Source organism: Silene latifolia, chromosome 2, assembly GCF_048544455.1.
Source record: "Silene latifolia isolate original U9 population chromosome 2, ASM4854445v1, whole genome shotgun sequence".
Classification (NCBI taxonomy): domain Eukaryota; kingdom Viridiplantae; phylum Streptophyta; class Magnoliopsida; order Caryophyllales; family Caryophyllaceae; genus Silene; species Silene latifolia.
Genome location: NC_133527.1, coordinates 6914077 through 6985580, shown reverse-complemented (window position 1 = coordinate 6985580; position 71504 = coordinate 6914077). Strand labels below are relative to the sequence as shown.

General features: G+C 36.8%; 7 protein-coding genes across 15 annotated transcripts in view; 2 read left to right on the top strand and 5 right to left on the bottom strand.

Moving 5' to 3' along the window:
* Positions 1 to 18137: 18137 nt before the first annotated feature.
* On the bottom strand, positions 18138 to 20834 carry LOC141642163 (myb-related protein 1-like). Of its 2 annotated transcripts, none has more exons than XM_074450873.1 (7): positions 20738 to 20834; positions 20416 to 20626; positions 20231 to 20307; positions 19945 to 20005; positions 19767 to 19845; positions 19494 to 19680; positions 18138 to 19082 (listed from the first exon to the last, which is right to left on the bottom strand). In XM_074450873.1, the coding sequence occupies exons 2-7, from the start codon at positions 20621 to 20623 to the stop codon at positions 18489 to 18491; spliced, it is 1206 nt and encodes a 401-aa protein (XP_074306974.1). In that variant the 5' UTR covers positions 20624 to 20626; positions 20738 to 20834; the 3' UTR covers positions 18138 to 18488. The 2 variants fall into 2 exon arrangements, with proteins under 2 accessions (XP_074306974.1, XP_074306975.1); XM_074450874.1 differs by having other exon boundaries at positions 18367 to 19082; positions 19611 to 19680.
* A 13301-nt stretch (positions 20835 to 34135) lies between these two features.
* LOC141642162 (polyneuridine-aldehyde esterase-like) lies at positions 34136 to 38846 on the bottom strand. 7 transcript variants are annotated; one of them, XM_074450869.1, is made up of 8 exons: positions 38586 to 38830; positions 37902 to 37983; positions 37738 to 37765; positions 37340 to 37589; positions 36754 to 36869; positions 36277 to 36407; positions 35682 to 35819; positions 34136 to 35267 (listed from the first exon to the last, which is right to left on the bottom strand). In XM_074450869.1, exons 6-8 carry the CDS (start codon positions 36382 to 36384, stop codon positions 35202 to 35204), a joined length of 312 nt encoding a protein of 103 aa, XP_074306970.1. In that variant the 5' UTR covers positions 36385 to 36407; positions 36754 to 36869; positions 37340 to 37589; positions 37738 to 37765; positions 37902 to 37983; positions 38586 to 38830; the 3' UTR covers positions 34136 to 35201. The 7 variants fall into 7 exon arrangements, with proteins under 7 accessions (XP_074306970.1, XP_074306971.1, XP_074306973.1 ...); XM_074450870.1 differs by lacking the exon at positions 37902 to 37983 and having other exon boundaries at positions 38586 to 38846; XM_074450872.1 differs by lacking the exon at positions 36277 to 36407 and having other exon boundaries at positions 34136 to 35345; positions 37340 to 37645; positions 38586 to 38833.
* A 467-nt stretch (positions 38847 to 39313) lies between these two features.
* On the bottom strand, positions 39314 to 42003 carry LOC141628080 (mRNA export factor GLE1-like). Its single transcript, XM_074441268.1, has 2 exons — positions 41862 to 42003; positions 39314 to 40753 (listed from the first exon to the last, which is right to left on the bottom strand). Exon 2 carries the CDS (start codon positions 40699 to 40701, stop codon positions 39394 to 39396), a length of 1308 nt encoding a protein of 435 aa, XP_074297369.1. The 5' UTR covers positions 40702 to 40753; positions 41862 to 42003; the 3' UTR covers positions 39314 to 39393.
* Positions 42004 to 42667: 664 nt separating this feature from the next.
* On the bottom strand, positions 42668 to 46264 carry LOC141642161 (ras-related protein RABA4d-like). Its single transcript, XM_074450865.1, has 2 exons — positions 45726 to 46264; positions 42668 to 43590 (listed from the first exon to the last, which is right to left on the bottom strand). The coding sequence occupies exons 1-2, from the start codon at positions 45950 to 45952 to the stop codon at positions 43143 to 43145; spliced, it is 675 nt and encodes a 224-aa protein (XP_074306966.1). The 5' UTR covers positions 45953 to 46264; the 3' UTR covers positions 42668 to 43142.
* Positions 46265 to 48573: 2309 nt separating this feature from the next.
* On the top strand, positions 48574 to 53557 carry LOC141642160 (protein cornichon homolog 1). Of its 2 annotated transcripts, none has more exons than XM_074450864.1 (5): positions 48574 to 48802; positions 48920 to 49101; positions 51459 to 51581; positions 52884 to 52985; positions 53110 to 53557. In XM_074450864.1, exons 1-4 carry the CDS (start codon positions 48728 to 48730, stop codon positions 52951 to 52953), a joined length of 450 nt encoding a protein of 149 aa, XP_074306965.1. In that variant the 5' UTR covers positions 48574 to 48727; the 3' UTR covers positions 52954 to 52985; positions 53110 to 53557. The 2 variants fall into 2 exon arrangements, with proteins under 2 accessions (XP_074306965.1, XP_074306964.1); XM_074450863.1 differs by having other exon boundaries at positions 48621 to 48802; positions 51665 to 52985.
* A 613-nt stretch (positions 53558 to 54170) lies between these two features.
* On the bottom strand, positions 54171 to 56009 carry LOC141632977 (F-box protein SKIP23-like). The gene is made up of 2 exons (XM_074445477.1): positions 54975 to 56009; positions 54171 to 54693 (listed from the first exon to the last, which is right to left on the bottom strand). Exons 1-2 carry the CDS (start codon positions 56007 to 56009, stop codon positions 54310 to 54312), a joined length of 1419 nt encoding a protein of 472 aa, XP_074301578.1. The 3' UTR covers positions 54171 to 54309.
* Positions 56010 to 66976: 10967 nt separating this feature from the next.
* LOC141642167 (transcription factor bHLH48-like) overlaps positions 66977 to 71504 on the top strand; it is a 6478-nt gene continuing 1950 nt past the window's right edge. Inside the window, exons 1-5 of the mRNA XM_074450877.1 lie at positions 66977 to 67485; positions 68011 to 68133; positions 68252 to 68317; positions 69797 to 69865; positions 70466 to 70537. Of these exons, the coding sequence (XP_074306978.1) occupies positions 67186 to 67485; positions 68011 to 68133; positions 68252 to 68317; positions 69797 to 69865; positions 70466 to 70537 (630 nt within the window). The 5' untranslated portion in view covers positions 66977 to 67185. The remainder of the gene's footprint in view (positions 67486 to 68010; positions 68134 to 68251; positions 68318 to 69796; positions 69866 to 70465; positions 70538 to 71504) is intronic.

Here is a 71504-nt window from a genome sequence, read left to right as displayed (position 1 = left end):
ACCAAAAACAAAAACAGAAGCACAAACTTAGCAATATTCGTAACAAAATAAAAATAAATCGTGGTAAAAGTTTAGTAACTTGTGGGCATATGCATAACAATAAATATATTTTGATGATATATTATGACAATATACGTATTGGTAAATAATTTTTTTTCCTTACGAGGCTTTTTTGTCCGTAGGGCCCAGTGTTATTGCAAATACGGCCTTGTATAACACAACCACCATGACAACATAGCTAGCCCCGTGAATTTCACGGGTAATAAAACTAGTTGATGTATGAGAAAAAGATGAGTTTTAACTTCGGGAGTGGGAGAGTATCATTGTATCAATGACATATTAAGCATTAATCTTTAGTCGTGATTGGTTCTTATTAATCATTAATCTTTAATCGGGAGTGGGAGAGTATCATTGTATCAATGACATATTAAGCATTAATCTTTAGTCGTGATTGGTTCTTATTAAACCACTAACATTAAAGTATGCATAACCATCTACGATAATCTACGACTATGAGCGAGTAACAAATACTCTTTCCGTCTTAGTCAAAAATTTACACTTATCTTATTTCTATCTCACAAAATAAAAAAAACTGTAAACTATTCACAGAGAGTATGTAATAACATAGGGTAGTCGGTGGTGAACTAGCTAGATCTATGGTCAACCATGAAAATTTAGTGGGATCAAATGTTGCACAAATGACTTTAGCCAATATCTCGATTGCATACGTCACACCATCCATATAATTTGAATAAACATGTAAAACGATCGTCTAAAGGGACCTTATATTGGGTATAATAGGAAAGTGCAATATATGTCCAGTGACTCAATATATAAAATGTTGATGGCATTATACCCCATTTTGAGCTTGTTACGAACCGGTCTTAAACCAGACTTACTATTGGGCTTAGTAAGGATCATAAAAAGTGGAGTAACTCCAAGTAGTAGGGACAATACCCGGAGTATAAAAGAGAAGCGACTGTGTTGCTAAGGTCTTAGAGACGTCCCTACATTTTCCCTCTATATATACAAAATAATATTCCACTCTAGTCTCTCTCTATCATAGACCCCACCCGCAACAGCCTCGCCCCACAACACTCCAAATGACCTTATTCTTGCTTCCACCGTCCCTGTTACAACTCCCCTTACCACCACCACCACCATCCCTAAAGAAATTATCCACCTTGAAATCCAACAAACCTCTCCACCACAAAACAACCCCCAAACATCATCTGAAAAATCAGATTCTTCCTCTCAACAACAAACTTCACAACAAAACAATCTCTTTGAAAAAAACAACAATAATGAAGAAGAAGAAATAAGGCAAGAAGTGATGTTTGATGATAATGATAATTCCGGTGACTCTTTTTTTGTTGGGAGGTGAATATGAAATTGTTAGTGCAACTAATCACTACAAGAAAAACAATCAAAAGCGACGGATGCAAATTCCGTCGCAAACAAGAGCTTGCGACGGAGATTTTTTACTTCGACGGAATTATTATTTTTGCGACGGAATTTCTTTAATTTTGCGACGGAAAATTCGGTTGCAAGTTTTGCGACGGAAATTCCGTTGCAAATTCCGTTGCAAGTTGTTTTGGGATTTCGCGGGCATTTTGCACATGCGCGGGAAAAATGTTGCGACGGAAAAGTTAAATTTGCGACGGAAATTCCGTCGCAAACTCCGTAGCAAGTTTTTTGCGACGCATTTTCCGTGGCAATATCGCATTTTGCGACGAAAATTTGCGACGGACCATTTGGGACGGAAAATCCGTCGCAAATCCCTTTTAGCGACGGATAAGGCCATTTTGCGACGGATCCGTCCGTCGCTATTGAACTTTTTTTTGTAGTGAATATTCCCCAGTGAAGAAGACGTTAAAAAACATTTTACCGAACTGGTTAGTCACGGCTGTAAGGTTGCGGCTATTCTGTTCTATCTAAAGGTAGTTAAGCAAGACCCTGATATTGCTTCTCTTTTCTACCTAAAGAGATTCGGTTTCAGTGAACAGCAGCTTGACGATCTTGCAAAAGTTGCAAAGGCGGATCTCAACAATACTCCCTTTGAAAGCCCTTTGAAGACAATGACATATGCTCTCCCTGAGTATGAAGAAAATGGTCGGGTTAAAGGTTTGACGGTTCAATCTGTTATACGAAAAGTGCAGTAAAAATGAAAAAGATCAGAAATACCGAACGAGAGAAGTTGTGACGTAGAAGAGAACCACTGCCTTGAAAATTATTTCCGGTACGACCGTGGTGGCGATCAGCAAATGACCGGTAGTTCCCCAAGGATTACACTACTGTCGCCTTTCAGACTTGCCCACTCAAGACTGATAGGCCTGGAACGACCTCAATCCTTACCCAGGAATTTTGACGAGAAACAGTAAGGAAAAGAGACGAGATCAGAAGAAAACGTATATGATTGTTGTGTTTTTGATGTGCTGAGGAGGCTGCTATTTATAGCAGAAAACAGGAGCCCAAACCGTCCCCTGAAGGCCAGCAGTCAAGGCTGGAAGTGGGGAGTAAAAATCTCACCCACTAACAGTCAGTTTGACTGACTGATTCAGCACATGGTAAATGAATTTGGACAGTTCCGCTACCACACAACCCAAAAACAAACCCGGTCCAAAAAGAGAGGCATAGGCCGCCGCAGGCGATTCCCAATTCCCAAATCCGAATCCGGGACGGGACGGGCTCGGCGCACGCGCGCGTGTGTGAGCTGAATTAAGCACCTCGCAAAGCCTCTACAAAAGTCTCCCTTTACCCACTAGTGATATAGTAAGGGAAGTGGGTACATATAAACCCACAAAACATCCATTTCCTCACCAATGTGGGATAATTGGAAAAACACTTTAGCTAAATAAGTCCTATTTTCCAACAATCCCCCACTAGGGGCGCCAGAGACAGAGAAAGAAGAATTCCTGGGTAAAGGAAGGATTGGATACTTAGGTATTAATATCTTTCAATTTGAATTGACACTTTAGTGAGATGAGGAAACAACTTACTTACAGGGAGTGAATATCTTGCGATTTGAATTCCTAGCTGAGCTTTGGTCGATACCCTTCCACAACACATATCATACCTTCAGAATTAAGATTGTCCCGCGATTTCAAAATGCAACGCACTCTTTAGAGCTATGCGTTTACCTTGGTACTAACAGGTGTGTTCACAAGACTTCTCATAGTCTTATGATCATCACACCTACGTAGGTGGCTCAAGTGCTTCTCAATAGCACTTCTTGCATGAGCCATTAAGGACATATGTCCAACCTTGTGTATGATTCATCAAGTGCGTCTCAAAAGCACCACCATTTAAGGCTATGAATCATATAGCGCCATAAGAATAGAAACTTTAGGCCTAGTCACTCTTGACTTAAGGACTCAAGCCCCATTCCCCTCGATGTTACAATGACTAGTCTCCTGGTCAATCCCTTAGTAAAGGGATCAGCCAGATTGTAACACCCCCATACTCCAAGTGCCTTACCAGGACCACTCAGGTATAAGGATGCTACCATCTCGGTTACCCGAGGCAATGATAATCAAATAGACAATAACGAAACAACATTTAAATAGTAATACTTTAGCGAAAGGTTACAATCCAAAACCAAAACCAAAGTACGAATACAAGTTCTCAAAACAACTGTCTAATCAGCTAACTGAAAAGTTTATTAACTACTAAAGCTACAGCGGAAGACTTCTATCATCAGACGGTGGCACATCCCAGCTTTTCCAGTAACTCGACTCATACCTGCTCAATAACTGCTCACCATCCCCGAATGGATCACCACAGTTTTTAAAACATTAAACGGGGTCAGTACTAATCACACAATTTATATAAACCAACAACACAGTAAAACAAACAGCTCAATCATCACAGATATTCTCCGAACTCCAAACCCAACTCCACAATCCTGACTACACACTAAAGTGTGTAGCTCTGCCAGAGTGCCCATCGCAACAGGTCACTCCTTGCCGCCAGTGGGGGACCGCAGCCGTTCCCACCTAAGCCCCGCTCATCTCCATCGAGCGATAAACCCAAATCCATTAATGTGCACATCCCTTCTGTGGCGGGTTCCACAGAAGGCGAATCATGGGCGTGAAGCCACTCCCGCAAGTGACTCCACTCAGCCAGGGACGCACCCCGAAGAACACAGACAGATACAATCAATCACAGCTACAACCAACAATCAAAGCCAACAACCGTCACAATACGAGTATGATAATATTCAACAATCACAAACACCAATCAACACATTATGAAACTAATACTGAGTAGGGAAACCCTACCTGGAAAGCAACACAATCAGACGGTCTCACAGCTGATATCAAAAGGCTTCTCCTACGAATCCTCCTCCTAACATACAAACATATAATCACTACCAATCACAAAATACAACAAAACCCCCAAATCCCAATATTAGGGTTTAACCAACTTTAGCGAAATACTATAAAAACGGTACGTAGATCTTACCCTCGACGCAAGGATCACAACGGTATAAAGAAAGGTAAAATCCGACCTTCCAAGCTCCGGGATTTGCCAACAATGCGATTGATGCGAAGAACGTAGTTTAATTTCTCTTTATGAAAGTAATTAGGTTTTAAAAGTGTTTAAATAAAAGTGACGGAAGTAAATATATACTTAATCGCATTATTAACAAAACCCGAGAAATCATCCCCCGTAAACCGGCTACTCGATCGAGTAGCTGAGGTACTCGATCGAGTGCCCCCTTACTCGATCGAGTATCTACGTTACTCGATCGAGTACCCAACAGGTCAGAAACTATTTTAAAAACGCAACTCACCCTTACTCGACAGAGTAAGGCCTACTCGATAGAGTACCCAGAGACTCATAAAACCGTAGTATTACAGTCTTTCCTCCTTAAAAAGAACTTCGTCCCCGAAGTTCAAACCACAACAAAACAAAGACATACACTACAACACTCCCGACTCAACAACCAAAACAAAACTCAACATAAAACATGTTACTAACCCAAACTCAACCCGACTCAACCACAACAACATACCGACACAACATAAAAAGGGTATAAAAACTCTTAAAAACTCTTCGCGATCATCTCCTACCCCCCTAAAAGAAACAAGGTTACGTCCCCGTAACCATACATACCTGATCAAAAAGGAAAGGGTAGCGCTCTCTCATGGCCTCCTCTGCCTCCCATGTAGCTTCCTCAGTCTCGTGGTTAGACCAAAGGATCTTAAGCAAAACTGTCTCACCACTCCTAGTCTTCCTAACCTTCCGGTCAAGAATCTGCTTAGGTACCTCAAGATATGATAAGGACTCATCTAGCTCTAAGCTCTCTGCCTCTAACACATGTGATGGGTCACTCACATACTTCCGCAGCTGGGATACATGAAAAACATTATGCACTCTTTCTAACGCAGCTGGTAAAGCCAGACGATATGCAACCTCTCCAACCCGCTCTAAGATCTCATAAGGCCCGATGAACTTCTGACTCAGATTGCCTTTCTTCCCAAACCTCATCACCCCACGCATAGGAGACACTTTCAGAATAACCTTATCCCCAACCTGAAACTCTATATCTCGGCGATGTAGATCTGCATAACTCTTTTGCCTATCCTCAGCTGCTCTCATCCGTTCCCTGATCATCTTAATCTGTTCAACCATCTCATGTACCATCTCTGGTCCTAGAACCACTGCCTCAGCACTGTCGTCCCAACAAATCGGACTCCTACATCTCCTCCCACATAAAGCCTCAAACGGTGTCATGCCAATACTAGTGTGATAGCTGTTGTTGTAAGAAAACTCTATGAAATCCAACCTCTGTTCCCAGCTACCACCAAAGTCCATCACACAAGCTCGTAACATATCCTCAAGAGTCTTGATCGTTCTCTCTCGACCGACTGTCTGTCGCAGGATGAAATGCTGTACTCATCTTCAAAGTTGTTCCCAAAGATTCCTGCAACTCTTTCCAAAACCTTGAGATAAATCTCGCATCTCTGTCAGACACTATGTCCTTAGGGACTCCATGTAACTTAAGCACATTCTTTCGATAAGCCATAGCTAATTGTGCTTTAGTCCATGTATCTTTCATTGGCACAAAGTGAGCTGACTTGGTCAGTCGATCCACTATTACCCATATCATGTTGTTACCCTGTTGACTCTTTGGCAAACCCACGATAAAATCCAAAGAAATGGATTCCCACTTCCACTTAGGTACCTCTAAAGACTGAATCTTACCTTGTGGTCGTCGCTATTCCCCTTTAACTCTCTGGCATGTCAAACAACGGGCCACAAACTCAGCTGTTTCTTTCTTCATCCCAGGCCACCAAAACGTGTTCTTCAAGTCCTTGTATAGCTTGTCACCACCTGGATGTACTGAATATGGTGTACAATGTGCCTCTGTCATGATAGTCTTTTTCAGCTCCTTATCATTAGGGACACACCACCTACCATCAAACCTCAAACTATCATCTGTATGAATAGAGAATCGAGACACTGTCCCTTTCTCTACTCCAGCTCTCCACTCAACCATCTTAGGATCCAACACCTGTTGACCTCGAATATCATCATAAAGATCAAGCTGTACTGTCAAATCTCCCACAGCATCCCCTCTCTGCATCATATGTATCCCAAACTTCCCCACCTCATCTCTCAACCTCATCAAAGATAGAGCTATACACAAAGAATGTACACTCTTCCTACTCAAAGCATCTGCAACAACATTGGCTTTCCCTTCATGGTAGATAATATCCATGTCATAATCGCCAATCAGCTACATCCACCTCCTCTGTCTCATGTTCAACTCCTTTTGAGTGAAGATGTACTTGAGATTCTTGTGATCCGAAAATACCTTAAAGGTCGCCCCATAAGGGTAATGTCTCCAAATCTTGAGAGCAAATACCACTGCACCCAACTCTAGATCATGTGTAGGGTAGTTCTCCTCATACGGCTTCAATTGCCTAGAAGCATAGGCAATCACCTTACCGTTCTGCATCAACACACATCCCAACCCATTCTTTGAGGCATCTGTATAAACCTCAAAGTTCTCGATCCCTTCAGGCAATGCTAAGATATGAGCTGTGGTCAAACGCTCCTTTAATGTTTGGAACGCCGTCTCACAACTCTCATCCCAACGAAACCTGTTCTCTTTCCTCATCAAAGCTGTCATAGGTCTAGCTATCTTGGAGAAATCTTTCACGAACCGTCTGTAGTATCCAGCTAAACCCAAGAAACTCCTGATCTCAAAGAACATTCTTTGGTGCTTCCCACTTTGTCACCGCCTCAATCTTTTTGGATCCTGACTATTCCTTCCTTAGAGATCACATGCCCCAGAAAAGCAACTTTCTCTAACCAAAACTCACACTTGGACAGCTTAGCATATAACTCATGCTCTCTCAAAGTCTGCAACACAATCCTCAGATGCTCCTCATGCTCCTCCTTAGTCTTGGAGTAGACTAAGATGTCATCGATAAACACCACCACAAACTTGTCCAAAAACTGTCTGAAGATTATGTTCATCAAATCCATAAACACAACCGGTGCATTAGATAACCCAAACGGCATCACCACATACTCATAATGACCATACCTCGACGTGAAAGCTGCCTTTGGTATGTCCACCTCTCTAATCTTCACCTGATGGTACCCCGACCTCAAATCAATCTTGGAAAAGACTGATGCACCACTCAACTGATCAAACAGGTCATCTATCCTTGGAAAAGGATACTTGTTCTTCATCGTCACTCGGTTCAGCTCGCTGTAGTCTATGCACAACCTCAAACTCCCATCTTTCTTCTTCACAAAAAGAACTGGTGTTCCCCACGACGATACACTAGGTCTAATGTATCCCTTCTCTATCAGATCATCTAACTGTTTCCTGAGCTCCTACATCTCTTTAGGACCCATCCGGTACGGTGCCTTAGAGATTGGCCCCGTCCCCGGTTTCAACTCAACTGTGAAATCTATCTCCTTCTTCGGTGGCAACCCCGGAATCTCCTCTGGAAAAACATCTGCAAACTCTCTCACCACTGGTATCTGATCAACTGTCGGACTCTCTATCCGGTCATCTCTCACATGGCACAAGATCAAAGGGCATCCCTTCCTTAGATAAGACTTCAAGGTGACTGCTGCAATCAACTTAACTTTGGGTTTGACCACAAACCCACGATAAGACACACTAACACCCTTAGGACCCCTCAAAGATACTTTATTTTGATGACAGTCTATCTTAGCTTTATACTTTCCCAACCAATCCATCCCGACTATCATCTCAAAACCGTCAAAAGGAAACTCTAGCAAGTCTACAGGTAGATAAACTTGCCCAACTATCATAGGTACATCCCTAAAAAACCTCCCACATGATACAGACTCACCCGAAGGTATAAAAACTTTCTCACTTACAGACTCATATACCCTCAAACCCAACCGTTTAACATGACTCGAAGATACAAACGACTGAGACGCCCTCGAATCAAACAAAACAAAGGTATGAATACCGTTAACAAGAAAAGTACCAGTGATAACATGTGCATCATCCTCAGATGCTTTCTTGTCCATCATGAACGACTTTCCATGGTCTTGTCCACCTCCCGGACAAGATCTTGCCGATGTGGTCGGCTTAGCACCCGACCCCTGATTGTTGTTGTTGTTCGTAGCTGGTTTCTGGTAAGAATTACCGCCATTGCGGTTACCTCCACCCTGATAGCTCTGACTTCCTCGGTTAGACCATGACCCAGACGGTCTATTGCTCGCATAACTCTGTGCAGGTCCCTGAGAATAACTCCCCCGAGCCGATCCCTGAAAAGCTCCCGGTACACTCGTGCACTCATGTCTCTTGTGGCCTGCACCGCCACAGCCAAAGCAAGTCATCCCCCAACTACCACTACTACCCACACGGCCACGCCCAAAGGAAGCCCCAAAGATCGAACCCGACCCAAATAGAAAACCTTCTAGCTTGATTGTGGTTGCCTTTCTTGTGACTAGATTGGCCACCACCCTCACTCTCAGCCTTTCTTTTCTCAACACCCACTCTCTCCCGAGCCATCTCCACCAACCTCTCAGCTCTCCCAGCCCTCTCATAAGCCTCCTTAACGCCAGTAAGGACTCCCACGGGTAGCTTATCCATGATCTTAGGGGTCAACCCCCTCTCAAACCTCAGCGCCAAGTTCTCCTCACTCAAACCCATATCCTCGGCATACCTAGACTTCTCATTAAACTGCTTGTAGTACTCAAAGAATCGACATATCGATGGATGTCATCTTAAACCCATCAAACTCCTCTCTCAGCTTACTCCTCACATGTTCCGGTACAAACTCCTTCCTCATAGCCCTCCGAAACTCTTCCCAAGGTATAGCAGGTAAGCTCTGGTTTGCATACATCTCCCTAGCACTCACCTTCACCTTATCCCACCACTCGCCAGCTGCTTCCCTCAGGTAGAACGCAAGTTGTTCTACTCTCATCTCATCAGGACAGTGAACCAGGTCTAGTATGTTCTCCATCTCACGATGCCAGTTGTCAAGAAGGTTTGGTTCCCCGGTTCCCTTGTACTCTTTTGGGTTAAACCTCGCTATGTAAAGGCTGATCTTAGAGTGATCAACCTCCTTGTCCTTTCCCACTTTCTTTAAAGCCTCCGTAAGAGCATCCTGATGCTCCAACATCTTAACGATATCATCTATGTTCATGGTCTCAGCTCTCGCATACAAAGCGTTTCTCTTGGGCGGCATCTTGAAACTATATAAGAAAGGGTAGACATAAACATGCGTACTAAAACCTCAAAACACGAAAACAGGCTGCCCAGAACACACTCGATCGAGTGCCTAAACCTACTCGATCGAGTAAAGGCTACTCGATCGAGTGCCCACCATACTCGATCGAGTGCCTCGACATCAGACCCAAAACAGACCTTCTGATCTCTAACATACTTGACCGAGTAGCCTGGCTACTCGACTGAGTAGCCTGGCTACTCGATCGAGTGACCCCCTACTCGATCGAGTGCCCGATGTACTCGATCGAGTACCCAAAAACACGATTCTGGTTGTAAAGACATCAAATACCCACTCGATCGAGTCAGACCCACTCGACCGAGTATCTCACCCACTCGATCGAGTACCCCCCTACTCGATCGAGTCATGCTAACTCGTATACACTACCCGCATGTTATCTCACAAATCCCAACATATTATGCAACTTTATAAACTCAACATTATGATATAGTTAAGATGCAATTCTACCAACTTTTCATATGATTAACAAGACAACTATATCATACTTTCAAACGCCACATAGTAAACATCCAACATGCTTCTTGTTCAAACAACAGTTCTATATACTTCACCAACCTTTCCTTCACAAACTCAACCTTCTACTCCAAACATTCAACAATTACAGCATACTTCATCACATTCGCATACAAACTAGCAAACATCACATACGACCTTGACATATACCCCCCATGTGACCGGTTCAAAATTGTAGGGCGAGTTCGCGACTTTAGGACGTCTCCCAAGTCTTTGCATTAGCACCTACAACCTTTACCCCGGGTTCATTTTAATTGACTCCCTATATTCATTAGATTCATTGGTTACAGGTTTCAGGATCGTCGCTCTGATACCATTTTGTAACACCCCCATACTCCAAGTGCCTTACCAGGACCACTCAGGTATAAGGATGCTACCATCTCGGTTACCCGAGGCAATGATAATCAAATAGACAATAACGAAACAACATTTAAATAGTAATACTTTAGCGAAAGGTTACAATCCAAAACCAAAACCAAAATACGAATACAAGTTCTCAAACCAACTGTCTAATCAGCTAACTGAAAAGTTTATTAACTACTAAAGCTACAACGGAAGACTTCTATCATCAGACAGTGGCACATCCCAGCTATCCCAGTAACTCGACTCATACCTGCTCAATAACTGCTCACCATCCCCGAATGGATTACCGCAGTTTTTAAAACATTAAACGGGGTCAGTACTAATCACACAATTTATATAAACCAACAACACAAGTAAAACAAACATTACTCAATCATCACAGATATTCTCCGAACTCCAAACCCAACTCCACAATCCCGACTACACACTAAAGTGTGTAGCCCTGCTAGAGTACCCATCGCAACAGGTCACTCCTCGCCGCTTGATGGGGACCGCAGCCGTTCCCACCTAAGCCCCGCTCATCTCCATCGAGCGATAAACCCAAATCCATTAATGTGCACATCCCTTCTGTGGCGGGTTTCACAGAAGGCGAATCATGGGCGTGAAGCCACTCCCGCAAGTGACTCCACTCAGCCAGGGACGCACCCCGAAGAACACAGATACAATCAATCACAGCTACAACCAACAATCAAAGCCAACAACCGTCACAATACGAGTATGATAATATTCAACAATCACAAACACCAATCAACACATCATGGGACTAATACTGAGTAGGGAAACCCTACCTGGAAAGCAACACAATCAGACGGTCTCACAGCTGATATCAAAAGGCTTCTCCTACGAATCCTCCTCCTAACATACAAACATATAATCACTACCAATCACAAAATACAACAAAACCCCCAAATTCTAATATTAGGGTTTAACCAACTTTAGCGAAATACTATAAAAACGGTACGTAGATCTTACCCTCGACGCAAGGATCACAACGGTATAAAGAAAGGTAAAATCCGACCTTCCAAGCTCCGGGATTTTCCAACAATGCGATTGATGCGAAGAACGTAGTTTAATTTCTCTTTATGAAAGTAATTAGGTTTTAAAAGTGTTTAAAGAAAAGTGATGGAAGTAAATATATACTTAATCGCATTATTAACAAAACCCGAGAAATCATCCCCCGTAAACCGGCTACTCGATCGAGTAGCTGAGGTACTCGATCGAGTATCTACGTTACTCGATCGAGTACCCAACAGGTCAGAAACTATTTTAAAAACGCAACTCACCCTTACTCGACAGAGTAAGGCCTACTCGATAGAGTACCTAGAGACTCATAAAACCGTAGTATTACACAGATTGCTTTCGGACTTCACATAGTCCAAAGCGATCACTCCATTATCAAGGAGTTTTCTAACTGCAGCGTGCTTGATTCGAATGTGTCGTTTCTTCGCATTATAGACACTATTCTTAGCAACACCAATAGCTGCTTGTGAGTCACAATGTAAGGAGATCGGTGTTTGCCGACCTCCCCACACTGGTACATCTGCAAATAGGTTTTTCAACCAATCAGCCTCTTGTCTTACCAACTCAAGAGCTATGAACTCCGACTCCATGAACTCCGACTCCATGGTAGAGCGTGCAATACAAGTCTGTTTAGTAAACTTCCACGATATAGCACCTCCACCCATGGTGAAGACATAACCACTAGTAAAACAGATCTCATCGTTACCTCAAACCCAATTGCATCACAATATCCTTCTAACATAGCAGGAAATCTACTATAATGCAAACAAAGGTCAACTGTTCCTTTTAGGTATTTTAGTAAACGACGAAGAGCATTCCAATGTTCACTACTAGGGTTATGTGTATAACGACTCAGTCTACTAACTGCATATGCAATATCAAGTCGAGTACAGTTCATAAGAAACATCACACTACCTAGGATTTTAGCATACTCTTCTTGGGATACACTCTTACCCAAGTTTTTACATAAATGTATACTAGCATCGTAGGGTGTCCTAGCAGGCATATCATCAAAGCAGTTAAACTTTTTCAACACTTTTTCCATATAATGAGATTGACTTAAATAAATTCTTTCAGAGTTTCGAATAACCTTAACTCCTAGGATTACATCAGCTTCTCCTAAGTCCTTCATCTCAAATTGTGATGACAAAAATTCTTTGGTTTTAATTATTACCTCCAAATTATTACCAAGTATTAACATGTCATAAACATAAAGGCATATAAGTATACAATCAGATTCTATTACTTTTGAATAAACACATGAATCAGAATTGTTTACCATATAGCCATTACTTACCAAAGTGTTGTTAAATTTCTCATACCACTGTTTAGGTGCTTGTTTTAGACCATATAGTGATTTATTCAGTTTACACACCTTATTCTCTTGACCCTTTACCACAAACACTTCAGGTTGCGACATATATGTAACATTCCGTTTGATGTTTATGAGTGTCTTGATAATGGATTTTCTAGAGGATAATATGTTACGGAACTAGCAGCGTTTGTGGATGGTAATTGGTAGTGTATGGAGCTAGTGTAGAGAGAGACTATAATGTTGTTGGTACGATATCATGAGCCATGTTGTGGAGGTAGGTATAGTTGGTGGAGTTGGTGTTAAGAGTTCATGTTTTATAGGTTGGGGTTTGTTTTGAGTTCTTAGTTGCGTTGTTGTGTCTTGATCGAGTCAGTACGTTTGTTTTTGAGTATGGGTTTGAACTTCGGGGACGAAGTTCTTTTTAAGGAGGGAAGACTGTAATACTATGGTTTTCTACGCCTATGGGTACTCTATCGAGTAGGACTTACTCTGTCGAATAAGTAGCTTTTTACGCAAAACAGTAGTCTGCATGTTGGGTACTCGATCGAATAAGTTGAGGACTCGGTCGAGTAAGGGTCACTCGATCAAGTAAGTTACTTACTCGATCGAGTAAGTGTGTTTTACGGGTTGTTTTAGCCGGATTTTGTTAATAACGCGAGATTTATATAAAAGGCTTCCGTCATTGTTCTTAATCATTTTTACTTCTTAAAACCTTTCAAGAGAAGAGAAAAGAGTTACGTAGTTCGCATTCGTCACGTTATTAACAAATCCCAAAGGCTAAGGTGGTCGGATCGTCGTGTTCTTTACGCCGTTGAGTTCGTCGTGTCGAGGGTAAGATCCTTATATAGTTTTTATGTTGTTTCTTTGATTTTAGTTAAAACTCTAATTGGGTAAATTGGTGGTTTTGGGAGTATTGTTGATGTTAGATTGTGGTTGTATGATTGTGTGTTTATAGGATGTGATTTCGTTGAAGAACGATTATGTTTAGCTGATTGTGACGATCTTGGTGATTGCCTTTCCAGGTAGGGTTTCCCTACTCAGTATTGGTTACATGGTTGTGTTGGTAATTGATTGATTGATTGATTGTTGTTGTTGTTGTTGTTGTTGTTGTTGTTGTTGTTGTTGTTGTTGTTGTTGTTGTTGTTGTTGTTGTTGTTGTTGTTGTTGTTGTTGTTGTTGTTGTTGTTGTTGTTGTTGTTGTTGTTGTTGTTGTTGTTGTTGTTGTTGTTGTTGTTGTTATTGTTGTTGTTGTATAACGTATTGGTATTGGATTCTGATTTGGTGATTGTTGGTAGTGTATTGTGATTATCGTATAACTGTCTGTGATCTTCGGGGTGCGTCCCTGGCTGAGTGGAGTCACTTGCGGGAGTGACTTCACGCCCTTGATTCGCCTTCTGTAGAACCCGCCACAGAAGGGATGTGCACATTAATGAACACGGGTTTATCGCTCGGATGAGATGAGCGGGGCTTAGATGGGAACGGCTGCGGTCCCTCACTGGCGGCGAGGATTATCTGTTGCGATGGGTAATATGGTAGGGCTACACACTTTAGTGTGTAGTCAGGTGTGTGGTGGTGTGATGGAGTTTGGGTTGATTGAATTGGTTGTGGTATTGTTTTATTGCAGCAGTTTGTTTTGTGTAATCAGTACTGACCCCGTTTAAATGTTTTAAAAACCGTGATGATCCATTCGGGGGTGGTGAGCAGTTGTTTGACAGGTATATCTTGGATACGCGCGGGATCTAGCTTGGATGGAGTCGTCACATATCAGAGTCTTTAGTCTTCCGCTGTGTTTGTTAAGAAAGTTTCACTTAGTTGGTTTATAGTTTGAGAACAGTTGTATTTTACTTTACAGTTGGTTTTGTTATGTAATCACTTAAACTTATTTATTAAAGTACGTTCTTTTATTGTCTATTTGATATACATTGCCTCATGTAACCGAGATGGTAGCATTCTCATGCATTAAGTGGTCCTGGTAAGGCACTTGGAGTATGGGGTGTTACAATATAAATCTCTTCCCTTAGCTCATCGTTCAAAAAGGCAGTTTTGACATCCATCTGATGTATAAAAAGGTTATGAATATCAGCTAATTTAAGGCGACAAGAGTTCTAATAGTCGAAATTTCGGTCATAGGTGATCAATAAGTATCAAAATAATCAATATCTTTCTTTTGTGTAAAACCTCTAACCACAATGCAAGTCTAGCTTTGAACCTTTCTATTGTACCGTCAGGTCTCATTGTTCAGACAGCAAAGTTGAAACAAAATCAGCTCCAAAGTTCTTTGGACATCTAGGTCTCTTAGTCCTTCCAGGTTCAGCAATATGATCAATATAAGTGCTAGTACTAGCATGTGAAGAGATATCTTTAGACGTAACAGGTAAACTAGGAGGTGAATCAACATTCTTCTGTAATGGAAAAACATGCTCAAAAAACACAGCATCTCTAGCCTCAGATATAGAACGATCACTCAAAGACATGAATCTATAAGAAGAGCTATTTTGAGCATAACCTATAAAAACACAATCTTAGGTCTTTGGTCCAACGGTAGGTCTCCTAAAGTCAGGTAAACCCACTTTAGCCAAACACCCTCATACCCTAAGGTAACTCAGGTTAGGAGGATAGCCTTTCCAAATCTCGTAGAGTGTCTTGTCAATTTTCTTATGAGGTACACGATTAAGAATGTGACAAGCAGCAAATATTGCTTCCCCCCACATATCGTCAGACAGGCCAGAACTTAAAAGTATAGTATTCATCATCTCTTTTAAGGTTCTATTTTTACGTTCAGCTACACCGTTAGACTGAGGTAAGTAAGGTGGACTAGTCTCATGTATTAAACCGTTAGCAGCACAAAAGTCGGCTAGATAACTAGACTTATACTCGCCACCTCTATCAGACCTTACCCTTTTGATTTTTCTGTCGAGTTGTTTTCGACTTCATTTTTAAAGTTTATAAACGATTGTTCTGCTTCATCAACATTTTCAAGCTATTTGACCCGTCTTTAGCTATAGACGGATATATCCGTCTATATCAAGACTAGCTGTTTATAAATATATAAACGTAATTTATTTTCGCAGTACGATTTTTACTCATTACAGTACTTTTTGTACCAAATTTTCCATTTGTCTACCCTTGACTAAAAATATCAAAACCTAACTCTCTACTTTCTCTCTATTGTGAAAACATTAACCTCCTTCAATGGCTTCAAAATTTTCAATTATAAATGATTATTCGAGTGTAGAACATCTAGTTAATTCATTATTATTAATAATCAAATTGATTATTTGTTACTATAATTTTGTTCTTTCTTTAAATTAGGGTTTATGTTAAAAATAATTAAGGCTACTTAGTGTGGCGGGGACATTGATGTAAGTTCGATGTCGCCTATGGTGGTTAATGTTGGTGGTTCGACGGTGGTCCATCGGCTATGTTTGTTGGGCTGTTTTTTATTTTGATTTAATTTTTTTCTTTCCTACGTAGTACAGTAGTAATACCCAGTAATGGTACTTTTTTTTTTCTAATTTAATGTAGTACAAAAATGCTAAATATTTGAAGATACACAGTGCAGCAAATCTTTGACTCATCGTTGTCATAACTCATACATCTACTTTTATCAATGGAGTACATATTTTGTTTATTAATCTATATGGTGGATGAAATTAGAAAAGGATGTTAGGTAAAATTAGGGAGAATAGATTAGAAAGAAGTTAGAGAGGGAAAATGAGAGAAAAAATGAGAGGGGTTGTCAATAGTGTACTGCGATGAGTAAAATATGTACTGCTAAAATCAGCATCCTATATAAATACTACACTCAAGTGTTTGGATAATCACAAGTTTTCACCAAATAAAAACCTCTCCTTAAAATCCTTCAAACGTCTTATGACCAACAAAAATAGAGAATAGATACGAGAAGCAACCAATCTGGTAAGGCCAACCAGCAGCACCCACGCATGAAAAAAAAAACGGTATTTGGCAATTAATCACATTACAGCCCAAAACGTCAATAGTAAAAGATCACTTAAATACTTAAAAACTTATGAATGGAACTAATGGCATACAGAAATGTTTCGATAGAAAAGAGACGATTATCAAGGACAAATTCGCTACTCACGCTATGAACATGGTTATTACTGAAATGGACTAGTCACTAGTCAGCAATATTTGAGAGACAGAAAAAACACGAAAGAAAGAAATGTACTAACAGTAACCTTAATTTGTGAGTAAATTGGTCAAAAACGGTCTCATAAGCATGCCCAATTCTAACCACACAATAAGAACAAGTGCAATGGAAAAACTTTATATAAAATTCTTCCTTTGTTATGTAAAGATTTTGACAATTTCAATAATTGAGAACTTTTTGTTGCAATGGAAGAACTTTAAATAAAGTTCTTAAAGAATTTGTGATAGACCAACTAGTCTTGCTTGTGACGGGCTAATCTCGTCACAAGCTGGTGACCTTTCACAAAAAGGAAGAGGGAACAACGTGGGGCACCCCCATGTGCTTCCCACTCACCTCTCAATGGGTATTTTGTGAGAGGAAACGGTATCCGTCACAAGCTAGTGACGGATATCGCCGTCACAAATGAGAATTTGTGATAGACGAATTTGATTCTTCTCTTCAAACCTAGTTGGCTAGTTTGTTCATTTGAGGAAAAACTTTATTTTGCAATGGGATAAACTCTTTCTAAAAATTCTTATTTACAAACTCAATGCAAAAAAACTCCCAGTGCAATTGCTGTTCCGGTATCTCCGGCGACAACGATCCTCATACTATTTCTCTTATTTAATCCAATTATCATCAAACCAATCAAATGAAATCCAATTATTATTATAGAACCCTAATTTTGGAATTGTGAAATTATTACTCCGTAAATAACACAAACATGATTTTACAATAATACAACTTTTGTACAAGGGCGTCTTATGTAAGAATTTATTTTTGATTGATTAGAAAAACTGTTAAGTCTGAATGAAGACTGATTGATTGATTAACAATATCTGCATACCAAGTGTTCGATGAAATGTCGCAATGAAGACTGTTAAGTCTAGGCATATCCTAATTATTTATGCAAATCTGTGAATTATTGTTTCATGGGATGATTTACACAGTATAACAGTATGTACAGCCTCTTGATCGAGGAACTGTTTAAATACTTGAACTATCACAGTATATATTATTTTGTCGAATCCAGAAAATTTCACCTATCTAATTTCATAGAGCAAATAATACGCAAAATGTACAGAAAAATTTAGATTTAACATGTCCAGGACCCTGGTTACTCTTTCTTGGATCCGGTAGTGACTACTGAGAACTGTTAAATCGACTTTGGTTCAGAGATTACGAGCCTAAGACTGGAAAATTCTCGCTGTCAGGGAATTTACCGTAGCAACTGTTGTTGGTTGTAACCTTAACTATAACTAAACCAGCCAACGACAGAATTTCCTCGTATATTTTTTTTCCCTCGTATAACAAATGTCAGTTTGTGTTACTGTGGCAACAAAACGTTGAACGTCTAAGACAGAAGTGTTTATGTCCAGCTCAAACCGTTAAGGTCAAGGTGCCTGATCTCATTGGGTTCATCTCGGGAATTCAAGTTGAGGTCTGTACTAAATGAGGCGATCTTGTACTTGTCATCAACCTGAAATGGGTCTACTCTGCAGTTGTTTGTGTTCTTACTGAGATCATCTTGTCTTTCTCCACCAATTCCGACACTCATTGATAACAGCTTTTCCGGGTCTGGTTGTGTCGTCAAAGGGAAAAGCATGGCAGCCTGCTCTTTTACCGTGTCATTAAGGTCTTCTATGTCTAGGAACCTGGTTTCCTCATATGGTCTTAAACCCAATTCACTGTGTTGCCCATCACATGAAGTTAAGCTGCTTTCAACCGAACCATTGGTTATAAGTCTGTTCTGTTGTATTTGTTGTTCGTCTGTGATCTCCGTGAATGCCAGGTTCAAGCATTGGTTTGATACAGTGGAAACTAGTTCAGAGAGTTGGTGTTTTGCTGCTTCCAGCCCTACCGCACCAAGGTTCTGCTTTCCAAGTGTCTCTTGAGCTTTTTCAAGGACCGAGTGAAGGTACTTCCCTTGAGCTTCTATCCGAAGTTGTAGACGTCTTTGTACCTATTTTCATAAAAGACATTTAGATCATATAAATATACATACTGGATGTTGCTAAAAATCATGTTTCATGCATATCTCAAGTTTACGCGTACACTATTCTAATCTCGTTTTTATATTTCCAGTGTAGCCAATGACTCGTATTCTTTGGTTTTGAATTATGACGGATAATGGCTCACTACACTGTATTTGCTTCTTATGTATGAACTATCAGTCTCTACGGAATTTCTCTTATGGCTCATTCATAATCAGTCTTTCTGTGTCTTTCTGCCTTAAGGCTTGAGCTATTCGGGAATGTTTTGTTGCGGTTTTTGTAATCTGATTCTTTTCTGTGATGTGGAATGCATGAAGTGTATTTGGCATGTGCATGGACAAAATGTAACTGTAACACTTATTCTTTATTTTATACCCCACATCTTTGTCACGACTGTTCTTAGGATGCCGTCTCTGTAAATTCTGAGCAGCTGGTGATGTTCCCACTTTAGGTGAAAGGCCATTCTGTTTGATGTGGAAGTAAACAGGATCATGTACCTCAAGCTGATCATGTAGCCTTCTCTGAACTTCAATCTGCATCTGCAACGCTTCGTTTATGTGTATATTCCTGTATGTATGTATGTTAAATAAGAAGTCAGTACAAAATCGAAGAATAAATTTCATCATGCATCACAATAATGAAATCATACATACTTGTTTGGTGGTTGGGCGATGTTGATGTTACTTGTATGCGGAGGACTTGTTTCAGGCATTATGTCACTTGTCGTAACAACTGTATACATGCATTATCAGACCGTGTATTCAATTAGACGATGCTGTACTTTTTAGCAGATATTAAGGGTAACAGGTGAGAGTGAGAAGGATAGTTTACCAGTTTTGTTACTCGTCCCACTGTTGGCTTGTGCATGGATATTCTTGCTCAATCTGTATTTCTGTTAAACAAAAGCCAAGTGTATTACAAACTGTGCTTTATGTTTACACTTCTTTGCATAAATAAAGCCGAAAAAGAGAGAATATGTCGAAAAGTTAAAATGCTTATTGGAGACAATCAAATATATGCATCTATACTTTTGACAGATCTGTGTTGTCTTGTTTACTATTTTAATCATTGAGGATAGAAACACTGGCAAAAAATCTCGATTTGAAATGGAGGGTACCTGAAGATGACTCTTTAGATGGTATAATGTAAGACCGGGGATTCCCATAAGTTTCATTACCGTCTTTGGGGTAGCCTCTGAGAAACAAGAGTATTAAGAACATGAGTATCGACACTATTCGACTTCTCTTACAAAACTACAAACAATTGCTGAAAATTCAGTGTCATTTGAGTATAGAGACATACTGTCTGCACCTCCCAGCTGATTTACTGCTTCTACAAACCGTTCGTGTAAATCTGTTGTCCACTTTAATCTAGGTTTTGCATCAGTTGATAGCACCAGACTTGAATCTCTAGGGCTATTCCCACCTTGTAGAAACAAGTGCCTCTCTGAATGAGCTGGCATTCTCGGAGATTGATACATGCTATTCCCTTGACTGTGATGATGATACATAACCTGACATCATGTTATCTCGACTTAGTTGTGACTGTTTATGTTACTCAGACACGGGTATGTGTTTAAGTATCAGACTGAAGCTATTATTATGAAAAATGCTCATGTTTTTACCTGTATCAAATATGTGATTCTGAAACTTCCTCGCCGCTGTTGTTTGCTTGCTGATCACGAATGATATGGTACGCTCTATAACTCGTTTTCTCTTTGCTTTTGTCTTATAGACAGATAATGTGGAATGAGATGATTTTATAGGCGTTTTGAGGGAAGAACCGATCAAAAGTCGAGAAGAGAACATGGAATCTTGGACAAAGCCAACAATGAACGCAACCTAATCTATTCTTTGTAGCAACTCAAAAGAGATATTGTCCTTCCTGCTGTCCTGTGGTCCACTTTTCCCCACTCAAAACCCAACTTACCAGTTTGAATTCCTCTGAACTTAACTTTTCAAAACATCACTTATCTTGCAATAGGTATCAGAATAGATGCACTGCAATTTTTTATTATTGCTATATTCTTTTATTTTATTTTTTATGTGCTCTTTTATTGCAACTTATATATTCTTTAATTTTCCAGTACTTGGAACCTTATTCCCAGATGGAATATAGGAATCCTCTACCCTGGACTCGAGAATCCACTCACACGGTTCTCCTGTTACTTTCAAAGTCTTCCATTCCTTTCAATTCAATAGTCGCGTGGCGTCTGTCTATTTCTTCCATTATCCTTGAGTTTTAACTCCATATATCATTAAGTCCCCAACTCGGTTCCCATTGTAAGAAAGGCTGTAGCTTGAAACATACATAAAACTAATCCACCTCTGTATTGTTTTTTCTTTCATTTTGTTATAAAGGGAACCCTAGTGGATACCCTAGACGGTTTCAGATGATGATTCATGTCAGTCGACCTCAAATCATTTTTGGGACTATGCCTGTTTTGTTATAAAGGGAACCCTAGTGGATACCCTAGACGGTTTCAGATGATGATTCATGTCAGCCGACCCCAAATCATTTTAAAACTGATTCTTTCCTACAGTATATGGTTAGTTGACAGGGTACGGACTGAAGACGTTCCCTTCAGTGACTTCACAAACTAAGCTAACTGACATCGGCTAATGCAGGCGGTTTTTAAAACTGATTCTTTCCTACAGTATATGGTTGGTTGCAAAGTTGATTCTATTGACCCAGGCACTGTACAACTTTAGTTTCGGATACAGACAAGCAGGAAAAATGAGAAGATGCTTATCTTGGGACATTGTTTGAGAGCAAAGCATGGAATAAGGTATAAATATTTATTCTATTACATCTCCTTCAGTAAGTTTGGTACTTATTCAACTTAAAAGAACAATGTAAATTACATTGGTGGACCTATTTCTTTCTTATATACCCAATTTTGGTTACAAAAAACTTGTTTCATACTGTATAATTTAGAGACTGTGGGTTCCATAAAAAGTGCAGTCTTGTACTTGCTTATTACTAGATTGTTTTCTGAAAGATGCTGTCATTTATTTATCTTCTAGGACCACTACTAATTTTCCTAGGCTTGTTTCCTAAGTTTTTCATAACTCCGTGCATGATATATAAAAACTACAGTCCTTGTGTCGATAAAACTGAGTTATGCCGAGTCCAGAACTTGGATATGTACCCGTGTCCAATATTCCTATCGAGTTTGAGTAACATTGACGAAGGATGGTGTCTTTGGTATTCAGTATGTGCAGATTTATCAGAAACTCATGAATTCATTATTCGTTACTTGAAAAACCCAGGCCATTTCGACCCAGGGACGCTGAGACGCTGATTTCTGTCAATCTGTCATCATAGTAGTTACAAGCTTCCAGTAGGCTTTTTTTAGGGAAATTATTTGATTCTGATTTGTCAGAATATATATTGGAATCAACAGTCCTTTACAAAAAGTTTCGAACAGAAAACTTTTCTTCAATAGTAACTTGTCATATCGAAATAGAGAATAAGCTTCCATGGGTTGAAAATACATTCTGCTGCATAACATTGTTTTCACAGATGTATTTCCTTTGGTCAGTGACATAAAACCATATTCGTCGACTGATGTATTAGGCTCCATCTCGTAATTAGTCTTCCCGGTCTGACAGCATGACTGTGATCTGCAGGAACATAAGGCACGCGTATTCTTGATTATGGATCATTTGGAAACGGTTTTTCAATACACAGGTAAGACAACATGCATTTCTATGAGTTGCAAGAACTTTAGGCACGCGTATTCTTGATTATGGTAATCATGAAAACACTTCTCTGTATTTCTAAAATGAGTAAGGCAGCCTGTAAGTGAATTGCAGAAACTTTACGCGATACCTGCCATACATGTGGATCAAATCAATCAACAACATAAGGTTACACAACTTTGTTCTTATTTATTATAACCACACCCTTGTTTCGACTTAAAGTAGTAATTTTTACTATTCATTGTCCTTGAAATTCCTCACTGTTCATTCTCATGAATGCAGCTTTGCATATTTGGGCACTTGCTCTTTAATCAAGCATTGTATGATTCTCCATTTTATAGAAAGATAAGAACATATAAGGTATTTGTTTCCTGTACTTGATTTCCTTATATAGGGCTGCTTCTTTTGTACAAAAGACAGTATAAAAATTACACACGGTTTAGAAGCTTCTGACACGAGTGCATGTTTTTGTATTTTTATGTAATTTCTGATGTCAATCTTATCAGGAAATTGACTCATATGAGAATATATAACTGAGGTAATTTGTCTATTTGAGCTCGAGCTTGGGTGTGTTCGGAAATTTGAGCTCCAGCTCGGAATCGACCCGGAATTATCCGAGCTTACAAAATTAAAGATCGGAATCAGCTCAGATTTGGTCAAACTTGAATCAAAATCAGCTCAGATTTGCTCAAACTCGAATCAAAATCAGCTCAGAATCAGTTTTGACCGATTTCAAGCCCACCTTTGACCGAGCTGATTCCGAAGGCTCTACGAGCCGACTTATATCATTGCCAGCCCTAGGTAGAATAGTGAGATTTGTAGTATACTAGGTTGCCCTAAATATGAGTGTGCTAGAGGTCTATAAAAGACTAATATATGGTTTTAAAATGAAATGTCCGAGCGTCATGCTTACATTCAAGTCCCGACAGTCAACCACAGGTATACCGTATACAAGCCAATATGAAAAGTCGAAGTAACATAAATTCGGGTTTCGGATCGATGCTCTTAAGAAGAAAAGAAATATTGTATATGAAATGGTATTTAGCTAGGACACTAACATGTGTTAAGATGCTCCATCATTGTATTGCTCCTTGTTGACCACACAAGAGTGGCTCTTTGCAAAAGTGAGAAATGACCACGGAATTATATTCCTTAGTAAAATTCTCAAATAAAAAAATAGAATAATTTTTTTATTTTTTATTTTTTTTGAGAAAGAAAAAAAAAATAGAATAATTAATGTGAGAATCATGACTTAAAATATAGCCGGTAGGTTTTATTCTTAAAATCAAGAATTAGTATTTGTTCTTTCCAACTTAAAACCACTAAAAATGGGTGCGAACATGTACTACTCCTTTACCTTAATGTTTTTGTTACTTTTATTTTTATTTCGTATTTAACAATTAACATTCGATGTTAATGTTAATGGAGAGGGGGATGACGAAAGTGGTCTTCTAACAACTTATCTAGAAACCGTCTCTTTCAAATCTTTGTGATGTAGAGAGTAGTGACATCTAACTTCTAAGTGATGATATCTCAAGTGAATCATGAAATGTCTATATTTGTGACTGACTCCTCGGTTAACTCGAAGTCTCGAACTCGTCCTGAATATGTAGTTGGATTGAGAATGTAAGCACTAAATTGTGACACTAGAAATGAGTAACAACCGATGCAGTTTTCGACACTATCTTATTATCGTGATATTTCAAAAGTATTTACGGAGTATTATGTTTTTATGTCTTCGACATATAGACAAGTTTGCGTAAGTTAAATCGAACTACTTTTGTGTAGAAAAATGCATTAAATTATCGGATATATATGTAACACTACGGATTTTCATAAGCTAAATACTCGACCGAGTAGAGCCTACTCGACCGAGTAGTGTCAAGGGTGTAGTTTGTTTGGGTTCTGCCGAGGAATACTCGGCCGAGTATGATGAATACTCGACCGAGTAGAGGATACTCGGCCGAGTATGCCCTATACTCGACCGAGTATCCGGTCTGGCGAGTAATATTTCAGCGGTTTGATGCGGGAGTGTTTGGGGTTGTTTTATATTCAAAGGCAGTTTCTAAAACGTCATTTCAACCCTAATCATTTTACAATCTCTCTAATCACTCCCTAATCATTCTCTAATCTCTTTGTGTGTGTAATTGTCGTAATCCTTGCGCATAATCTCTCATCCCTCTTTGTTGGTAAGTTTCATTCCCCATGTCATTTATGTTCTTTTAGGGTTCTTTGTATATATGGAATTTAGGGAATAGGGGAATTGTGCAATGTGTGATTGTGTTATATGGTTATTGTATAGGAGAAGACTTCATAGAGGAGCCTTTCAGATTGTTCGGTTTAAAATCTTCTTTGTTGATTGCTAAGGTAGGGTTTCCCTACTCGATTCTGTTTAATTAATTTGAGATGTTGTGATTGTCTTGTGTATAATTGTTGTTATCTCACGATCATCGAGAGGATGGGTGTTGTGGTGACGGTGTTGGTGTTAGTGTGGTTATGTTGTGACGGTTGTGATGTTGTGACAGCTGTGATGCTGTGTGTGATTGTGGTGGAGTCACTTGTGGGAGTGGCTTCACACCCTAGTTCGCCCTCCGTGGAACCCGTCACGGGAGGGGATGTGCACATTAAGGGACAGGGATTGTTAGTCGCTCGTTGATGAGCTGGACTAGGTGGGGATGGGATGCGGTCACCCACTGGCGGCGAGGATTACCTGTTGCGATGGGTAATCTGGCAGGGCTACACACTTCGGTGTGTAGTCGATTCTTGTGTGAGATCGATGATCGGTGGGGGTAATGTTTGTTGTCTTATATTGATTGAGTAGTACCGACCTCGCGTTGTTGTTTTGTAAAACCTGCGGTGATCCATTCGGGGATGGTGAGCAGATTGTGACAGGTGATACATTTATTGAGCTTGGGGCAGTCATGGGAGAGTCACCATGCTGGATTAGATGACACCATCACGAGCCTTAGTTATTGTTTTGGTAGTTGTTGCCCTTTGGATAATTCGTTTATTAGATTTTGGAGACTATGTAACTTTTATAATTACCGTACATTAATAAATGTGTTTGGACTGTTGCTTTTGATATATACTAACCTCGGGCAACTGAGATGGTAACAACCTTTCATGCTGGGGTAGTCCTGGTAAGGTACCTTGGTATGAGGGGATGTTACAATATAGACCCTTGCCCTCTCTTTAAAGCATAAGAAATGTCTTTAATGAACAATTTAATCCACTTATCATCCAATAATTGGCCTTCTATTTTTTGCCATTTTGACCGTATGCTTTTTGTTAAGGGTCCTAGGGATGAAACTAACAGAAAGACAATAAAAGTTGTACAGGACGGCCGTAGGAGATAAACAATTGAATGAGATACCCATACATTGAATAATACTTCATTTATCTCGGTCATTTTTTTATCCACTATATGTCTAGCTATATCGATCAATAATCGAAACCATGAACAATTGTTTAGCAAAGTAGTGCCATTTTCACTCACATCAACTTTAATACTTCATTTGTCTCGGTTATTTTTTTACCTTTAATTTTTGGCACAAACACCAAAAAGAGAGAAGATGACCATTTGTGAATGATGTTATTGTGTGACAACTGAATAAAAAGTTACGTAGATGATCATTACTCTTTAAAAATCGTTCTAATGTAAAAAGGTAAACAATTGAATGAGATACCCATAAATGGAATAAGTGAACAAATGACTGAGAGCACTACAAGGAAAAGGCTAGTTAGCGACCAACTTAGTTAGTCGCTAATGTTCATAAATTAGTCGCTAAAGCCAATTAGCGACCAAATTTCAGTAGTCGTAGGCCCAGTCGCAAATTCCAGTTAGTCGCTAATCTGCAACCAACTCGAGTGCCAAATCTCCTATCTTCTATGAGTCCTATCTACTAAGAGAATAATGATTCTCAAAAAGTTTTCCCTCCAAATGCTCTAACTTAGATATGAAAACATGTTAGATTTTCTTTAATTAAATTAATCTTCAATTCATGGACTATACAACCAGTTGTAAATGTTGTACGGTGTAGAATCTGAGCTTTGTGATAAAGTATCCGAGCTTTATGTTAAAGAATATGAGCTTTATTAGAAAGTATTGAGCTCATTCATTTACACATTAAAAACATGAACTTTGAATTAGCTCAGAAAGAATACATGTAAGCTCGGATTCTTATATCTTGGTTGTACAATGCTTATGGTACAACTGGATGTATAATCCTATTTGTGATTAATCTTTCATTTAAACAATAATCTTTCATCATTAAATTTTAAAATATAATCTTTTAAGTAAAATAAATTAAAATTGGTATAAAATTATAAATTTTACATAATCATAAACTTTTATTATTAATTTCGTGACAAAAAAAAGTTATTACAATAAAATGAGAAAATTTATAAAAGTCAATTACTCAATTCTCTTGATTAATAACTTTATATTAACAATTAGTGAAACATGAAAATTAAGGAAGTATTAATCTAAAATCTAAAAGTAATACGATAAAAGGTAAAAATGCTGTATATACCGTGTATTCATTGCACAGAATTTAGACTAGTTACTATCAATTCACTAGATCAATGATTCAGTTTTATTTTTATTTATTTATTTTAATCTTGGACCCATTCCTCCATTTGTATGTGTCATTATTGCACACGGTCATAATATTCTTCTTTGTATCGTTCCAATTTAGCAGATGTCTCAAAAACGTCCATAATTCACTTTTCTTCCTACCAAGTTCATCATTAATCACGCTTCGTAGTCCAAACTCCAAACATCACAAGATAATCAACATTAGTAATATTTCATCATAAAATAATGATTGCTCGTAGTAATTAATGTGGTCCATGCAGCCACGCCCAATAAAAATGAAGATGAGCCTATTAAAACAAAATTGGTGAGAAAAAGAAAGTATTAAATAATGGCCAGTTCATGTCCAGACTGAGACATTACGTAATGCCATGGAGCCACGAGTTGCATGCTTACCAATTTACCATGCCATGAATCCCCGAGACCGCATTTTCGATCGCAGTAGGTCTCATGAGAGACCGTCTCCCACTAATTTAGTGGAAGACATAATAGGGTAAAAAGAAAATTAGTGGGTCCCTCACATCATCATGTGAGAGGTCTCTCAATAACAATATTAAGAGACCGTCTCTCTGAAGTTTTTGTGTTTCGATTTAATCTTATATTTTTCATTATTATAGATTTATAGTTGTAGAACGGATTCATACCTAGTCATATTAGGGGATAAAACAAATCTTATTTTCTGATTTGTGTAAAACCGTTTTATTTAAGTATTTGTGTAAGTGATAAATTGTTAAACAAGTTGATTGCTCTAGTTTAATTTCGGACTGTAAGAAATGAAGAAAAAAAATCAAATTTAAAAAAGGGTTTACCTACGATTCTACGAATAGTCGAATACTAAATTATCTTAAGTAATCGAAGGAGAGTGCATCAGTAAGAAATACTACTATCAATTTCAAAAATTGACATATTTCAACACATGTTACGATAACATTGATAGCGATCGAAGGGAAGAGGTTTGATATTGAGGGCTAAAAGATAAAACTAAATATCTAACTGGCAATTTACAAGAGATTTTCAGAGAGAAAATTGATAGTGGAAAAAAAATTATGTATTTCGGAGACGTATATTGAAAACAGTTAGTCTTACTGAAGACGGGTCGGAGCAAGTGACGGGTAATGCCACTCACAAAACGGATAGGGGGGACAAGGTGGGGTAATGCCACTCATTGAAGACGGCACATATCCGTCACTCCGGAGTGACGGATACCATTTCCTCTCACAAATGATCCAAATAGAAGAGGGAAGAAAGCACATGGGGTTGCCCAGGTCATTAAAAAGATGAACATGCAATCATGCATTCATGTATGGTTTTTTGTGAGTATGTGTCTTGATTTGTGTTTTACTACTTTGATTTTTTATGGTAATTTATATTGAATTGATGATGTGAAATAAGTAGAGATGGAAGTGGAACTATGGAAGTGGAGATGCAGGTTGATGGGCTAGCACGCCCCATGGTCCATTTTGACACGATATGAGATTGGCAAGGCAGGTCGGCACGACAAGCTATGGGTCGTGTCTGGGCTAAAGTTTGAGAAAAGATAACCACGCCTAACGCAGGCACCACACATCCCATCTGGGTATAATATGCTTGAGCACACCAAAACTACAAAGAAATAAGGTTTAAATAGAGGAATAGCTTAGGCACGCTCAAGCATGGCACGGCACGACACATTATGGGTCGTGGGTCCATGTCTGGACTGCCATTTTTCATTTTACCAGCACGGTACGAAGCCCACATTCGTGGGCCTGGGGCGTGCCATTTTTTTCCTCCATGCATGGCCAGCATGACCCACTTCCATCTCTAGTCACGAGTGTTAAAAGAGTGGGATTTAGTAAAAAAAAAAAAAACACGGGATTTAGTAAATTCCATGATAATCTCCCTACTACTAAGAGAATAAAAGCTCTCTAAAATTTTCCCGCTCAACTGAAATGATCTATGATTGATCCTCACTCCTCACACTATATCATATTAATTATGTACCATAAATAGAAGATACTGCTACTAATTTTTAATTTGTAAACACACATTAATGGATATTTTATTTTTCTTATACATGTGTGATGTGTCATTGCATTAATAATTAATACTACGTATGAGACAAAATATGCTGCACAGTTTTATTGTATAATTAAGTCACTACTTAAGGTTATTTTTTTAGTAAATGTAATCGTATAATAATATACTCCCTAATGTATAAAATTAAGTTCAGTTAAAACATCAATCTTATTTGGTGTGTCAATTATCGAATATTCTCTCTTATTATACCGCTTAAGCATGTTACCGAAGTAATATTTAACGTCTTTCTAAATTAGTATCTAAAAAGCGCGTATCTGCGCGGGATCTACACTAGTTTAGAATGAAAAGAATATGAGATTTTCTTTTTTATATCCTTCCAATTTTATCAGATATTCCATTTTATATCGTTTCATTTTTATCAGATAATTTCATCTTTATACCGTTCCAATTATATTAGATATTTTGGAGGAGACATACAATATACAATAATAATAAAGTACATTAAAAACAAATATAATTATGAAAGTTGGTAGCACTTTTCACTCTCTAATAATTGGCTACCCCAATGTCCCCTTGTATATAAATGGGTGATTCATAAACCACTAGAGCATGCTAGTGCAATACTCACAATAATGCTCAAATAAGAGTGTGCACAACAAAATAAAATTCAAATCTCCACCAATGGAGAACCCAATAAATCCTGGATATTATCTCTTTTTATTATTCCTATGGTTTATTTCAATATTGTCTATCCTTTTGAAAAACTACTTCAATACAATGAGCATGCCTCAATTGCTTCAACAAGGTCACATTATTACAAGAAGCAGTATTAGTGCATTTGTTGTGTACTCTATCATGCCATCTTTCGAACAATGTTGGGATTTCCCGGGTCCGGGTTTAAATTACATTATGTGATGTTTTAATTATGTACTTATTTTTATATATAAGTTTAATTATTGTTACTTGTAGATAGTTGTAATAATCGCAATTGTAATAATTACAATTGTTGCGTTTGTTAAGAGAAATATTATTGATATAATTCCATGTGCTTATAGTACTTGCATTGGAATCGACACAAAGTGAATTATAATATCTATACGTTAAACATCGACTTGAGAGATCACCTTGTTCAATGCCTCAAATCCAAGATGAAATCCATGTTTTATGAAGTTAAGTTTCCTAAGTTGGCTTTTTTAGTTTTTTTTTCTTTTTGTATTGCTTCTTAAATTGTTAGCAAACATCCGTTAACTGGTAAAGTCATGTATAAGGAGTGATATTTATAAGCAGGCCGGAGCTAGAATCAAATATATAATAATGAGCGAGGGCGAGATCGAGGCTTTCATTTAGGGTTTAAGATCGAAGTTTGTATACGTTTGATTCTAAACTTAAATTGTACACACTTTTATTTGTACTTTGCACAAATTCTCATCGAAGACATGACATATCCGTCACAAGGTGAAGACGGATACCATTTTACCTCACAATGTACCCATTTTTTCTCTCTCTGCAACACTATTCATGTGGTCCCCTTTCTCCACTAACCCATTTTGTTACCATTTTATCTCACAAAATATCCGTCACAAATGATAACCCGTCACAAGGGAGACCAATTGTGTACTTTGTAGTGCCATTTGCGCCACTACACAATGGAGATTAATTTATAACATTGAGATCTCTAATAAATGTACACTATGTGTGTGTGATTGTGTGTCTACTTTAATACTCCCTCAGTTTCGGTTATTTGTTGTCATATTCTATTTTCGGGTGTCTCGATCAATTATTATCCTTTTTATTTTAGGATTGTATTTGCAAACAATTTGATTCTTCACACTCAATTGGTCCACATGTTATCTTATAATTGGTCATTTTCTCTTTCCTTGATTTTTGTGTCAAAACCCAAGGACAATAATTAACTGGGATGGAGAGAATATATTATCGGTATCAATGAGTTTTAAGTATCATACACCCTTTTTCCGTTCTTATAAAAATGTTATTTTTCCAAAAGAAAAAAGATGGTCAAATACGGAGTATTATAAATGTAAGTAGGAGTACTAAAAATCCGAGAAAGGTAATAAATACTCCCTTTGTCTTTCTTTTTTTAAAAGGTTAAATACTCCCTTTGTCTTAGTTATTTATTTATTTTTAATTTTGGTACAAAGAGCAAGGAAAGAGGAGGGACCAATTATTGAATGTCAAGTGCGGCAAATTGAGTGTGGAAGATCAAATTATCCATTAAAAGTATTTCTAAATAGAAAAGTAAATAATTGACTAAGACACTTTAAAATAAAATAGGTAAATAAATGATCGGGATGGAAGAAGTATTTTGTAAGACAATCACTAACCACTAATGCCAATATGTACTTAGATTTTTTGGTCAAGTAGTTTATACTCTATAGTAGTCTATAGTCACTAACCACTAATGGAATTGAAGTATTGATTTTTTTTTTTTCCTTTTTTGGAGAAAAAGAGGTTACATGGATTACGGTTCGAATCTTCTTGCATGTAATTATGATTAGATAAAGACACAATGCCAAAGTTTGAAACCACATATCTATCAAGTACACTAATAATTTACTCGGAAAAATACATACTAGTTTAATGTAAAACGGACTCTTACATAAGTTAATATTTTAATTATATAACTAACCACTACTATATTTTATTGTATTAACTTTTAAATATTCTCGTATTCCATTTTAATTTCATTCTTTATATAAGTGCCTCATATTTTAAAATTCACCACCCACACGATTTTTGTGGATTACTATATACAAAGTAACAAACAAAATAAATCACAAATACTAATATTATACAATCTCAAAATAAATTACGAATACTATTAATAAATCTGTTGTAAAAGAGCATTGTACAACCATAACAAATCTAACCGAGCTTATGTGTATTTTTTTCGAGCTTTTATAATTTTTTATTTAAATTTAATTTTTTGGATGTTAAAATTAAAATCTGATTGAGCTTATATATAATATTCTTGAGTTTCATTATAATTTTTTAAAACTAATCTTTTTATAATGGAGCTCAGATTCTTTCAAATAAAGCTCGTAATGTATAAGTCTAAACTCAAATAATTCATTATAAAGCTCGAATTATTTTCTATATAACCAATACAACTGGTTGTATATATAGTCTATTTACTGTAAATAAATAAACATTTAACTCTTTGTTTGAATATCAAAATAGGAGTAGACAGAAGAGTAAGAATATTAAAATTGTAATTTTTGTTTAAATATCTTTTATGTTAAAAGTTTTTTTTGTTTGGCTTATAGAACAAATGTATCTTTATATAACTTTCCTTTTGCTCTCGCGTAATTAACTTATAATTTTCCTCCCGGTTTCTCTTCTCTATTTTGCTTTAAATTTCTCTATCCAAACACGCGATTAATTATGAGACTTGTCACACTCTCGTTTCCTACTCTTTAACAACTTTAATATATAATTATATTCATACTTGCAAAACAAATGATGAAATATTTGGAAGGATCGGAAGCCAATTTTATTACGACTAATCCTTTTTTAATCAATAATTAAGACTAATAATCTTGATATTATCAAATGGAAATTATTGTTGACTAATTGATGGATTTTTGAGATGGCCACGAGTAGCACGGGTGACATAGAAATTAAAGCAAAAATCAATTTACATGTCTTTGGGGTCTAATTTCATACACGTAGGTGCACATTTTATTCCCATTATATTAAATAATAAATCGTGTATAAAATAATATTACAAAGACAAAAGACAAACTTGCAATCTTTACTCCGATCCCTTCTTACATGCATGTTCGTATGTTCCCTCCCGTGATGTTGGAGAGCCACATGCTACAGTTTTTTTGTAAGTACTCGTTGAGTTACCTTCAGTATTCTGAAAAAGATAATCTTGGCTAATTCTCGGTAGTTGACACAAAAAACATATAGTTTTGTAAGTAAAATAATGACGTTTTTGGGTGGTACTCGAAAATCCGAGATTGAATTATTGCATGTTATCGAGTTTTGATACTACCTCTCGGAGTGGCTCTCGCATAATCACGTGTTTTGTATAGGATTTTCTACCATTTTAATGATTTCTACATGGTTCATGGTTGGTGTAAGAGTCAGAGACTCGGTACCATTCAATGATGTAATCTTGTTTACGTAATTTTAATGTTAATGTTAATGTTAGTGACTTAGTTCCCCCGTGGCAAAAGAAAATGTTTATCCCTGTAGGCAACTAGTCATCTTTAACTTTACCCAAAAGAGAAAAAAAAAATTATAATTTTAACAATTTTGCTAAATTTACTGGGATTGAACGAGAGAATTTAATTTCTATGAATCAGAAATTTTTAGAAAATTTAAGTTCCTTGGTCAATTAACTAACTAATACTTAAATATTTACTTTTCAATTTGACACAAAGATCAATGGATGAGGAGATGACCAATTATTAGATGACAAATGAAGCATTAAGTGTGTAAGATCAAATTACGCTTAAAAATATTTCTATAATAAAAAGGTAAACAATTTACTGAGCCAAATGAAATAGATAAACGAATAACTGAGACGGAGAGAATATTATATAGGGTTTTTCTAACATGTGCCCTAAGGGCACATGATTAGAAGTTAAGTAGGGAAAGATATTCAACATTATATCACTAATTATGGTAAATATGAGTTTCAAATCTAATTTCTGATTATATATTCTCAACAAACCTTCCATACTTAACTTCTTATCATGTGCCCTAAGGGCACATGTTAGAAAATCCGATATATATATTTAACTCACATTATCCCATAAATTTATTTACAAGAACTCTTGAAAACAAGAGGAATAGAGGATGTTGGTATAATAAATTGTGAAATACAGTAGAATCTTTGGCCTCTCAATTGAAAGATACACATAGGGACACTTTCTTCCTTTTTACCAAACAAACTAGTTGTTGCGCCGCGCCCTCCCGGGCGCGGAGCCCCAATTTGATTAACCGCTAACAAGAGACCAACAGGATTTCCGTGTAGGTAACGTGTGCCTTCCGTGTCGGTAACGTGTGCCTGGCCTTAGAATAGCATGCTATCCCAATATCAGCTTTCTTAAGAGTAGGAGCATCATTGACACCATTTCCCGTCATACCGCACATTTGCTTCCTCGCTTGCAACCTCTTTACAATTTCCTCTTTTTGCTCCGGATCATGTTTACAAGTTCAAAGTCATAAATTATATTTCAGAAACTAAAATTTGTGCGGTCTACAAAACACATACAAACTAACAGAACTCTAAAGGAAAATCAGCGAGTCTTGTGGAGTAGTAGGATACGATCTCAGATGTGAGTCCAACTGAAATCCTTGTTTAGTCATTTAATAGGTCTGACAAAAGTATTAGGATACGATCTCAATTCTCAGATGCATTTCATTCACCCAAACCCTCAACCCTGTCGGCTAATTCTATGCATCAGTAAGTCATTCCTCAATCTTAAAATTTTGCATTTTGCAGTAGAGTGTAAGGTACAAGTTGGCAAACACTCAATAAAATTTTAAACAAAAAACACACACAACAAAATTAAACCCATTGAAAAGACCAATCTAAACCCATTAAAAAGACCAATCTAAACCCTGGAAGTATAACAAAATCGGTAAAAGTACTAAAAAGGACAGAAACTGCAGGCAACGCGTCATAACGCAACTGACTATTGCAAATGACAGAATTTGAGACCAATTAAAAAACGCGACCATGCTTCACTTAGAAATTGAGTCAAAACATTTTGTAAATAATAAAAACTCAAGTGCAATACCTAAGAAATTGGTTTTCGTTGCTCCGGGCAGCATGCCTCGTCACACCTTTCCAGGCCTCTCATCGCCTACACAATGCCATCTTCTCAATTTCAGTCATGGAACATGGATGATGGCCTTTTCAACATCATAATCAGCTCCAAATCCTTGACGTACATCATATGCAAAGTCATCACCAATTTTGTAAAACAGTCAGATTTTTATTTACTTCTTTTCAAAAATCATACGACTACCTTTTAAGGACTCCTAATTCTAAACATTCACCAAATAGCAATGTTAGGTGTTAAAAACCTAAAAAAAAAAAGGGATGTGAATAAGCTGAACTGGATCTTCTACTTGAGCCACAGCTGAGCTTAACCTAAAATGAGCTAAGCGCAAGTTGAAAATGGCCCGAATCACAAGCTCATTTAGGCTCGTTTATACTTTATTTAAAATTGGTGTCGCGTAATATTTATTGTGAAGAGGAAGTGAGATTACAATACCTCACGGGGCGACAAGTGATACATCTTGGACAAGAACTTTGAGCCAAATAACATTGTGGTCCGCGTCTCCCTTGGATCACCTGAGTTTTCGAACTCTGTATCAAGCCAGAAATCTCCTTCCGAATTCACTTCAGCAAACTTCGCCAATGGTTACAAAAAATGAAAAGTTTAGCTTTCACAAACAATATGGCATGCAACTATCACAAAAGACCGTCTCATGAAAGAAAAAAGACAAATAATAATCACCAATTACATCCAATGTCTTAAAATAAGCTTAGGGAGAGACCGTCTCTTGTAATAACATAAGGTATAATTCACCTTTACTGTTTTACATGAAAGAAAAGGTGAACGCACACAATTATCATTCTATCAAACATCTGACAGTATTGACATTCTCCATTTCGAAATATAGATGGAAAAAAAGGACGCATTTAGATTTTAGAAGTCGTAGGCACCTTGTCGAAAATAAAAAAGGGGTGTGTTGATCATCAGGCATGAAAGCAGCCAAAAAAACAGCAATTTCAATCTTTTTAGGAAACATTTCCATTGCAATTGACAAACTGAGGCCACCGAGACTATGCCCAACAAGTATAACCTTCTGATCTTCAGGTTGTGCTGCAAGGAACTCGATCAACGGTTCAGAATAGTCGCGGAGGGTCTGGACCTCCTCAATCCTCGTAGGGTTGATGCCACAGGCTGCCATGTCGAGGGCAGTGACACGGTGCCCTGCATTTTGTAGGAGGGGCTTAAGCTTGTACCAACACCATGCACCATGACATGCCCCATGTACTAACACAAAGTGCTTCTCACTGATTCCCCTTGACATATTTGTTATTGTTCTCAAGTTGTGGATATAGGGTACGTTAAATGTCCTCTATTTATAGGCCGTATGGGGCTATGGGCCATAAGGTCCACGTCACATGCCGTAGGTGAATTTTTTGACTAAATAGGGTTATTTGATAAATTAATTAGAACTATCTAGTTTAGATCACGTGCATCGTACCTTAAGTCTGACCACAAATACTTGAGTAAACAAAATTTCGGAAAAGAAGTCGCTAAGAAGAGCACTCACACTGCAAACTGCTTAGCACCTTCAAATTCAACCGAGAGAGGTGAGGTCAAAATAGATGAACAAGCACCAAAGCTGTTGAAAGTAGCCACTATCTTTGGCAGAGGCCGCTTCATTCACTGCATTAATCGACGAACAATTAGCAGCATACAAACCATTATTTCATCTAACATTTTGTCTACATTGCTCAACCCGGTGACCACAATTCGGTTATCTAATATAGTCAATTGGGTGTGACTTGTGAGCTGATGATTAGCATTGATCACAATTCACACACTTTATTTTGAAATCCAAACAGCAGAAATTACAATTATAGCATATCAAAAAGTGATTTATGGGCAGACAAATAAATATCTATATATGGGCAGACAATTAAATCCCTTAGTTTATAAGTCTATAAAATTGAATCAACCACTAATCGAAGACGACTAATTCAGAATCAAAATGGTTTACTAAATCAGCAAGATTTAGTCCCTCCGTCTAAATCATATATTTATCCTTTGTAACAGTATTTTAATCAAAGGTAAACAAATCACGGAAACATATATGGTAGATCTGCATGAAAAAAAGTAGTTAGAAGGAAGGTTACCTTGCGATAAGTGGTACCATCAGGCTCAACAATCCAACCAGCTTCAGCACAAAGAGCATTAAGAACTTCATTATTTCACAGTGTTTAGGGAGACTATAGCTTCCTTGAGCTCTTAAACCAGCAAATATTATAGCGGCAATAGCTTGTCTTCATCTTTCTCTCTTACGATTATTCTCCCTTTCTCTCCAAGGAGGCTTACTTCTTGACGCAGCTGTAGCTACCGCCCCCGCCTCTGCTGGTGGCTCCCTCGCTGGCCATCAAGTAATAAGGGAGGGAAGAGAAAGCACAAGGTGTGTGTGATGTGTGTTGTAATAGTAATAAGCAATAATAACACTACAGATGCTTTAACTCATCGGTGAAAAAAATGGGTCAAATCAAAAGATAATTAGAAGCCATACCTTCGAAGACAAGGCTGTTACCGAGCTCCTAAACCCAAAACGAAAAACAATGAAAAATTCAGTAATAATAATAAGAACAAAAATAACAACAACAACAACAACAACAACAAAAACAATAATAATAATAATAATGGAACACACAATCGCTCATAAGGAGTAAATACCTTTGAGCTCCTAAACCCCAATTCAGGAAATTGAAGCAAGACAGAAGCACACAACTCACCACGAATTTTCAAGTAACAGCTCCTATCATGAGGCACCAAAATTGTCACAGAAATATCATATTCAGCCCAATCTCTAACAACAACGGTAACCCAGCAAAACATAAACTCATGGGGCAAAAGACCATGTACAATAATCACAAAGAAACACATATAAGCACCAAATCGCATAACCAAAACCCAAAAAACAACATAAACACCATATCCAACATAACCAAAACTAATTTAATCCCAAAAGCTTATCATAAAAAGAACAAAACCAAAAACGGTAAATCAATTAGTGATAACAAACCCTGAATTGGAAACCCATAAGCTGATTATCACTTGGATGTTGAAAGAAGACGACCCAAAAGCCAAAATCGATCAACGGTACCAAACGAGCTGTACAACTTCATGTTCTAGAGGCAAACGAAAGATAGAAGCGAAGCACAAGAGGAGAACGAAAGACGGAACATGAAAGATAAGGAGAAGAGATTATGAGATGGAAAAGAGCCACCATTTGAGGAGAAAGGTGAAAATTTAAAATGAAGAACCAAACCCTAAAATTCAACAGGGCACAAACAGAAAACAAAGATTAAATTAATCAACAACAAAATAAGAAAATCGATAACGGCCAAGAAAACAAACCAATTGTCGTCGTCATCAGCGTCACCGCCATCGTCAACATGCCAGTTCATCATCGTGATTGACCGATCGTGGTGTCAGCGTAGAGAGAAGAGTGAAGTGAAGAATGAAAGAGGAAGGCTTTATGAGATGGAAATGAGTGGATGGGAACAGAAGATAATGTGATAAAGCAGTGGACGAGAGTGCGAGAGATATGGAGGGATCAGATCTTAAAGCAGGAATCCGACGGTGGAAGAGTAAATTGCTTGGTACTATTCATTGCTACAGTAGCAAGAAGTTGGCTCTTTTTAAGAAGTAAAGATTTGGACACTTTCCTAAGGAGATCATAAAGTGATTGAAATATTCAGGCCCAGAATGATATTTTGATATGTGGAGAGACTACTATTAAACGGTGTTGTGTTTTCCTGTCTAATATCGAATAATTAGTTTCTCGTGATTCGCCCCTCATTTGCACCAAAAAAACAGTCCATTAAACAGTGTGACAACCGCGAACACATAAAACATGAACTGGACGTCTTGAATTTGAAATTAAGTTAATTGTCACGTCTGATCTCGGTCATTTTGCCATTCAAATGGCTGATTCCGTCTCCTTTGAAAACGAAATTAAACTAAATGCAATATGTCATCATGACCTTGATTTAATACGATGATCGTAATGAAATTAGAATACTAATCATTGATATTGATATCAAAATTATTGGAAATTGAATTCGGTATACATCCACACCGAGGAAAATACAAAAAATAAATAAACAGAAATACATATATCTACAATTGAAAACAAAATTTTCTTGTAAAAATCATCAAGTGATTACAAATAAGCATTATTTGATGACAAAGAGATTCTAAGGCGCATTCCTTCTGGTTCTACAAGGAATTTATTTGATTTGATATAATCTTCAAGCCTCATCACAACCGGATTAATTCGTTGGTTTCGACTCGCCTTTAGTTTCTGCACAAACTCCTTTGATATCGCGGTTAATACCTTCCGGAATTGATCCTTATATTTCTCATGAAGTGCGAATCCTGCCATTTCCAGGAAAGCCGTGAGGGCGGAGGCCGTGAATACATTAACAGGCAACGTATTCAAAAACCGCGCAAGCCAAGTCCAACCGTATTCCAAACCATGACCTTCCGTCTGAATGAAGGCCCCGTATAGTTTCATCCACGATTCCAAACGTTCCAAATACTCGTCCATTGTTTCCAATTTCCCATTTTTTTCCCGAAAGCCAATCGCTTTGAAATATTTTTGTTCTGTTTCAAAGGCCGCCTTTGAGTAGGTTATATGATTCGGAACAGTATACATACATTCTTTATGAAACTCGGCCAGAACCGAGCTCATCACAGCCGGCACCTGTCCACTAACATTAACTATCACACGGCCACACGCGAAGACATCAGAGTCTGATTTTCTCGTCTCATATAGAGAAATAACCTTCTTCGCGAAAATTGCTATCGTGACAGATTGAGGAACATCACTGTTATTCAACATTCTCGAAATTTCCCTTGTTTTAGACCTTACGTTTTCTACTGATCCGCTTATTTGTCTAATTAGCCGAGCAATTCCCCGCAACAACTCCTCATCAAACATCAGAGCGTTTTCCGCTTCTTTAGCTCTTTCTGCTTCCGCTGCAGCTTCTTTAACTCTTTCTGCTTCCGCTGCAGCTTTTTTAGCTCTTTCTATTTCCGCTGCAGCTTCTCTAGCTCTTTCTGCTTCCGCTGCAGCTTCTTTAGCTCTTTCTGTTTCCGCTGCAGCATTTTTAGCTCTTTCTGCTTCCGCTGCAGCTTTTTTCATTTCTTCTGCTATTATTGCAGATTCACGTCTTGCCACATCTTCTTCTTTCATTTTCAGTTGACGGAATTTCTCTTCATAATCCTTTCGGATGACAATCAAATGATTATCAAGAGTTTCCGCTATCTTACGCTGATAATGAATGTCGAGCTTTACTTCGTATTCTCGGATCGCTTCAATTGCTTTCACCTCTCGTAGAATAGCCGAGGTATATTTCTCCTTTTCGGCGATCAACTCTGCCGTTAATGAGTTTACTTGATTCCTTAATTCTTCTGTAACCCTAAGATTGTGCTGATATGTCATCTCCAGAAACGCAATTTCCGCCATTGATGATATTGTTCTCGTAAAAAGCGATCAATATTATTGATGGTGTGTAAATCTGATTATAGTATTTCAGCGTAATTAGGAAACTAAATAAGACGGTTTCCTAATTTCAGCGTAATTAGGAAGCTAAATCCTTTTAAATAATTTATTCCAAATCCTAATAATATTAGACTTTCCTAAAATCAATTTACGATATTAGGAAAAAGGAATTCTTAGCTTTAAACAAACGCAAAATAAAAACAAAAAAAATGCCAAAAAAATTTAAGACGGACATTATCTGTCTTAAATTTAAGACGGGTCAAATATATAACAAATTACCCCACTTGTTGCCTAAAAAATGCCAAAAAAATTTGTCTTAGTTATTATCAGAGCAAGTACAGTGGTAAGCGACAATCAACTAGCTTGGCAATTCCAACTCATCCTCTAAGCTACTAACATTCTAAGCTAGTAAACTATTCCAATGGTTTATTAGCTTTTATACTAGCTTGATGGGACCCACATGTCAAATTAATTTTTTCCTAAACATAAAAATACTTAATGAATTTTATTTTGCAAATTAAAAATACATGTAATAAATACGTGAAAATTGATTAGCGCTTAGCGGAGTTGTTATGTCGAGGACTTAATGTAGAAGACTCATCACTTAATGTAGCATTCGGATATAGTATGCTCGAACTAATTTAGTGATTCGGTTATAGTTTTCAGAAGGGTAAAGCATTTAGAGTAGGCGATACAATTCGACACATTATTTAACCAAGCAATGTTTTTATAGTAGTGTCAATAGATCATACTATTCAAGGGTAAAGCATTTAGAGTTATACGTAGATTTTGGTTGTTTGTTGATTAACATGTAAATCAAATAATAAGAATAAATAAAAAATTAATAGAGCTAATTTCCTATTGGTTGTTTGGTAAATGTGGGGTAAATCTAAGCAAAGTAGCTTAATTTTTAATTTCTTGAAGCTTAAGCCAAGCTAATATATATACCCTTCTCCAATGGTGTAGCAACTAGCTTGCAATTTTATGAAATTGCAAGCAAATCCCTAAGCTACACCATTGGACTTGCTCTCATAGGGTAGTATTTGACCCGTTTTAAGCTTAAGATGGATAAATAATGTCCGTCTTATACAGACAAACAAAAATAAAAGGAGAAAGATGAATACCTGGAAAACCACAAATGAAGGATGAAAAATGCAGGTTCTTGATAAGATGATCAATGAAATTTAGGTTTGATTAAACAATGAATTTTGGGTTCAGAAACCCTAATTTGGGTTGGCAGAGCAAAGGTGAAAGGGTTTATGTGAATAAAACAGGAGGAATGTGATTATGTGAATGATCATAGTTAGGGGGTTTTGGGTTTTATTTTTATTTTATTTCCAAAGAATTGGTTAGTCATTAGTGATTCACCATCAATTGCCATGTCAGCGTAAAATATCAATAATTAACGTCAAAGTTGACGGAATTAATTCTTAGTGTCACGCTGATTACTTTTTAAGAGATACAGGGTTATTAATGTGGGTCTAATTAAATAGAAGGTTACCTTATAGAAATCGAAAAAAATGAGGGTTACCTTATAGAAAATCCCAAAAAAAAATAAGTTTTAAAATTCATCACACTCTTTTGGCCTTTTGGATTTCCGTCTTGAATCTGAAATTAAATCGTCACGTCTTGATCTCGGTCATTGTGGCATTAGAACGGCTAATCCCGCCTCAATGTAGGATACGGAGTATTATTTATAGGAATTCTTAGCTTTAAACAAACGCAAAAAACAAAAAAAAAAAAAATTAAGTTTTACATACTAGTATACCAACGGTTTTGATGAACCAGACCATGGTATTAAGGTTTTCGTCTTGAATTTGAAATTAAATTAACTGTCACGCGTTGATCTCGGTCATTGTGCCATTAGAACGGCTAATCCCACCTCACTTGTGGCATCAAGACTCTGATTTAATACAACACGCTTGGAACGGAATGGAATTAGAACCCTGATCATTGAAATTGATTATCAAAATTTGGTACATCCACACTGAACAAAATACAAGAAATACATAAACAATATCTACAATTCAAAAGAGTAAAGGACGACGGCAAACGGCAAATCCCGATACATCAGCTCAGGGTTGAACGCAAAATTTTCGACTTGGAAGAATCATCTTCTATGAACCTGAAAATAACCCGAGGCTCCGATGGAGTTTTCTGTATCTATATACCAGTATACCAACACAACCTAATTTCAATGTAATATCAACTGGCTTAGCTGATAAAAATTAACGAGTAGTGAAACTCGTGTTTTGGGTTAGAAGCCCGTCACACACTTTACACCGAAGAAACAACCTAATTTCAATGATCAGCCCTCATCGTCACCCTCTTCGACACTAGTTGTACCAAATCAATCCACAACCTGCGTCTTTGCGTGAAAATAAATTTTGCATGTAAGTTTAGGACTACGAGGACATGCAACAACCTCCTTTTGCTTGATTATCTGTCTCAGGACCCGGAACAATAATCTGAGTTCCCTTAAGAAGAGAAGCGCTACCAGTAGCATCCAAATCACCATTGGCTAAGAGAGTCTTCTTACTGACTGAACGGTATATCTCAGTCAAAACAGTCAAGTAAGCAGTTTCGACATTAGTGGAATCTAGAGCTGATGTCTCCATAAAGAAGAGATTTTCTCTTTCAGCAAACTCCTTTGCATCTTCGGTTGGAACTGCTCGTAGAGAAGCCAAGTCACTCTTGTTGCCAATGAGCATGATCGCAATGTTCTTATCGGCGTGATTCCTTAATTCCTCTAGCCATCTTGCAATGTGATCAAATGATTGACGCTTGGTCATGTCGTATACTAACATTGCTCCAACTGCACCTCTGTAGTATGCACTTGTAACAGCCCGATACCTGAAAAGCCATATTATGAGAGGATATCAAGACTCAAGCGTAAAAGTAAGAACAGACTGAAGTAATAAGTTATTATCACTTTAGGAGTAAATCCCACCATAATTAATCAGACGATATGGTACGATTGCACCCCCTACCGTTATTTCGTCACTATTAGTTGCACAAGCAGAATTCCGAATGCAGGGCATATCAGTAAAATGCAGTTAGTATTCATATTAGCATCAACTATTACTGTATATCCTTAATACTAAAACATAAGCTGACTTCTAGCATGGACTAATTAAAAAATATCCAGAACAATATTCAAAGATAAGTCGATATTTCGAAATTACCCCTTGAGTTACTTAGCAAAAGTTCTGCAAAAAACTCGCTCCTCCCAGCATACTACGGTGTTTAAGTAGACAATATAATTGGAAATTGTTGAAATTTAAAACGGAGCAATTATTTTACATCGTTAAATATCATTCTTATAGTCTCGATGAAGTTCTATGTTTCAAAAAATTCTAAAATCACGAGGCAACGGTTACTGTACACTGGAAATTGGAGGTTAATATTGTCATATGATCATATGACTCCTATAATTGTACCATCGTAGCTTCAGAACATCTTACTTCGAACCCAAATCATAGTTAACCCAAACCGTTGATCTCGAACAACTTATTACCACTATGGCACTATAGTTATTACACTGCCCAACCATTAGGTACAGCAATACTGTCAAGAGGATATTCAAAGAGGAATGCCTCATACATTGCTCTGCTTCAATCATGTGTTCGGAGCAGATAACGTGAATAAAATGGACCGCTAAACATCAAGTATCATTTCATGAGGCTCACAGTAAAGTGCAGAGAATTTATCTTGATTCGCAAGCTCAAATTGGCTAGAGTAAAGCAATTTTACAGTTAATTACCCGATCAAATGAAAGACGCTATGGATCACAACAGTCCTCTTGGTCGAGTGTATTCAATTAAACATATAGATCAAAACCCAAAGATAACAAACTAAAAACCATCCTTCCATAGACTTTACTTCAAAATACACAACATAAAATAGACAGAATGTCAATGAGTTTGTGAGTAAACCAAAACCACAAATCGGAAATTCCCTCTTACTATAGAACGATGCCCTTGAGGTCCATACCAACAGGATCATTACCTTAGTGCCTCAAAGGTTTACAAAGCATTAAGGTTGTTTATGGATGAGCCATAACTAAAATTGCGTTGAGAATTGCATCGATCAAAATGAACTTCATGATATATACGAGTATGAAGCATGGATAATTTAGCAATTCTATCATAATCCAAATTTCCAACATATAGTGAAAATTTGGCTACTGGTCAATTACAACTGCAGCATTCAAGTATTGCCTCAGAAGCTTCAACAAATGGCACACTAAGGGTATGTTTGGATTGAGAGATTTGGAGAGAAAAGAAAGGGAGGGAAAGTAGGAGATTCAAAATCCCTTGTTTGGATAGGAAATAAGGGTGGAGGGAAATGGAGGGGGAGGGATTTGGAGGGATCCATTTTCCCTCCTCCAAGGCAAATCAAAATCTCTCCATAATAGGCAAGATTTGGAGGGAAATTGTATCCAAATTCCAAACACCCACTTCCCATTTCCCCTCTCCTCTCTTTCCCTTCCCTCCATCCCCCTCCCCTCCCTTTCCCTACAATTTTGCTATCCAAACACACCCTAAGGCCCTAAGGCGTCATATATACGTAGTTTAACCTTGTAGGGTAGATGTAGATCATTACCAAGCATTTGCTAATCTAACATCGATTTCAGTCACTCGTTATAGTCAACTCTCAAGAACATTGTCAATCACATACATACATAGGCAAATTGGTATGGAACATGAACATTATCTCATTTCCTAAAATCCATGCCTCACGGGCTTCTATAAATGGCATGATAACGAGGTCAGATGTACACAACCTACCTTACAACTCGCGACTAAATTACCAAATTACGAAATGCTAATGGTCCCCATTACTAAGCCGATGCTTAACTAACATTTATTTTTATCACCCCAACTGGCATTGTCAACTCTGTAGGATAAAAAATGTCAATGACATAGGACATCTAATGTACGATAAAATATTTATAGTGAGAAAGTAATAACATAGAAAGGTCAAACCTTTCTTGACCAGCAGTATCCCATATCTGAGCCTTAACAATCTTCTGATCCATGGCTATAGTTTTCGTCTGAAATTCAACCCCGATTGTCGCTTTCGAATCTACACTAAATTCATTCCTAGCAAATCGGGCTAACAACTGTGATTTCCCAACAGCTGAATCCCCAATTAATACCACTTTAAACACATAATCTATCTTCTGATTGAAATCCCCATAAAGATTCGACATTTTCCTTCAATTCAATACACTTATTCAAACTGTTGATCTTCAATTAGATCAACAAACAATTTTCCCCCAAAAGTTATCAAATTTGATTAGAAAAAATGAATTCAACAGATTAATCAAATGAAATAGTGACTAAAAATTGGGGTTTTGAGATGGGTTTGAGTTTAATTGATAAAAGATTGATAGTTAAGGGTTTGGAAATTGAATTGAATTGTTAGGGTTAGGGTTTGAGGTGAGAAATTAGATTAATTGGGGAAAAATTTAGGGATGATCAATGATGAAGATATTTGAAGAGGGAAGAAGAATAAGATCAACGACCTTAGTGGGTTCCACTAACGACTTTTTAATAATCCTACCAATGTTAGTGTTGCTCATGTACTAGATTGTATTAGTAGGTCAATGTATATTTAATTAATTCATATAATCATATCTATGTCGATTTCGATTCAATTTAATTTACTTTAATTTAATTCGGTTGAATTTAATATTTTTGATGTTTTTTTTAATTTATTCCGATGTATTATACTCCGTAATTTCTATTCGAAAAACATGACCATAGTTCATATTAATGTTCGACTAATCTTTCCCTAAATCTGGTTTGCACTTGACATCATAAGCGAGCCTAAAAAAATGACGATAGTTTATATCTATGTTTGATTATTCTTTACCTTAGTCTAGGTTTACATTTGACATCATAAACGAGTCAATTTTTAAGTATAGTGTTATCTTAATCATGTTAGATTTGGAGAGGTGATTTCTAATCTGTTGTACGTTTCAAATTTTCAGAATATAGTGACGGAGAGCCAAAGGGCTAACAAAGGAGTGAGTGTCCCTCGGACAATGGAAATTAGACATTTGTTTATTAAAAATAGTATAGGTAGTTTGATACTTTGATCTAAATTTATTCAAATTTAGAAGCGAGTAATTCCGAATGGATAAGAGAGAGTTATCGTTTTATATAAAACATCGACCGTCCTCCCAAGTCCCATGTACGAGTTAGAATTACAAGTACATTAAAATGAACCCTACAAGGCTACAACAACTAGCTGCTTAGAGCCTTAGATGCTTCTTCCTCTTATTCTTTGCAAAAAAAATGATTAATTTGATGCCGGTTACTGCAGATCAACACACTTGCACTTTGCTTGTCTGTCTCTTAGGACCTACAAAAGAACGAAGAATAACAAGAAGTTAATAAATAAGTGAGACGGAGGGAGTAACTTATAGCATAATAGATACGAGTAGTTGAAATAACTCCGAGTACTACCTTGAAGTCGTCTTGAAGATTTTTGATATAGTCAACTGCTAAATCCAGCATATCTGCTGTGTTTGTTTGCTATACATCAAACCAGAAATAATTAAGTTATACTTAATCGAAAACATCTAAATTGGAAGGTTAAGTTTTAATAGTAACGAATAAACTCCTATTAAAAAAAAATCAAAATATAAAATAACTCGTCAAAATCATATTTTTAATTGTTTAGAAGCGTCACTAGGTATAACCGTATAAACACGAGTCCAAACCTTATCCATATTTGGAACAAGCTCCTGCAAATTCCTCATTCTATCGCTTATCCGATTTCTCCTCTCCTGCAACGTAATACAGATTAACTCGATAATTTGGAAGTGGTGACGAAGTCTGAATCTCATGTAGGCTATGAACATACCCTCTCGGCGATGCTTCTAGGGTGTGTAGCGCAACCCCTTCTTGCTCTGGCTTTACAGGGTACTTTGTCTTCGAAATGCAGCAACTTGACTTGACCAGGACTTTCTTTCTTGACAGTTTCATTTCCGATCTCTGAAATTCGCGGCCAATGGTATATACCCGACCTATCTATGCAACTAGACTCGTCGCTGGTACCATTACCTACTCTGAACTTACCATGACCTCTCATGATGGTGTAATCTGGAATTGGTCATACAATATTGAATGTTTTGAAGATTTTATTCAGATTTTAAAGATTTAAGCACTAGACAAATTGTGCAAGCAAGTTGTTTAAAAATATTGATATCACGCGTAATCATCTTTGTTCAAATTGTCAAGTAACATAACGCAAGTAGCACTGCAAAAGTGCAAAACAATCAGATTTTGTAATATTCAACCTTCTCAACATTTTGATACACAAGTAGCCCATCAAGTGCTTGAGGATTAGAACCAAAACGACCACCAACTATTATTTGACAAACCTCGAAAGTCGAAATAAAGAAAGTCCGAAAACTCATGAATTCATTTTTGAGAACCTCTATAGATAACTTTTTTTTTTTAATTTAAACTAGTACTAGTGTAGCTCCCGTGCAAATGCACGGTATTTTATATACAAATATTAAATAATTTGACAATTAATTAAACTGCAATTTACTTTCATTTTGAAAAGGGTAGAAAATTTGCATATATAATTCCAATGAAATATTTTATTAGCCTCATTTATATAAAAGTTAAAAATGAATGATGTTATAAAAATAAATTAAAAGATTAGAAGATTATATATTTATTTGCTTATTATATTCCTAATCGTAATAGAAAAATTGCTAATTTTATATGAGACGGTTTCACACTCTCATGCCTCATGGTCAAGTTATCATAAAACCGTCTCATATAAAAGGTTAAAATAAAAATCTTTTTGAATATAAAAGGTTAAAATAAAAATCTTTTTTGAATTTTTTTTTTTTTGGTACTAGAAATTACTTTTGAATTACTCTTCGTCTAACTCCGCCATTAAAGACACCTTGAATCTTCCATCAATTCACAATCTTCAATCAAATTAATTAATCTCATAAACAATGTATTGGGATTTAATTTTATGGATAATCGCACTTATCTCCAACATCGCTCTCCTCGCAATCCTCCTTTACCAGGTATAATATTAATTTTACATTCACTGAACCCTAATTTCCCAAATTCATAAACCCTAAATTTATCAATTATCAAATCAATTGATTTCTTATTAATTGTTGAAATGTATGTTTTGTCAGGTTATATGTTTATCAGATTTGGAAGCGGATTATATGAATCCCTATGAATCATCGTCGAAGATCAATTCAGTCGTTGTTCCTGAATTCATACTTCAAGGAGCTGTTTGTGCGCTTTTTCTTGTTACTGGACATCGATTTATGTTTCTCGTTACGCTTCCGCTTTCAGTTTATCACGCTAGATTGTAAGTTTATTTTAACTGTGTTGATTTGATTTGATTTTTGTGGTGTATTATGAGTTGTTGTTAGATTTTGTTGATTTTGATTTGGAGGATAGTAGTAGTGGTAGCGGAGCCGGATTCGAACTTAGGGTGCTAGAAAGTAGGAACTGGGAGAAAAATCAAAAATTGTGATGAACAAAAATGTATTTTTCATTGAATCTCTGCTTCGCGGAGCTAGATTCGAAGTTAGGGTGCTAGAAAGTAGGAACTTAGAAAAAGATCGAAAAAGCATCAGTGGCAGAGCTAGATTTGAAGTGCGGGTGCTAGAAGAGTAACTTGGGAAAGAGCGAAATTTTGATTAGCATAATTGTATTTTCATTGCTTAGTTAAGAGTGCTAGAAACCAGAAAGTAACTTGGAAAAAGATAGGAAATTTTAACGAGGAATCTTATTTTTCATTACTTACGAAGGTGGCAATCTATGCTAGTGACGGAGATAGGTTCAAAGTTAGAGTGCTAGAAAAGTAATGTGGAAAAAGATTTAAAATTTTAACTAAGATGCGTAGTTTTTATTACATAGGAAGGCGGAAATCTCTGCTGCTATCAGTGGCAGAATCAGGTTCTAAGTTAGGGTGCTAGAAAAGTAACTTGGAAAAAGTTCCAAAATTTTGATTAACAAAAGCGTATTTTTCATAGCTTAGGAAGGTGGCAATCTCTGCTAGCATCAATGGCGGAGCTCGATTTGAAGTTAGGGTGCTAGAAACTAGAACATAACTTGGAAAAAGATCGGAAATTTTGCCTAAGAATCGTATTTCTCTTTACTTAGGAAGGCGGCAATCTCTGCTAGTGGCGGAGACAGGTTCAAAGTTAGGGTGCTAAAAAGTAACTTGGAAAAAGATAGAAAGTTGTAACTAAGACACGTATTTTTCATTATATAGGAAGGCGACATTGCGATAATCTCTGCTAGCATCACTGCATCAGGGGCCGAATCAGGTTCTAAGTTAGGCTGCTAACTTGGAATAGAATTTGATTACCAGGATTGTAGTTTTCATTGCTACAGAATGCGACAGCCCCTGCTACCCCCCCCCAACACACCACAAAATAGTACGGAGTATCTTAGCTATAGTTGACATTAGGGTGGTAGAAACTAGAAAGTAGGAAGTTGGAAAGATCGAAAGTTTTGATCAACAAAATCATATTTTCCGTTGCTTAAAAAGGCGACAGTCTCTGCTAGCATCGATAAGTTGGGGTGCTAGAAAGTAGAAAGAGTAGTATTTTCATTGCTTAGAAAGGCGGCAATATCTGCTAGCATCAGTTGCTGTGCTAGATTTGAAATTAGGGTGCTAGAAGAGTAACTTGGGAAAAGAGTGAAAAGTTTGATGAACAAAATCATATATTCCGTTGCTTAGAAAGGCGACAGTCTCTGCTAGCATCAGTTGCGGAGCTAGATTTGAAGTTAGGATGCTAGAAAGTAACTTGGGCAAACATTTGAAATTTTCATTACTTAGGAAGGCGGCAATCGCTGTTAGTGGCGGACACGGGTTCAAAGTTAGGGTGCTAGAAAAGTAACATGGAAAAAGATTGAAAAGTATTACATAGGCAGGGGACAATATCTGCTAGCATCAGTTCCGGAATCAGGTTCTAAGTTAGGGTGCTAGAAAAGTAACTTGAAAAGGAATTTGATTAGCGAAATCCTATTTTTCATTGGTAAGGAATGTGAGTCCTAGCTACATTTTTGTAAACTTTTGTTTGGTTTTTTGGTTATCATTAGGTTGGAAACTAGATTTTCCTTTGAAATTGAACCGCGGGGTTGATTGGGAGATATGCACGTGTAATTTTGGACTGTTTAACCTGTGAATGAGTTTGAACTCTTTACGTTAAGACTTGATATGAATTTTGTCTGAGTTATAAGACGGTAATTAATTGTGGTATGTCTGGTAACTGGTTAGTGTACTGATTAGGCGCCTAGGCAGTGCATTGACTAAGGAAATACCTAGCATAGATAACGGCTGGTTTTTGTAGGATTGTAATCTGAGGTAGTAGAATAGCTAGTAATAACGAATATTGTAGTTGGGAACTGTGTTTGCTAGTTTCAGTATGGTCTGTGAACTAGCTATTCTTATCATGTGAGGTTACTAACACGAACTATATTGTGAGAATATGGACTAGAATAGTCTTTCTACATTACCAGGAGGCAAAAGCCCGTTGCAAATAAACTTTTTGGTATCTCGACTCCTTTATCGCATGGAAGCTGCGACTTACTGGCTGTATAATTGACTTTTGTATGCTTAATTATAACGAACTTACAGCTGAACAGTTGGCATATACTCCGTATATCTTCTTTGTGAAAAGGTGTCATAAGATATCATCCTACTATGTGCAGGTTTGCTAAGCGGGCGCATCTTCTTGATGTTACAGAGATTTTCAGGGCACTTAGTAATGAGAAAAAGTACAGAATCATCAAGCTAGGCGTTTACTTATGTTTTATCACCTTGGTCATTGTTAGGTAAATGTTTTCCTTACTCTATTATCGTTTCTCTACCAGCCTTAGATCCATTCTGAATGCTTTTTATTGCTATGTGGCCATAGATTTCCTGCAGACTCAGTCTCTTTTCTGTCGATCTTCTCACGGGAGCATGGAGGATTAGATATACGTTCCCCTTTTCTTGTATTCTAAAATTATCGTTATTTGATAGCAATCAGTTTAGTGTTACTGTAAAAACATTATATTTTTTAATGAATAATTCACTTTGCATCAAAAAATTTACTTGTCTGCGTGATGTTGAGGATACTTGTACATTTCTCTCTATCTGTTTGGAACAAATGGTCGCCAACTTTGTCCGTTTGACTTGAATGGCTACATTATCAAACAACAAAATAAATCTCCATGTTTCTAGGTGCAACAGTGCAAGGGTTCTAGGTATTAGCCTATTAGCTACAAGATGACGGAGTATTTAAATGCCATGCTTACTTGTATTCTGTCTCATCGGTTTGAACTTTGAATTCAATATAGAACCAGAGGAAGTCTACATTATAAATCTTAAAACATTTGATATTCCTTCATTTTGTGGTTTGGCAAATAGAGGCTATGGAACCCTATTCTAAGTGTCGGGGAATGGTAAGGGAAACTTAACTTTTCAGTATGAAAAACTAGCATGAGATGAGTTAGAAACTTCTATCTGACAAAATGAGGGCATGAGGATTATGAACGTGAGCCATCCCCCGACAGAGAGTGAAGTGCTGCAACTTATCAACCACATCAACCCTGTTCAGTGTTCACCTTTGGTGCTTTTCATGCCCTAGCCCTCATGTTCATATTCTCACACATTATGTCAGGGTTTTAAATAAGGTTGCAACTTGCAACACCAAAACACGGCCTTTTTTCAAAGGTTTTTGACAATACTGCATTTTAAGGCGATAATGGCTGCATTTAGCAAGATGAAGCCGTGATGGCCGGCATCCCTATTGTGATCAAACTCGAGATTTAAAACTATGCCTAGTGCTTCTCATATTTCCATAAGGATCCTACATTTCTCTATAATGATTCCTTTTTTTTCGGGTTGTTCAATTCTTTTTCACCAGCATAGAGACCACACACTAATATTAGATGTTCACGTCCTCGACTTTATACTAAGATAATACAAATGGCAGGCAGTCCATTTTTTTACTTCACCATCTAATGTGAGATTCACTGTTACCATCTCAGTGTAATGGGAATTTTAATGCAGAAAACTTGAGTTGCATATATAGAGTTGTATGAATAATACTTCTCATACTGGTGCAACCAACATTGAATTACTACATGCAGGCTTGTACTATCTCTGTATAATTCATTAGCCGATGAAGATGAAGCTGTACATGGAATTTGGCTATACTAGACTGAGCCGTAAGCTGAAACGCCGCACTTCTGGTAAGTCTACTTTTCTTACTTTCTGTTCCCATGTTTTTTTTAACACGGAAACATTGTAGATTTGTATGCTGCGTTTTGAGGTATTAGATATATGTAAATTCTTGAACTGTTTCCATCTGGACAGCGGTATTTTCCTTTTTGCGGTTCATATTAAGCTGGACCCTTTCAATCAAGGGCCACTACAAAGATCTCAGACTGGAATCCTGGATGATTGTCTCTCTGTGAGTTTTCGGTGTCTCCCCTGTATGTGTGAGCAATGGCGGTTGTCGTAAACTGTCATTACCTGTAGTTTTTAATGTTATTAGTCTGGAATAGTGGGCGATTTTAGTTGTAAGCTATAAATCTTGGAGTGACCTGAGAATCGGGATGAAGATTTCAGGAATCTTGTTTGTTCTTGCGAGTATGATGACTCGACAAGATTAGACATTTGAGTGGGAAGATAGCTTATTATAGGAGTGTGTTTAAACTCTCGTGTATCAATCTCTATGTAACGCGTTCCATTTACAAAGTACTAATTTCTGACCATGAAACTTTTGGGACTCGACGAGATTAGAAATTCCGTTGTTTGGATGAAAGATTAAATGGCACAGCCAAAGTCCTTGAAATGCTTTTGTTCGTCGTCGCTCCATTTTTTTAAAATTTACAATAGGGAGTCTTTTGACATGTGAGACTCGCCCAAATATTTATGTTTCTGGTTTAATTATATGGTTAGTGAACGTGAACTAGTGTTAAATCCGTGAAAAATGCACTGGTCTGTTTTTAAAAGCTACGGAACCAAGCGAAGTATGCAGTGTCACTCGAAAGACGCAGATGTATGTTATTAATACTCCTTATCTTTTATAAGCTAGTGTAGACGTTTTTAAAACATTACCTCACTCGTAAGGCCGTAAACCCGACTTGTCCATCCACCCCCATTGTTTTCACAGTCAACATGTAAGCCGATCACACCTTAAAACACCCTATCCTTCCTTATTTGGCCACCAGTACATCGCGTTGCAAGGCTGTCTTTTGCTCAGGAGGATGCCAAGCATAGCCCTGGCTTCGTCATGAGACGTAAAAATGACGCACTTATATAATTCGAGTATCAGATATCAGATTTAGAACACAGTTGGAAGTGAGTCTCACAATAATACGCCTTACGAATATTAAAAATGACGCAATTATATAAATATCGGATTTAGAAATGCAATTTAATTGCGAAATATAATGCCATTCAACAAAAGAGGGCTCATAACCTTGCTAAAAGGGCTATGGGTCACTAGTTATTGTAAACCTTTCTTGTCAGCTACCCAAAAAAAAAAATGATTTTAAAGGTAATGAAACTTTAAAAAAATTCGTACTTCTCGAGCATACATTTATCAAACCGAATACAAGGATGGGTTTTATCATCATCGAGTGCATAGTATTGAATCCAAGGTGGTGGTGGGAAGAAAAGCGAAACATATTCATGATCTGACAAAGAATAAAAGCACTTGACTTCTTCGGATAGACCGCCTCTTGCAAAGTGTTTATAATAGCATGGATACACTAACGATTTGAGTCCTTTCAATCCTACGTTGTGGTCGGAGTCATAAGCTGTTCCGGCTATTTCCCCTACATATCCGAATGAGTCATTTGGATTAGAAGCCTTGGTTAAATCATCAATGAAGCAAACCCAGTTCCCTTCGAATTCACGCTCTAGTACATTTGCCTGTAAGTAAAATGATACCTGTAACACGAAGAAAAAACATTACACGTTACTGGTAAAGTTAAATGGGAAGGTCTTTGTGACAAAAAGGAAACATTACGTTAGTTACTGGTAAACTCAAATGGGAAGGTCTTTGTGACAGAAAGGAAATGTCAAATGAGAAGGTCTTTGTGACAGAAATGAGACATTACGTTACTGGTAAAGTCAAATGGAAAGGTCGTCTTTGTGACAGAAAGAAAACATTACTATACTGGTAAAGTCAAATGGGAAGGTTTTTGTGACAGAAAGGGAGTATATCAGACCTCATTTAGTATAAATAGCACATTGTTGTTCAAATTCGCGGTGAGACGCCATTTTTGAGGTTCTCGACCATGTCCATCTTCTAGTACGTAGGTATATATGTTTTCTTCATCCGACCTTAAAACCAAATAAACCTGCCCATTATACTCTCCCATTAAAAGAGGATTATAGTAGTCGCCAATTATTTTCTTATGGGCCGAAACCAAAGGCACCCGCCCATTATACTCTGAGTCTCCCATTAAAAGGCGCTTATAGTACTCAGCATTATACTCTGAGTCTGAGTCTGAGTCTCCCGTTAAAAGGCGCTTATAGTACTTAGCATCTTCCTCAGGGGCGGAAATGATCTTACTGAATCCTTTCTCTTTAACCGACTTGGTTGGATCAATTTCAAAAAATCTTCCTAATTGATCAACCGCGTAGAATTTACCCTTACACGACACAATATCCAAGAAACCATACCGGTTATCATCATCATCAAGTATGTGAGTCCAATACTCGTCCCCTTGCTGCCATAAATACAATTTCTTATCCCAATCGATAGCTAATAGTTTAACTTCTTCGGATTGATTCATACATGTAGACGGGATAACCTTAGACGCTTTCTTTTCTAACCTTTTTTCTTCGCTATGGTCATCAACTAGGGTATATGACGTAGCGAGTTCCTTAATAAGGTAATTTGATGGGTCCGACGTTATTCTACCCATGATCGGCGGGTTAGTCTTTTCAAATAAACCACTAATACCACACAAAGGGTTAAGAAGTCGCCATGTCGTAGGATCGACTTCCTCAACTCGAACTATCCATGGCTTTTGACGTTGACGTTCCGGTCCACGGTCCTTAGGTGCAAGAAGATAGTATGTGCTTTCGAAAAGAGTCAAAGGATGTTCCGAAGGGTTGATTATATTAGGAACTTGTCGAGGGAATCGATGTTGTCGAGGAGTGACCGGAGGTGAAGGCCATGATAGATGGATTCCTCCTTCGCAAAAACGGGTTTTAGGTTTTAGACGTTGGAATATCTTGCTCATTGATGATGACATTATTTTGTAGCCAAAAAAACGCAGACTATACATATAAAACCCTACCAAAGTTGGCTGGTGTGAGTGGTAAGGGCTATCGTCTATTAAACAAGTGGTTAGGGGTTCGATTCCTGACTCTTGCGAATGAAAATGCAAAACTTGGGAGGGGTCAACCCATTAAATTGCCTTCCGTACCCCGAAGGAGATTGCCCCAGCTGTCGGTAGGGGATACTCCTGGTCAACACCAAAAAAAATACATATAAAACCCTTCTTATTTACTATCACCCGTTAATCGAACAATTACTCCGTCAGTCTTTGGGAAAAGTTGTCTATTTCCGTTTTAGATAGCATTATTCGAAAGTTATCTATTTTCATTTTTATATGCTGCCTTAGTATTATATAGAGGCGGCAATCATTGACACGACCCGAAAATACAACATGAACCTGACACGAAGTTTGCGGGTTAAGGTCGAGACGTTGTAACCCATTTAAGTAATTGGGTTGACACGACACAACACGAAACTTAAATGAGTTGGGTTAGGGACTTAGGGTTAATGTCTTTTGACAGGAATCGAAAACACGAATAAACGCGTAAATAAGCGATATTTGTTATGTATATACTCAAAATAAGAAATACAATCATACACTTTATGCTTCCATACGTTTACGTTTCATAATAGAGGATAATAGGTTCTGGTACGCCTACACGCGTCTAGTATTTATTTTATGATGTAAAGAAGGGGCCTGAGTCCATGCTTCATTTCCGTTGCTCTCAGAGTGGCGAACAAATTCAAGATTATGAGGATGAACAGGTTTTGGATGGTACGCCTACACGCGTCTAGTATTTTACATGAAAAAAAAGGGGACGATAAAAAAATGACGCGAACGAGAGGTTAGGTAAGGTCCTTATGGTTGATGGAACGACACATAGGGTTGTTTGGCACATATACAAGGACAGGATAATTTCCACAAAATTTGTCACATTAATATCTCAAGCCTTTATTATGCCTTCTGAAATGTTACATTTCTAGATACAATATGAGGAACGTACAAAAATAGACATGTTTTGTCAAATGTCAATTTAACAGTAACTTGTGTAAAACATCAACCATGAATATTCACAATGTGGCTCACCCTTCACGGGTTACACATTTACACTTAACGACAGTGGTGGAGTTAGGGGGCTAGCAGGAACGCTCGTCTCCCCGACAGATGGAATTTTCGAAATTTTTAGTTAAAATTTCCGAAATTTTTTCGAGCGTCGCCCCCTCCCCCTAAAATTTTTCGCCCTCTAAACTTGAATCCTAACTCTGCCCGCTGCTTAACAATGTTTTTTTTTTTCTGATAGAAGGTGGGAATAGTCTCTACAGGTACATATAAGCTCATGTTACAATCATAGAATTTATGTGAGCTGACCCACCGGTGACATGCTATGAACCTTTGGTTTAGGCTACATGTATAGTGAAGTACATCAGAATAACTCGGTTCAGATAACTGAGATCCGAGTATGAGGTTTACCTTGTTCAAACGCGCTTAGATTGTCCCTAGAGGCAGAAGTGGGCACGCGGGCTATTAGACTGGCCCACCATCGTGGGTTGTGCTTGGGTCAAAGTTTGAGAAAAAAGATCGTGTCTAACCAAGACATGACATGGCACGCTTGGGCATGCTCAAAATACAAAGAGATAAGGCTGAATTTGAGGAATTGTTTGGGCATGTCCAAGCACGGCACTGGATCGTGGGTCGTGCCTGGGCCGTCATTTCCATTTCACCTAGTCACGGCACGAAGCCAACATTCTCATGCCTAAGTTGTGTCATTTTCTTCTCCAGACACAATAGACCGACACGAGGCACGACTCACTTCCATTTCTAATTGTCAGATATTTCATTCTTATATGTCGAAGTTACCCTTACTTTCCCAACCTAGTTACCTACTTACCTTACACTAACCAAGTCACCTTAGCTCATACTCCTTCCGTTTCCCATCATTTATTTGTCTTTGGTTTTAACACATACAGCAAGAAAAAAGTAGAGGGATCATTTATAAGTATTGTAATTGGGGTGACAAATTGACAATATGTTATGTGAATAATCAAATTACATTCAAAAATAATCTTAATAGAAAAAAGATAAACAATTAATTGAGACATCTATAAATAGAATAGGTAGACAAATAACCGAAACGGAGAAGTACATCAATCTACCCAGAGAGAGAGTGACTGACACCTTACAATAACTGGCAAGTAAATGACTACTTCACTAGGTCACTATTACACCAAGTTCCTGTCGGCCCACTTTAATGTTTGTTCAATCCATCAAATTGGGCCATTTACCAGAAATATTGGCCCATTACTCAGACTGTCACAACTCACAGGCAATCCCTCTCCTCACACAAATTATAGCACCGTTTTATATTGCACCTAAAAAAAAACGAAATTAATACCGTTTCATAGACTGACCCCAAAGGAAAAATAGCTCTCCTTTTATAGGACGATCATATGAGTAAATTTAGTCAGATAATAATAAGCTCAAATGTAAGAGTAATTCTTATTTCAAACGACCATTTTCGTCTGAACGTTAGGATAATAAAATTGAAGGTTAATTCAAACAAGTATCATACATTTATACGGAGTAATATCTTAGTTCTACCTTGTATTAAGCTCATTTTATCATAAGACAGTCTTATAAAAGAGTCGTCGGCTTTCATCATACCCTTATCTTTTTGGACCATCAATCCATTAGTGGGCCCATAACAAAAGGACGCACCCTTTCCTACCACTAAAAAAAGTGGGGCATGGTGACCCGGAACCCTACTGGGTTAGTAACATGTTGGGTCGCTATCGGGGCCGGGCTTGACTGGCACTGTCTCTGTGTTGGGCTTGACAGTTAGAGGGTCGAATCTTGTACAACTGTGTAGGCCCATCAACGTTGGGGGACAAGATCTGACCGTTGATTTGAATATACTAAGTAATAATAGTTGGTCTTTTTTAAAACGTTTATATCTGTTTTAAATTTACGACAGGCCAAATATTGGCTCATATAGGTAGATAAGCCAAGTTAATTGATTTCTTTAGGTATTCTCTTATAATTATTTTAACTCGTTTTGTAATTAAGACGGATATATAAGAATTTGTGGTGAATAATTGCGTTGATTACTTGTCATCTCTAAGCAACAAATTAACCTTACCTCCATTAGGTAAGTGCAACATGGCTTCCAAGTTCCATCCTTGTGCTTTTGCACTGTTTTGAAGCTGTATTTGGATTTTGGGCCTAGGTTTTGTACTAGTTTCTCAACCAAATGATTGGCTATTTTGTAATTAATCTCTGGAAATGATAACGGTAATAATGAAATGTACTCTGTCATTCACTATATGATGATGAAAATGTATTACAAATTTAGTTTTTTTAAGACATTTTTTAGTGACAGAGTATATTTTGGTGTGGCGTTATGATCACCTATAAATTTAATTTTTTTAAGACAGTAATTATTTAAAAATTGTGTAAAGAGATTACATCGAGTCACATCTCTAGAAGTCGTGGTTGCATACAACATTACAACATTTGTAAGTTTTCCATGTGTTCACTAACATAGATACTTAAAAATATTTTTGTCTGCTAAAAGCCTAGCCTCTTTTACTAACATAGAGATAAAAACCTTTTACTTTACGAAGGGATCATATAATATAATATTATTAAAAGATTGCGTGAAATTAATCGATATTATAACATAGTTTTGTTACTCAACTTTTTACCGGCTTGTTTGCTATGTACATGAGTGACTTTAGAAGAGCTAGATTAGTATAACATTGTAATTCTTTTTTTCTTTTTTTTTGTATCTAGATTGTAAATTTATGAGAACATAATGAAAAAACTAATCGTTCTTTTTTCTTTTTTTCGGGTATAGAAGAAAGTTTTAGGGTGTGTTTGGATAGGAAAAATGGAGGGAAAGGGAGGGGAGGGGAGTAGGGGTGTTCATTGGTCCGGGACCGGACCGGACCGGATCAAACTTTCTAGACCGAAGACCAAATAAGGGGTAAAAGGTGGACCGAGAACCGGACCGTATTAATATTGGTTCGGTCCGGTCGGGACCATAAAAACACGTGGACCAGAATGGACCGGACCAAAGTGGACCAAATATGATTGTCATCGACATGGTTTAACATATAAAATTAGAACTCAAGAAGATCGTTATGATAAAAATAAACAACATTATCTTCTTACTACATTTAAGTACATAATTACACATTTTATAATACGGGTAAATAAAATAGAAAATAAAATCAACAACATTACAATTTTAAAGATTATTTTGTTATACAAGTTCGGTCCGTGATCCGTCCGCAGTCCATTCGGTATGGTCCAGGACCGGACCGAAAACCAAAGTAGAGTAAACAGGTAGACCGTGGACCGGACCAAATAAAATACGGTCCGGTCTGGTCTTTGGTCCAGAACACTAGTGAACACCCCTAGAAGAAGAGAAGGGAAAGGGAGAGAAGGGAAGGAGAGGGGGAATGGGGTGTGTGTTTGGATACAATTTTCCTCCAAATCTTGCCTATTGTTAGGAGATTTTGATTAGGTTTGGAGAAGGAAATTAGTTCCCTCCAAATCTCTCCCCCTCCATTTCCCTCCACTCGCATTTACTATCCAAACAAGAGATTTAGAATCAACGACTCTCCCTCCCTTTCTTTTCCCTTCAAATCATTCAATCCAAACACATCCTTAAATTACTTTAACACAAAGAAGATAAACAATCTAAACCTAAAACCTATCTTTAAATAACTTTTGTTAAGAAGATTGTGCAATAGTATTTCTTTGGTGACTCTTATCCTGACTTCTTCTCTCACTCGAAAAGGGCTTCATTATTTCACAAAATATATATACAGTTTTATTCTAAGGGATAATATTAAGCGGAGTCTCACATTGACATTATATTAGGTAATACATTTATGTTATAATATAAGATTTAGATTTTACTTAGTGACGTTCGTTCTAGTTATAGATAAATCCAGATTTATAGTTTCCAAAATATCCAAAACTTGGGGAAAAAATGATGTTTAAAAAAACCGGTTCTACATTTTTTGATTATATAATTTCCTTTTTTTTGGGACCGAAATAGATTTTAGGATAATTCTCAACATCAAATCTAAATTTCAAGGGCTAAAACATCAAACACATACACAAATATACAATGAGGAGATTGGACATCAAATCGAAATTAAATGGATGCATTTACAATAAAAACTTTGTCTAAAAAGTAGGATGTCAAATCACAATTTAAACCTCTACGTATGTTCTAGAACATTTTCTTCTTAGTACGAGTGTACGACCATCTACCATCTACGAAAAGTTAGACTTTTGTTCCATGGATGTAAGTTTAACCACCACATTAATCACAAATTCTCATTATAGACGGACACTATCCGTCTATACGTATAGACGGATACCATTTTCCTTCACAAAATACCCATTTGCCATAAAGTGGGAAGCACATGGGGGGTGCCCCACCTTATCCCCCTATCCATTTTATTAGAGGTCTTTATCCGTCCGTTCGCCCCACCCGTCTATACGAAGACCTATCCCACATTAATTTACATTAAAAATTCTCATTTTAGACGACAATATTCAACTTGAGCTTAAAACAGGTTAAATAGTTACTATTTTTATAAATAAGACAAATAAAATGCTTGGATATTAACAAAAGACTTGTCTTTTCTATGCAAGTGGTATGTATTTGACCCGTTTTAATGTAAAAACAGATATATTCGTTTTAAGATAGACTTATTGAATTTAAGTACTTTTTAGAACATTTTTTTTATAAGGAAAGGAAATTAGGTTGATCCTCTAGAATATGACTAACCTATCTCGTCCTTTCAAATGAGAAGGAAAGTGAGAGCTATTGGATGTCAATCCACCTCGAAAGAATAGGACACGAATGTCCTAAATTGGCCATAAAGTCTGCTACTTTATTAGCCTCACGAAAACAATGAGTAAATTTAACTTCTTTGAACGGGGAGAGTTTCAATTCTAATATCAACAATAACAGAAGAAATTTCTCAAGCACTCTTCCATGTCCCGCGTATAGGGTTAATAACACAAAGGTTATCTCCTTCAATAGCTATAGACATGTATCCCAAATATTTAGTCGCGATTATGCTTCATCTAAGAGCTCTCAGCTAACAGAACACTAACATTGTCGCACGATTTAGCTCCTAATAAATTTTTTTTTTACCATGATTGTTTATAATACTGTAAGTCTGTAACCTAACGCATCATTATTGTTATCTCATTTAGACCAATCAAATTTAATCTTGATAAAACCTTCAGGCCGTTTTTCCTAGAAAATGTCGTCATTGCATTTTTTATGGCAATAATCTTTATAGCTAGGACACTATCTTGATTATCTAGGTCTCTAAACTTAAGGTCAAAGCATAAGAAAAAAGAGTTCAAAATGACATGTGTAATTTTATCAACATCCACCAAAATGTCCTAAAAGATAAATTTATTTATGCTAAACCATACATTTCACCAAATAAAGGAGGTTTTAAGAAAGGATTTGGGAGAACAGAGCCTTTAAAGGCATTAAGTTTTTCTACAAAATTTAACGGTTGATCATTCCTCTGGCAATTGAAAAAAGAAACTAAATTATTAACCCCAACAACTTGACAAATATTAAGCAAACCATGGCAATTAAAGAAAAAATGATCTCGATCCTCTGTATGATGGTTACAAAGGATGCAGTGAATAGGCACATTCACACGAGATCAATGAAGTTTCCCTTCGTACGAAAACCATCTACACAAGTTTTCCAGAGAAAAAACTTAACGGAAAATGCACGCGGTGCCCCTGAGGTTTGACATTATGCCTGAAATACCCAATTTTTTTATCCAGAAAACTTTAATAGGCCATAACTCGTGTTTACAAGTTTAGAAAGTGATGATTTTTTTTTTTCAAATTGATCATCTTTTCAAGAAGTACGACTTGAAAAAAAAATGTCGAGTTTGGAATTCGTGACCAAGAGATATGGTCACTCAAAGTTTATTCGGTCAAAAAAACTTTGACATACAAAAAGTCCTAGCCACGGGATCCAAATACGACAATTTTCTTTTTCAAATCGTAATTCTCGGAAAGAAGATCGATTTGGAAAAAAAAAATCACTTTCGGAACTCTTAAACACGAGTTAGGACCTCTTAAGGTTTTCTAAATAAAAAAAGTTGGTATTTCGGGCAAAATATCAAATCTTAAAGGCAATGCGTACATTTTCCGAAAACTTAATCTTATGTGGTAGACACTTCCAAATCCAGGCAAAAGGACTTATTCTATCATTGTAGTTAAATACTCCCTACACAAGGTGTTTTTCTGCAAGTTATATACTCCTTATTTCTGCTGAAATTATTATGTTGTTAAAGACTTTATAATAAACGCAAATACGTAAATATATTTTAGTTTTTATATTTTTAAATAATTATAGTTAAAGTTTAAAAATTTTGACTTTAAAAAATAAATGTAATATTTAAAGTTGAAATGAAGGAATATCGTCCAATTTTGTATCGTGGTGTAAAAATAAGAGATTTAAATGGAGCATTTTTTTTTTCAATTCTACTACCTTTATTATAATTCATCAACATCTTAAAATGTTTTAAACACTTTATCTTAAAACGAGTTATTGATGGACTAATGGTAATACTAGTCAACATTTGATATTTTGTACTTAAATGTTGACCAATTTTTCATTTCATTTTTTTTAAACAAAAAAAATCAACATCAAAACCTTTGAAAATAGACCATCACAATTTTATCAAGAAACAAAAGACACAAATTTTTTGTTTAAGACAAGAGTATCGCCTTCAACTTAAAACGAGTTAAGTATAACACTCCCTCCATACCACATCAATGATAACATTATTGACTTTTTCATACTTGTCGAGACACGTTTTGCAACGTAAATATCTTTAGTTATACATTATTAAAAATTATAAAAAATTGATATTCTTATAACATTCATGATGATAAATCAAACAAGATCTCGCATGACTATGTTTTGTCTTATAGATTAAGAATAATATCGAAGATTCTCTACGACCATGAATAGTGCCAAGATTTTCAATGTTACCATTGGTATGGTATGGAGGGAGTAGATAATAAGACAAAAGAAAGATGTTTAGGAACTAACAAAAAGTTTCTCCTATATGAATAAGGCTCGGCTTAGCTCAACTTCATTTAGGTAAGCTCAGCTCTACTCTAATTAGCTTTTACTTTAGCTCTATAATCTATTTAGTTCAGTTTAATTCAATTCAAATCCATACAGTTCAATTCACTTTAGTTGAGCTCCTTTCAACCGAAACCCCTTCTTTCGTTAGCCTTGGATTTAATTCCAGCTCACTTTAATTCGGTTTAGCTCTATTCAATCATATTTTAACAAATTAACTCTCAGGCCCTGTTCTTTTGGACTGAAACGGATCTGATCTGAACTGAGCTGAACTTATAGGATCTGAACTGAACTTAACTTATAGGATCTGAACTGAACCGAACTTATAGGATCTGAACTGAACCGAACTTATAGGATCTGAACTGAACCTATAGGATCTGAAAATTCTGAACTGAACTTAACTTATAGGATCTAAACTGAACCGAACTTATTGGATCTGAACTGAATTTATAGGATATGAACTGAACTTATAGGATCTGAGCTGAACTGAACTTATAGGATCTGAATTGAACTTATAGGATCTGAACTGAACTTACACGATCCGAATTTAAATTAACTTAAATTAATTTAACTTAATTATTATTATTATTATTATTATTATTATTATTATTATTATTATTATTGTTGTTGTTGTTGTTGTTCTTGCTCTTGTTGTTATTTTTATTTTTTTTTTTATTTTTTATTTTTTTTATTTTTTATAAAACCGTAACTTTTATTATTATTATTATTGTTGTTGTTATTATTATTATTATATTATTATTATTATTATTATTGTTGTTGTTGTTGTTGTTATAAATGCAAAATTGTATTGAGATTAAACAAATTTTTTACAAGAAATTAGTGAGCAGCCAAGGCCCAAGAGAGAACACTGATAAGAAAATATAGTCTAAAACACAAGGTAAGATAATAACATTTTTTCGTTTTATATACATTATATCACGGTTACATTACGGTAAAAAATAATGAGAATAGTGATCATTTTGTTTTAAAAATAATAATGTATATATGTATCGAATAATTAATAATGTCAAATGTTTTTGCGTTGGTTTTTAAAAATAATATTCTGTATATAACTTTTTTAAACTGAATTTATAGGATTTGAACTTATAGGATCTGAACTGAACTGAACTGAACTTATAGGATCTGAACTGTAGTGAACTTATAGGATTTGAACTGAATTTATAGAATCTGAATTGAACTGAACTGAAGTTATAGAATTTAAAGTGAACTTAAATTAAGTGACTTTAAGTTCAAAAAACAGAGGCTTACTCCATTTCAATTCAATTCAGTTCTTTTAGCCTAAACAAACAGGGCCTTTGTTTCTGGTCAAACTTTCCTAAAAGTGAAGAAATATAGGACGACGTGCATACAAGAAGTTACCGACCCGTTTCCCTGTCACAACCCGAATCATTAAAGTAGAGAAAACGTAGAAGGAAATAATAATAAAAATAGTAGGAAAAAGTAATAAGAGATAAAAATGGTAAAACAAAGAAGATGACTTTAAGAGGTGCACCCCATAAAAAATGCTAGTTATGGTGATAATTACCATATTAAGACACACTGCCTAATCTTCTTTCTTCTTTCTGCTTTTCACAGACCTTCTTTTGTAATCACAAACCACTGTAAATATGGCTACATAACATTTGTTCATACACGTGTGCCATTTATCTCCATTTGTAACACCATTTTGCTTAATTTATACACAAAATCTCATTGAATACGGCACGTATCTGTCACTTTGGAGTGACGGATACCATTTCCTCTCATAAATGACCCAAATAGAGGAGAGAGGAAAGCACATGGGGATACCCCACCTTGTCCCCCCTATCCGTTTTGTGAGTGACATTACCTGTCACTTGCTCCGATCCGTCTTCAGCAAGACTAACTATAATTTATACTGTACGTACGTGACCTTTTAAAATATTCTTAGTACTAATGTACAATCTTTGTATCCTTTGTCAATAGTTTAGATTTTGCAAACAGATTAATCGGATTGGATGCAATTTGGTCGGTTATTTTGAGCTTGCGATTATTTGGATTAGTTTTGGCTGTTCAGGTATTTTATTATTACATTATTTAGGAATAATGACAGCATGTAATAATAGACATTCGAGTTGGGTCGAGTATTATTGTTGGCCAGTTGGATTAATCAGGATTATGAGTCTAGCTCGTGTTTTCAATTTGAGTGTAAGTCAGATATGATTAATGATTTGGATTAGTTTTACTAGGTGTATTTGTCATTGTTATTTTTATAAGTAGTAATGTAAAACATTTTGAAGGGTTCTATTAATGAACGTTAGTGTAAGATCTTACATAGTGAAACACGTATGTAATTTTCTATTCAAATAAACTGAAACAATTCTACTAGTTTTATCAAACTTATTTCTTAACCGAAATGAAGTGAACACGAACTAAATTCAACTGATATTAAGTCCAAGAAACTACACCTTAATTTTTAAAATCAACTCATGTGATTTACGATCCAAAACCAAACTATATATATAAACTCTTATAAAATTGTTTTACATTTACTTCCTTTTCAGATAAGAGATTATATAATTGTAATAATTTTACTATACCAAACAAGTCATTAAATCAACATTCCATTTCAATTTTGAAAACTCAAATAAAAATTCACAAACTAAATGCCCAAAACCAAAAAGTCAACCCACTTTAATATCCGTATCCGTTTCCGTACTTTAGTTTCCGTATCCATATCCATATCCATATCCGTATTCGACCTTTCTCCTCCCCTACCCCTTTATACATCCCCACTTACACACTCATTCCACACTTCACACTCCCACTTTTTCCACCTTCACCTCACACACCAAGTACCCAACACAACACAAATCCAACAAATTAAAACACAAACCTCGTAAACTTGCATTATCGATTCAGGGGTACACCATAAAATATCGAACATTACATCATCTTACCCTAATAATTAATTAATTAATTCCCAAATCTCCCAAAAAATAATTTCGACTTAAAATGGAAAGTGGAGTGATAGAGAATGGAATTCAATTAGTTGAACAGTTCGACAAATTAGCAACAATGACGTCAGAAACTGGAAATTCCTTTACTGCCCTTCTTGAGTTACCACCTAACCAAGCTATGGAGCTTCTCACCGACGCGCCCCCGCCTCCCGCGTTGCTTTCACGTGACGCCAATTACTCCGTTCTTGTTGATCCGAACCCGGTTGTTAAAGCGGAGCCTGTCGATAGCGGGTCCGATCCTGCTGGTGGGAGTGAGAGTGATAAGTCTCTTAAGCGCAAAGGCGGAGAAAAGAAGGTTAGTCTGAGTCTAGTCGAGTCGGTGTGGCGGAGCCAGGATTTGTCGTTATGAGACGGAAAATTATTATTTCCGAGGCGAACTAGTAATGTAATAGAGTGACGGATAATTATTACTAGTTCGTCACCTAAAATTAGTAGTTCGTCCCCTAAAATTTGTGGTTAGGTGACGAACTAGTAATGTAATAGAGTGAGATAAAGAGAAAAAAAAAAAAAAAAAAATTTTTAGGGGACGAACTACTAATGCAATAGAGTGAGACAGAGAAAAAAAAAAAAAAAAAAAAAAAAAAAGCGGAAATTAGGATTTGTGGTTTGGAGGCAAGAATTGATAATTTTAGCTAGATTTTTTGAAATTTTAACTGTTAGAGGAGAGATTTTTATTATTTTTTGAGATTTTTTTTGAAATTTTAACTGTTAGAGGAGAGATTTTTATTATATTTTGAGATTTTTAGGGTTATGTAGAGGTTTAAGAGAGGATCGATTGAATTTTTTGATTGATTGATTGAATTTTTGTGGAAAAATTTAGGGGAAAAATTGCAGTAAGAAGAGCAAAACGACGCCGGTTTCGGAGGATGGAGAGAAATTGCCGTATGTGCATGTGCGAGCAAGGCGAGGGCAAGCGACTGATAGCCATAGCTTAGCTGAACGAGTAATTTGATTTTTTTTGTTACAATTTTGTTAATTACGGATTAGTTTTGTATTAGTGATTCTTGTTGTTGATTATTGTTGAATTGTTGTTGATGATGATGTTGTTGTTGTCGTATTAGGCGCGGAGAGAGAAGATTAATGCGAGGATGAAGTTGCTGCAGGAATTGGTCCCGGGGTGTAATAAGGTAGATTAACGAAATCGTTGCGTATTAGTGATTAATTAGTTTGTGTAATGTGTTTGTTAATCATTTTTGTTAATTGATTTGATGCGTAGCAGCGTAGATGTGATTATTAAGTTTGGTTGATTACGATATGATTGATGATTAGTGATGTTAATGAGTGGTTTATGTGTGATGTGTTTGTTAATCGTTATTGTTAATTGAGTTGATGTGGAGGTTGATTATTAAGTTTGGTTGATTACGATATGATTGGTGATTAGTGATGATGATGAGGACGATAATGACTGTTAGCGACAATTTGGAAGAAACTTCAGTGATTAAATCACAATTGTCCCCCTAAAAAGTTGTGATTAGTCTTTTTTAAGTGATTTTTTAATGGATAATATATGATGATTGTATGATTATGCTTTATGGTGTTAGTCATTATCATCTAGGGTGTAATTTTATCACTATACAAAAAAGGCGTTGCGTTTCGGTGTAGGAAAAGCGGTTTTCGTAGCATCTTGTATTTTTCATTCCCTTTCACTTTCACTTTGCCGTTTGCATAAGGTTTGTTAATGTACTTTTTTTTCAGGACAAGGTGTTCACTGTCATTTCGCTGTTTTTGCATTTACTTTCCCCTCTTTAATTCTGTTCACAAGTTTGTTAGAGTTGGACACATTACGGAAAAAGTTTATCTGATTGGAGGGTGCACTTACCTCTGTCTTCATCGTTTGTGGCGTGTTGTGAAGATATTTATGTTTTAGGAATTTTAGTTACGGAAACCATTGATGCACTCGGTAATGTTGTTGCTCTAGAAGTAACTTACTAACTTGAGTAACATATTCTTCTGATGAGATGAGGTGCATTGTTGAATAAGATGAATTTTAAACCTTTAAATCTTGCCAATTGCCATTCACCATTAACTGGGTTTGAGTTTAGAACAACGATGAGACTTACACTTGGCTTGCCGGATGTTTAGTTTTATTTTGTGTTACAAGTCTTAAAGACTGTGGTACCGCATAACATTAATTTCGCTGTAATTTGTGGCACCCATCTTTAAGAATTTATATTCTGCTTTACAATTATGTTTCTTTGATGATGGTTACATGTCTTTGTCACTGGTGGGCAAACTGTTCTTGATGTTGAAGGGCTGGAAGAGGGACATTTCTAGAGACTAGCCTCTGTAAAATACCCATCTTCATTATAGCACCACCTTGTAGGTTGAGGACGGGATTGTCCTTGGGAAATTTTCAGTAAATGGAAGAAATTTTCCCGTGTACATTAAATTCGATCTTCCAAGTCTGGTAGACTTGTAATCCTACTTTATGGGACCAGTGGTCATGGAATACATAAGACTTCTGTTTCTGTAATTTTTTTATAATGAAGACTTACGTGACAGATGATTTGTTATTTAGATCTTTTTTGGGGACTCTTAAATTGTGTTTAATGCACTATTTATGCTTTCATTTTGGTGGTCACTGAATGAATTCAAATGATATGCAGATTTCAGGCACATCGTTAGTATTGGATGAAATAATCAATCATGTACAGTACTTGCAACGTCAAGTTGAGGTACTCATCACTTGCTATTAAATTACTTTTTCCCCTCTAATAAAGGACTTGAAATTTCAGAAATGTTGGGTATTTTGTCGAGGATGGGGCGAGATTGAAGAGCATGCTTATTTTAGTCGTTTAGAGAGTCTGAATTTAATATATCTTCGTTCATTTTTATATTTTTGGCATTGAAGAGGGCTATGTGAAGGGAAAGAATTAGTGATGACAATGGGACGGATAAAAGTGGATGCCACACCCCACCTATTGAAGTGGATATAGGTAATGACTTGATGAGTGGTGGAGCGGGTATGAACATTAGACATTATACTATCCATGTTAGCCCACCCCAAGTCATTTCGGGACTTTGACTTTGTTGTACTCAAGTGTATATTTGAAGACTTTAGCACCAGAGCTGGATGAATAAGAGTCATTTGAATGATCTCGCTTTGACTAACGTTCACCTATTTCGGAATAACCTTAGTGTTCAAAACAGTAACCTATTAATTTATGAACAAGCAAACTGGCCAATTCATGGGATCTTTGCTAGTCTCTCTCCTACCTTCATAGCCTAATTTGCTATGACTACAGCTTATAGCTTGTATTTGTTATATATTGCAGTATCTGTCGATGAGGCTTGCTGCAGTAAATCCGAGAATAGATTTCAATTTTGACAGCGTAATTTCAGCAGGGGTAAGTGCTTTTTTTTTTTCCTGATAAGTGATAATTTGTAATCCGTATTCATTTATCAAAAAACCGAACCATTTTAGCAGGAGTAAGATCTCATGATGTTTCTCCTTTTTTGAAGTCACTTTTAGGCTTTAGCAACAATTAAATTTTGTCAGAGCTGTTGTCTCTAATTCCCACTTCTAACTTAAAGAATCACGGAACCTTTATGTATCCTGAAGTTAGAAGAGAGATTGAATCGAAAGTTATTGACTACTGGGTGGTAATGGTTCTAAGCTATAATTGTAACACCTCACCGAGTAAGTACTTCCTGAGCTGTTGTAGTGCGTCTTCTAGGTGTAAGCCTTGGCATATATTTCCATCAATTTTCCAAAGCTATGAAACCAAGGCATTTTTTTTGCACAAATTCTCATTGATGGCAGCCATATTTGGTCTTCAGCTGAAGACGGGCCAAATGTCGCCATTTTAACTACAAAATGTTACCATTTTAATGACAAACTATTATAGCTTTAAAAATTATTTACCTTAAAATGGTTACATTTTCATCAATGTTGGGTGACATTTTGCCCGTCTTCAGCTGAAGACCAAATATGGCTGCCATCAGCAAGACTTGCTGTTTTTTTTGAGGGAATGAAACCAAGGCATTTAATCAACTACTATCCCTGGGAGCAGGTTCTTGGTATCTTATATACGGAGTACAACTTAGTTGAAACAAATCTTATTACCTATCAAACAGGGATCCCGAGCTTGTTTGGTAGGAGAACTGATTGAGGGAATGGTAAGGACTATTGAGTTTGAGTCCCGAGGGTACTTTTATTTAGAACGTCTCATATAGCTAATTGAGGGAATGGTAATTACTGATAGTTATATTTCTGCAGTTTTGTACCCCTAGTTATTAACTACGGAGTACTTGATACAAATTTAATGCAAAACCTAAAAAGAGAGTTCTTCAGCCAGAGGGCAGCATTAGAAA

Coding starts and splice junctions, on each gene's coding strand:
- LOC141642163 (XM_074450873.1), bottom strand. CDS start 20,623: ATGTATCATCATCACAGTCAAGGGAATAGCATGTATCAATCTCCGAGA. Junction 20,308..20,415: donor TCAGCTGGGAGGTGCAGACA/GTATGTCTCTAT, acceptor CTTGTTTCTCAG/AGGCTACCCCAAAGACGGTA. Junction 19,846..19,944: donor TGGGACGAGTAACAAAACTG/GTAAACTATCCT, acceptor GCATGTATACAG/TTGTTACGACAAGTGACATA.
- LOC141628080 (XM_074441268.1), bottom strand. CDS start 40,701: ATGGCGGAAATTGCGTTTCTGGAGATGACATATCAGCACAATCTTAGG.
- LOC141642160 (XM_074450863.1), top strand. CDS start 48,728: ATGTATTGGGATTTAATTTTATGGATAATCGCACTTATCTCCAACATC. Junction 48,803..48,919: donor TCGCAATCCTCCTTTACCAG/GTATAATATTAA, acceptor ATGTTTTGTCAG/GTTATATGTTTATCAGATTT. Junction 49,102..51,458: donor TCAGTTTATCACGCTAGATT/GTAAGTTTATTT, acceptor TACTATGTGCAG/GTTTGCTAAGCGGGCGCATC.
- LOC141642162 (XM_074450866.1), bottom strand. CDS start 36,507: ATGTCAAGGGGAATCAGTGAGAAGCACTTTGTGTTAGTACATGGGGCA. Junction 35,820..36,276: donor CACAACCTGAAGATCAGAAG/GTTATACTTGTT, acceptor CCATTGGCGAAG/TTTGCTGAAGTGAATTCGGA. Junction 35,268..35,681: donor ATCACTTGTCGCCCCGTGAG/GTATTGTAATCT, acceptor GGCATTGTGTAG/GCGATGAGAGGCCTGGAAAG.
- LOC141642161 (XM_074450865.1), bottom strand. CDS start 45,952: ATGTCGAATCTTTATGGGGATTTCAATCAGAAGATAGATTATGTGTTT. Junction 43,591..45,725: donor GATACTGCTGGTCAAGAAAG/GTTTGACCTTTC, acceptor ATGGCTTTTCAG/GTATCGGGCTGTTACAAGTG.
- LOC141632977 (XM_074445477.1), bottom strand. CDS start 56,009: ATGTCATCATCAATGAGCAAGATATTCCAACGTCTAAAACCTAAAACC. Junction 54,694..54,974: donor TGCTATTTATACTAAATGAG/GTCTGATATACT, acceptor TTCGTGTTACAG/GTATCATTTTACTTACAGGC.